The sequence below is a fragment of the Ictalurus furcatus genome, chromosome 19 (assembly GCF_023375685.1).
Source record: "Ictalurus furcatus strain D&B chromosome 19, Billie_1.0, whole genome shotgun sequence".
Taxonomy (NCBI): Eukaryota; Metazoa; Chordata; class Actinopteri; order Siluriformes; family Ictaluridae; genus Ictalurus; species Ictalurus furcatus.
In genome coordinates, this window is record NC_071273.1 from 3,261,044 (window position 1) to 3,333,132 (window position 72,089).

At 41.6% G+C, this 72,089-nt stretch overlaps 1 protein-coding gene across 5 annotated transcripts; it reads left to right on the top strand.

Annotated features, from left to right (window-relative positions):
* The first annotated feature begins 13,994 nt into the window (after positions 1–13,994).
* Positions 13,995–40,886, top strand: znf800b (zinc finger protein 800b). Of its 5 annotated transcripts, XM_053650553.1 has the most exons (6): positions 14,199–14,630; positions 25,602–25,735; positions 36,921–37,016; positions 37,145–37,288; positions 37,486–39,193; positions 39,974–40,886. In XM_053650553.1, coding segments are annotated over exons 2-6 (2,058 nt in total). In that variant the 5' UTR covers positions 14,199–14,630; positions 25,602–25,626; the 3' UTR covers positions 39,975–40,886. The 5 variants fall into 5 exon arrangements, with proteins under 5 accessions (XP_053506527.1, XP_053506528.1, XP_053506524.1 ...); XM_053650552.1 differs by lacking the exons at positions 14,199–14,630; positions 39,974–40,886 and adding an exon at positions 13,995–14,180 and having other exon boundaries at positions 37,486–39,595; XM_053650549.1 differs by lacking the exon at positions 39,974–40,886 and having other exon boundaries at positions 37,486–39,595.
* The last annotated feature ends 31,203 nt before the right edge of the window (positions 40,887–72,089 follow it).

The following is a 72,089-nucleotide window of genomic DNA, read 5'->3' on the forward strand; positions in this document are numbered from 1 at the left end:
GATCTCTGATAACTGTCCTTTTCAGTTGTGTGCTGTACTAGTTAGGGCTGTGTTGTCTCTTCTTTCCTTACTTTTTATACTAAACAAATATTTAGATTTAAGCACCAAAGGTGGAACCCTATTGTTTTTGTTAGGGTTTTATTTTTTCTTCTTCTTTTAATGATTCTCTGATGAGGAGAGGAAAGACTGCAAGTCATAGAAACACCACGTTCGCCTCACACCTCCAGGTTGGGGGTTCGATTCCCACCGTGGCCCTGTTCAATTCAGTTAAATTCAATTCAATTTTATTTGTATAGCGCTTTTTACAATAGACATTGTCTCAAAGCAGCTTTACAGAAATATATAAATATGTAACTCATGTGTGTGCGGAGTTTGCATGTTCTCCCCGTGCTGTGGGGGTTTCCTCCGGGTACTCTGGTTTCCTCCCCCATTCCAAAGACATGCATGGTAGGCTGATTGGCATGTCCAAAGTGTCCCTAGTGTATGAATGGGGTACACCCCATCCAACGTGTACCCCGCCGTGTGCCTGATGCTCCCTGGGATAGGCTCCAGGTTCCACACGAGCTTGTAGGATAAGCGGTACAGAAAATGGATGGATGGATGGATGGATGTGCAGTATGCCACCCAATACTCAGGCACATGAAAGGACTAACACAGTGGTGGCGCAGTAGCACAAGGTTTTACACTGTGGTCCATATCTCATGAAATAAGTCTTGCAAAAAAACAAGAAGAAGAAGAAGAACCATTTAGCTCTGCCCACTCTAATTTATTACAATTAGTGTAATATGCAAAACCTAGTAAATCGCAAACTAGGATTTTTGATTTATCTTCACAAATTTGGTGTCAAACTACTCAGCAGAGTGGGAAGCTCAATAATGACGAGAAAGATGTTGACATTTGTAAACAATATGGCCACCATACAGTCAGTTCTATTGAGGCAGAGCCTAATTTCCTCAAACGGCTGTAACTTATGATTGCTTGAATGGATTTGCACCAAACCTGAAAGGCTATAATACAATATTACAATATTCTGAGATCATAAGCAATGTTTGGGGCATAGTCATTCATAGGGGCTGAGCTATGGTGATATAACTGTTTCTCAGTAACTACAAGTTACATTGAGCTAAAATTTGTTATGCTGCATCTTTGTGCTAATCTGTACATGATAAACATAGCTGCCATCAGCCACTCAGAATGAAGCAGGCATTTGACAGGATTAACACTGAGCTATTATCACAAAATTTGAACGGTAGGTTCATGTAGGGACCCCCTACTGTCTGATACAATCTCATTCAGATTGGCCAGTGGGGGGCACTATTCATGGTTGTGTGCACAAAACAAGGTGTGCAGTTAAGTCTCTTTTTTAGCTGGATTGTTTTGCTCAGTCCAAACAAAAGTTGGAACATTTAGCTCCACCCACTCAAATTTGTGACAATTTGCATAATATGTGGGATCTACTAAAAATTGGAGGCAGAGTGTGAACCTCAATATTTATCAAAAACCATTTATAAACAATATGGATGCCACATGCCAAACAATTCTTATGAGGTGGAGCCTAAGTTATAATTATTTGCATGGATTTGCAAAAATTTGGGGCATGGCTGGGTTCAGTTCAAATAACTCATATCTGGGCTAATCTCTAGCTGCCTCCACAGTAGGCGAAAAGCAGTACGCCAAAGGAGTAGTATGTCCGAATTCTCAGTATTCATAAACGGTAGGCGAGAAATATCCGGATGACCTCCTGCTTCCGCCTCCATTCTGAACCACTGCACACTGTCCTATCCCATAACGCAATGGGACTGGCGTGGAACAGCTCTCAGAATTAACACTGCATGGTATGTCTGGATTGTATTCAAGCTTACCACTTATACTGATCAGCACACGCCAAGCAGAAAGTACTGAATCGAATGCAGTAGGTACTGTCACAGTATGCGATTTCAGATGCAGCCTCTTAGTTTTGATGATGACGTGATTACTTAAAAAACATGGCTGACAGATTTCAGCACGCATTTAACAGGGTTAATACTGACCTATTGTCATGAAACTTGAATGGTATGTTCAGGTAGAGAACCACTACTATCTGAAGCAGTCTTACTCAAACTGGCCACTGGGGATGCTATACATATTTGTGCACACAGAAACAAGCATATCTCTTGAAAAATACAGTGAACATTCTTTTTGAGATTGTGTCTTTAACTCAAACTCTTTTGAGTTAAAGTGCACCTATTAGAGTTTTTCAAATATTACCTTTCATGTAGTGTGTTATATACGTAGCTGTTTGTGAATGTAAAAAATCTGCAAAGTTTCAAAAATCAATGCGCACGACAAATGGAGTTATCGACTCCCAAAAAAAGGAAGCGATTCTGAACAGCTGAATCGAGTCGTTAGTGATTCCAGACTTTACTTCCTGTACTAACCTACGCAGGTTCGTAACAATAAGCCCCGCCTCTGGTCTTCATCGGCTGCTCGCTGACAGACGGAGCTGAAACACGTTAGGGTAGTGGGCGTTTCCATTTTGAAACACGCTGACAGCAGTAGACCAATCACAACATCTGATCAATCAGAGCAGAGTATGCTCTCTGAAAGGAGGAGTTTACAATGAGTCCTTTAGAACGGATCATTTTGCGATTCGTTTGTGATACTTGGGGGTAATGTAATGCTGCAATTTAAATTATGAGCACATTAAAGTGTTTTTTTGACCTCGGATGTGTGTAAATCTATTGTATGAGCTTGTATTGTATGACCTTTAACACTAAATTAGGCACGTTTCAAAACCATAATAGGTGCGCTTTAAAGGCACAGCTTTTTTTGACCATTTAGCTCCGCCTACAGACATTTTTGATAATTTGCATAATATGCTAAACATACTTTTGCAAATTGGTGCTAGAATTTTTGACCAATGTTCACAATCTTGATGTCAAAACACTCAGGTGAGTGTACATCTCAATAATCATCAAGAATATGTTGACATTTGTAAACAATATGGCTTCCATACATCAATAAGGAGATGGAGACTAATTTAGATCTCTATAATAACTCGTAATTGACTCTATAACTCATAATTTCTTGCATGGTTTCCCATAAATCTTGAAATGCGTAGTAAGCCATGCAGCTCAGTTGGACACTTGTTCATATTTTTTGCACAGAAAAAAACCCTCTAGTATATCTCTGGAAAAATAAGGTTAATAGTGAAATCTTTTTCCTCATATTCTTTTGGCTGAGCACATAAAAATTTGCCTTTTGGATCACACCAACTCAAGTTTATGAAATTTTGCAAAATATTCAAAGTTTTATTTTTCCAAACCAATGCTAGTATTTTGTTCCCAAGATTGGTGGCAAATTACTCAGCAGAGTCTAATATTACAAGGATGAAACAATTCAATTCAATTCAGCTTTATGTGTATAGTGCTTTTAACAGTGGACATTGTCCCAGAGCAGTGGTACAGAAATATATAAATTCAGGATATAGATTTTAAATGTAGGAATTTATCTCTAATGAGCAGCCAGAGGCGACGGTGGTGAGGAAGAAACCTTGAGAGGAACCCGTCTTCATCTGGGTGACACCGGAGAGTGCGATTATAAATAAATACACCCCTTCTATAAATGTGCTAATACTACATGATCAAATAGTGCAGTTGTGTAACCAGGAAAAGTAACCAGTTTTGTTGAACTTCTCCACGGTTCACTGATGGAGAGTTGATCGCAGAACTGTTTGTGGTAGTTGCAGTGCTAGCCATCACAGCATAACTGTTCATATGAACTGAGGTCCAAAGCATCTTTATGATATTTTAAATGGTACCATCCTCAGTAATCTCAATGATCTTTAGGCAGCACCATGTGAGGTCGTCAGCAGCAGCATGTGACTTCCAACTGATGAAGTAGGGCATCAGGATGGATCAGGCAGGTCTGGAGAGCAGAAGGGGTCAGGATCCCTGGAATCTCAGGAGTATCATGTGTAGCTCGACAGAAAGAGAGAGGGAGAGATTATTAGGTATGCTTATTACCCTGTAATGGTTAAGGACAATGTACTTTGCGTGAGTAAAAGCAGGGACTCGGGCAAGACTGGCTATGACAACATAACTGAAAGAGAGAGCCTCACACATGAGGGAGCCCTGGGACATAAGGCGGCCAGCCACTCCACCATCAACAAACCTGGGTGAACGCATGAAAGTGGAGGTTGCGACAACATCTAAACATCCCAGTTCACCACAACACTCTATACCTATGAGCCTCTAGATCTGCTCCTTTACCTAAGAAAAAAACTCTTCACAAAAATCTTGACTAAACAAATACGTTTTAAGCCTAGACTTAAACACTGAGACTGTGTCTGAGTCCCGAACACTAATTGAAAGACTGTTCCATGACTGTGGGGCTCTATAAGAGAAAGCTCTTCCCCCTGCTGTAGCCTTCACTATTCCAGGTACCAACAAATAGCCTGCATCTTTTTATCTAAGTAGGCGTGGCGGATCATAGAAGACCAAAAGTTCACTCAGGTACTGTGGTGCGAGACCGTTTAGTGCTTTATAAGTTAATAATAGTATTTTATAATCAATGTGAGATTTCACTGGGAGCCAGTGCAGTGTGGATAAGATTGGGGTGATGTGGTCGTATCTTCTGGTTCTAGTTAGGACTCTAGCAGCTGCATTCTGGACTAACTGGAGTTTGTTTATGCTCCTACTGGAACATCCAGACAGTAAGGCATTACAGTAATCTAGTCTAGAGGTGACGAAAGCATGAACTAATATTTCTGCATCATGTAGTGACATTATATTTCTTATCTTAGAAATATTTCTGAGATGAAAGAAGACTATCCTAGTAATATTATCTACATGAGCTGCAAATGATAGACTGGAGTCAATAATCACTCCAAGGTCTTTTACTGCTGTACATGATGAAACAGAAAGACCATCCAGAGTAACCATGTGATCAGAAAGATTACTTCTAGCTACACATGGTCCTAGTACAAGTTCTTCTGTTTTATCTGAATGAAGTAAAAGGAAGTTAATAATCATCCAACGTCTAATGTCCTTTACACAGTCCTCAACTTTACTAAGCTGCTGTCTGTCCTCTGGCTTCGCTGAAACATACAGCTGTGTATCATCAGCATAACAGTGGAAGATAATTCCATGTTTACGAATAATTTGACCTAGAGGTAACATATATTGGAACACCAAACTTTACTTCAGTATGCGTGGAGAAGACTCCATTTACAGCTACGAACTGATAACGATCAGTTAAATAAGACCTGAGCCAGGAGAGGACTGTTTAATGCCAACAACATTTTCTAATCTATCAAGGAGAATAGTGTGATCTATAGTATCAAAAGCTGCACTAAGGTAAAGTAACACAAGCAGCGAGACACAACCCTGATCAGAGGTCAGTAGTAGGTCATTTACTACTTTAACCAGTGCTGTCTCTGTGCTATGATGAGGTCTAAATCCTGACTGATCCATTTCATGAATGTTGTTCCTATGTAAGTACGAGCATAGCTGCTGTGTACAACCTTTTCTATTTATCTTGGAGATAAAGGGGAGATTTGATATTGGCCTATAGCTGGACAGTTGACAGGGGTCGAGGTCATGTCTACTAACTAAAAATGTTAAACATATGTCTATAATTACTGTAGAATAAAAAATACACTATATGGCCAAAAGTATGTGGACCCCTGACCATCACATCCATATGTGGTTCTTCCACAAACTGTTGTCACACAGTTGGAAGCACACAATTGTATAGAATGTGTTTGTATGCTGTAGCGTTATAATTTCCCTTCACTGGAACTAAGAGGCTCAAACCTGTTCCAGCATGACGAGCTCCATGAAGACATGGTTTGTTAAGTTTGGAGTGGAAGAACTCGAGTGTCCTGCACAGACCCTTGAGCTCAACCCCACTGAACACCTTTGGGATGAACGCAGACAGACACTGACTGCACCCCAGGCCTCCTGACCCAACATCAGTGCCTGACCTCACTAATGCTCTTATGGCTGAATGAACACAAATTCCCACTGCCAAGCCTTCACAGAAGAGTGGAGCTTATTATAACAGCAAGGAAGCGGGGGGGTTGGGTGGGGGGGGTCAAATGTGGAATGGGATGTTCAATACCCATATGAAAAACACATATGAGTGTTATGGTCAGGTGTCCACATACTTTTGGACCTATAGTGTATATCATGCCATCATATCCATCCATCCATCCATTCTACCGCTTGCTCCTTTTCAGGGTCACGGGGAACCTGGAGCCTATCCCAGGGAGCATCGGGCACAAAGCGGGGTACACCCTGGACAGGGTGCCAGTCCATCACGGGGCACACTCACATACACATACACTACGGACACTTTAGACACGCCAATCAGCCTACCATGCATGTCTTTGGACTGGGGGAGGAAACCAGAGTACCTGGAGGAAACCCCCGCACACACAGGGCCCCGGCGGGACTCGAACCCCCCGACCCTGGAGGTGTGAGGCGAACGTGCTAACCACTAAGCCACCGTGTGCCCATCATATCTGAAATCACAGTTCATGTCATACCTTTCAGATGTAAATGAAGAAGGTCTGCCTTGTAGTGTAGCTAAATTGTTGATTAGAAGGTGGTTAAATATAAGGAGGCAGAGGAGGTGGGATGGGCACACAGTCAGGACATGTTCACCGGCCAGTTCATATCCACTAATTCCACTAACTGATAGTCCTGACATCTCAGAGAAGAGAGATGGACTCCCAGGCAGAAAGCGTTTCCCTTCTTAGACACTGTGAAACTGTGCATTATAGCACTAGTTTGTTTTATCTTCTTTGAATAAATATGACAATGCATTTTGGACACATTTTTTAAATAACATGAGGGTCATTTAAAAAAAAACTTTACAATTTACTTTACTTATTAAACTTTACATTTAATAAGGAGCATTGTCCAGTTTTTAATAGATTGTATGAAGATGAATGAACAAAAGATAAAGCTTAATAAGAGCCTGTAATTTGTAAATTCCTAAAAGAGATTGATGGATGATGTAAAATTTCTGTGCAACTAATCATTGTCATCTCAGTCACCCTCCAACCCCCCCTCCCAGTTTGGGCTGCCATGTGTCTTGTCTTGAACGCACTTTCAGACTGTCCAGTGCACATGTTGTGAAGCGTATAAGCAGCCACAATGATCTACACAGTGATATACACATCATGCAGCCAGCAGTACCATCTTCTCCCTATTCATATCCATGCAGGGATTTCCGGTGTATATTCAAGTTTATTCAAGTTCAAGTTCAAGTGGTAATATGATGAGTGCCATGAGTTCCTGGTAAAAAGGAAAAAACCTAGAACTGTACTCTTGTTATTCTCAGAATGGAGTGAGGAGTCTGTGGCTATCCATATCAAAACCATGTTCCAGTTTTCAGAAAAAGAGGCTACACAAGGTTCTGGACATAGAGGAAGACCTTAGAGTACCTGAATGCAGATACTCTACTATTACTATTACTAGTGGTAGTAGCCGACCTTCCAAAATCTCTCCAAGAACACAGTTATGACTCATCCAGGAAGTCAAAAAAGAACCAAGGACAACATCAAAAGACCTACAGGTCTCTCTTACATCAATAAAGGTTCATGACTCCACTATCAGAAAGACACTGTGCAAAAATGGCTCCATGGAAGTGTGGAAAGGTGAAAATCACTGCTAACCCAGAAGAACATTAAGGCTCATCTGAAATTTGCCAAAACACACCTTGGTGATCCTCAAACCTTTTGGGAGAATGTTCTGTGGATTGATGAGTCGAAAGTGGAACTGTTTGGAAGACAGAGGTCCCGTTACATCTGGTGTAAACCAGACACTGAATTCCACTAAAAGATCATCATAGCTACGGTTGAGCATGGTGGAGGTAGTGTGATGGTGTGGGGATGCTTTGCTGCTTCAGGACCTGGGAAAATTGCAGTAATTGAGGGAAACATGAATTCTTCTCTCTTGTCCGGTCTTCAGTCTGTAAGTTGAAACTCAAGAGCAACTGGATTATGCAGCAAGACAATGATCCAAAGTGTAGGAGTACATCCTAGTCCTAGAACTAAGTGAAAGACTGTTCTCCAGTTATCGGAAGCATTCGGTTGCAGTTATTGCTGCTACAGACGGCACAAACACTTTTAAGTTTAAGGGGGAAATTAGTTTCTCACATTGGTGATAGGTGTTGGATAACTTTTTTACTTCAATAAAAAAATACAATAAGTAAAAACTGTACTGTTTACTCAGGTTGCCTTTGTTGTATTTCATATGAAGAAGATAAATGTCTATTTAGTATGAGATATACACAAAACCAGAAGAAATCAAATACTTTTTCACAGCACTGTATATGGCATAAAAAAACAGTCTGTTAGCACATTAGTACATTGAATTGCAAGCACAGACATTTTTAACTAGTGATTTGCTGTAAAACATTCATCAAAGGTCTTTGACTTGCATAATGCATTCCATTTACATTACTATTCTGCCACTATGCAATGTATAATTTGGCAGTAAATACCACAAAAATGTTCCAAAGTATAAAAATGCTAAAAGATTTTCCTGATATCTCTGATGTTTCTAAGCATAAAACATATAGGACAGTCAGATGAGCATGTGGAGTCAGCATACATTTTCTAGTGATTTAATAATACTAATTCTAAACACATACAAATACTAACCTGCTGAATCAAAAATAATAAGACAACAAAAAAGAAGCAGCAAAATTACTAGGTTGAAATGACAGATTTAAATGAACCAATAGACAAAGTGATAAAGACCATTATATGTTCAAATAAACACAAAACAATACATTTCAACAGCTTCAAACTAAAGGAAAGATTATAATAGATTTAAATACACTCAATATTGAGCAATATACACACCAAATACACACAATATTGTGTCACACTACTCCACTTCTCTCACATGCTCTGTACTGAACTATAATACTATACTATACTATATAATACTATACTATACTATATTATACTATACTATACTATACTTTACTATACTATACTATCTTATACTATACTATACTATACTATACTATACTGTACTATACTTTACTATACTATACTATACTGTATTATACTATACTATACTTTACTATACTATACTATACTATACTGTACTATACTTTACTATACTATACTATACTTTACTATACTATATTATACTATATTATACTATACTATACTATATTATACTATACTTTACTATTCTATACTATACTATACTATATTATACTGTACTATACTACACTTTACTATACTATACTATACTTTACTATACTATATTATACTATACTTTACTATACTATACTATACTATATTATACTATACTATACTATACTATACTATATTATACTGTACTATACTTTACTATACTATATTATACTATACTATACTATACTTTACTATACTACACTTTACTATATTATACTATACTTTACTATACTATGCTATATTATACTGTACTATACTTTACTATACTATATTATGCTATACTTTACTATACTACACTTTACTATATTATACTATACTTTACTATACTATACTATACTATATTATACTGTACTATACTTTACTATACTATATTATACTATACTATACTATACTATACTATATTATACTATACTATACTATACTCTATTATACTTTACTATACTATACTATACTATACTTTACTATACTATACTATATTATACTATACTATACTATACTCAAAGTGTTTTTTTGATTACTCACCTGAATTGAATGGTTTTAATCCACAATTCTATAACTCACATGACTATAGCCATAGCAGAGGTTCTTAGTGTGGGGTCTGTGAAGCATAGCCAGAGGAGCTATGACTGTGAGTGTGTGAGTGTGTGTGTGTGTGTGTGTGTGTGTGTGTGTGTGTGTGTGTGTGTTTTACAGGATTTCCCAATCCCAATAATTATCAATTATGGTCACTTGAATTGAATGGGTTTAAATCAAACATCAATAACTCAAAAACAAGTAGCCTATAAATAATGTCAACTCAGACCTAATGTCTACTGTCAGTGGAAATTTTGGGGATAATAATAATAAGAAAACCACTAACCGAGACAAAAAGGGAGACGAGAGAGAGATGGAGAAACTGGTGCAACGGTGATGACAACTCTGAAGGAACTGGAAGAAGGTAACAGCAAGCGTGAAATAAAGTCTCAAAGTGCTGTGGAAGGATATCAAGCAAAGGCTTGCCAGCCTGCAGACGGGTGAGCACATCCGAAAGCGCAGGAAGCTGTTGGAGGAATCAAAGAATGGGAAGCTAGATACGACCAGGGAGGAGCTGGTAGAATACATCAGAAGGTAGTACAGCGACCCAGAAAGGAATGAGCCATTAGCTTCACCAAGGTACATGGCTCATACAGCCCTACCCGTGTCCCAGTTTAACATCTTGCCTCCCAAGCTCAGCGAAGTCTGAGAGGTCACAAGAAAAGCCAGATCATCAGCAGCTCCACGCCCTACAAGCTCTATAAGAACTGCCCTGCAGTACTGAAGCTGCTGTGGACCCTCATATAAGCTGCCTGGAGAAAGCAATGCATCCCATTGCAGTGGCAAGGAGCAGTGGAGGTATTCATCCCTGAGGAAAAGGACTCGTAAGCTTCGCCTTACTCAACATTGTAGGAAAGATCTTCTTCTCTGTTTTGGCACAGAGAATAACCAACTATCTCCAGGAGAATGTGGACACCAGCTGCCAGAAGGAAGGGGTCCCAGGCTTCCCAGGGTGTGTGGAGCACTCATCTGTGATTTGGGAGCAGATCAAACTGGGCAAGTACAAAAGGAATTATCTGCGCATAGTTTGGCTTGACCTAGTGAATGCGTATGGATCAGTGCCACATTACTTCATCAACTACGCCACTGAATTCTTCCACATGCCTGACAACATCAGGAGCCTGGCCTCCTTTGAGGACCTACAGTTGAGGTTTGCCCTCCAGGACTTCACTACCAGATCACAGCAGTTGGAGGTAGGAATTGCCATGGGATGCTCAATCTTGTTTGTGGTCGCCTTTGAGGTAAAACTCATTGGAGCAAGACAGATGGTGGGAGGAGTCAGATTGCCATCTGGACAGAAACTGCCCCCGGAGAAGCTACATGGATGATGTTACTAGCCTCCTGCCAACAGTGCCATGTACAGCTACGTTGCTAAAAAGCATGAATTAACTAATGTCCTGGGCAAAGGTGAAGATCAAGCCTGCTAAGTATGGAAGTCTCTCGCTCAGGAAAGGGGTTAGGAACTGTGAGAAAAACCCACTGCTGGCTGAACAGTCCATCAAAAGCCTTGGGAAACAGTATACAGCTTAGCTCTCTGATAAGCACATGGGGAAGAGCATGCTGAAACAGCTTTCTGATGATCTGGCAAGGACTGACCAAAGCCAGCTTCCAGGAAAGTACAAGGTGTGGTGCTCCCACACCACACTGCATTAGAGAATAGTGTGCCTGTTGAAATTGTGTGAAATCCCCTTATCCATAGTAAGCAAGATGGATGGGAAAGCCAACTCATTCATCAGAAAGCTGGGCTTGCCACAATGCCCATATGAAACTCTCTTTTTAATGAACATATTACAGCTGCTGCTGCAATCCATCAGAATGGTCTACAAGCAGGAGAAGACCAGGCTAGTGCTGGAGCTGAGGGAGTACACTGACCAGGGAGTGTGACGTACAAATGTCCAGGTCCACACGGGCCACAAGTGGAAAACCCATGCTGAAGTCGATCTGTCAATTAGCAGGTTGCAGCACTAAAGAGAGGAAGGAACTGGTAGTGTCTGAGGTGACAAGAATGGAGGATGAGTGCTAGAAGATCAAGGCTGTAGCACAGGGTCAACAGGAGCCTGCCAATGTTGGAAGGCGCTATTGACAGAAGCATGGCGGACCTGTAGGAAATCCCACAGGCAAGGCTTAGTTTTCTTAGCAGGGCAACATACAACATGCTCCCCTTCCCACTGAACCTGCACCAGTGGTTTGGCCAGGAAGAATACTGCACCCTCTGTAGCAGTCCAAAGCAAGTCTCCTGCACATGTTGTCAGGCCTTAAGCTTGTGCTCTACCAAGGGCACTACAGGTGGCAACACAATGAGCAGATTGGCCGAGGTTCTGCAAGGGGTGTAGACAAGTCATAAACAGAGATCATACTCAACCAGTGTGTCAGCACATCCAATTTGTCAGAGAATGTGGGGGCAATACAAGTGCCACACCAAGAGTTCCATAAAGGTTAGCTCCTTTCACCAAGGACTGGAGAATGAGAGTTGATCTTGGCAGGAAGTTCCAGTTCCCTAGTGAGATCACCAACACAAGTCTCCGCCCTGATGTAGTGATGTGGACCAGTGGCGCCAAGACTAACCTAACTTTCCCATGGGAGGAAGGAATATAAGCTGTCTTTGAGAGGAAGATGCTGAAGTACTCAATCTTGTCGTTGAGTGTAATGAGGCTGGCTGGAGAACCATCATCTACCTGGTAGAAGTAGGATGCCATGGCCTTGTTGGACTATCAACTGTTCGCCACCTGAGGGTTATAGGAGTAACTGGAGCAAACCAGCGGAAGGCGCTAAAAGACCTGGCTGAAGAGGCAGTGAAATGCAACCAGGAGATTTAAAGCGGTTAAAGGAGCCAAACGTTGTTGAGCAGTGGTACCTGGCTGATGACCCTACAGCTGACCTATGCCATATAGAACTGAGGATACATTAACGATGTCAGTGTGGCTTGTTACTGGGAAGGTCTGTATGGGTTTGATTCCATCCATCCATCTTCTACCGCTTACTCCTTTTCAGGGTCACGGGGAACCTGGAGCCTATCCCAGGGAGCATCGGGCACAAGGCGGGGTACACCCTGGACAGGGTGCCAGTCATCGCAGGGCACAATCACATACACACTCACACACCCATTCATACACTACGGACACTTTGGACATGCCAATCAGCCTACCATGCATGTCTGGGGGAGGAAACCGGAGCACCCAGAGGAAACGGGGAGAACATGCACATTCCGCACACACAGGTGGGACTCGAACCCCGGACCCTGGGGGTGTGAGGTGAACGTGCTAACCGTGTGCTCATGGGTTTGATTGTGTTAGGCAAACATTCCTGAGTGGTATTAGGTGTAACAGGAGGAAACAATATGGAACCAGTGGCACTAATCATGTATTAAGAGTACCAGCATGGCTTGCTACAGCCTTAGTCACTGGGGAGGCCTATGTGGCTTTGCCTTTAGGCATGGTGGCAAGGCTGAAGGAAGAGTGGTAATCCTATGGGCAACAGAGGGGGTGTGATAAACAGTAATGCAATAGCAGGTCAACATCTACCTGTGTAATGTGTAATCAATAACAACAACAACAATAATAATAATAATAATAATAATAATAATAATAATAATAATAATAATAATCCAGGGCTCCAACAAATATCCAGAATATTATAGTACACATGAATACTGAGCCTACAATTTAAATCATTGGATTATATTCATAAAATAAATCTTTATTGAGGGGATCAGTTGAATTTAATTTACAGTTAAACCAAGCACTGAAATCTTCCTCAGTAAATCTTTCAACTGTAAAAAGTGAGGTTTTATTTATTTCTTCATAAATAACAAAATAAAAGCTTTCTTTAGCCCAGTTTCCTCAGGGACTGCTTGGATGAAACTGTGTGACAGTGACAGAGAGATGTCCTAAAACGCACCAGCACGATATCTGAGTAAACTTTACATGATAGAAGTTTCTGGAAACGTTGTTGGTTCTAGAGTCTGAGAGTTATACACAGCAGAGTGTGATGATGTTGAGATTGTTTTTCAGTGTTAGTTGTCTGTCGCGCGTGACAAAAGGGGGCTTAAACGTGCCACCATTTTAGCTGTTTAGACCGCAGGAAAGTAACTTCGCGTAAAACTCATCACGTGCGCAGCGGAAGGGTGGGTGCCGCGTGCGTGTGTAAAGCGCACTCGGTAGGGCGCGAGGACGTGCGCGTGTGTTCGCGCAGCTCTTACTTCTATAAAGCAAATTAGCTCGCGAACCTCCGCGACGTGATCCAGCAGCAGCAGCAGCAGCACCTGCAGAGAGGAACGAGGAAGAAACGCTTCTTCAAGACACTTGATTATAATCGATGTCCAAGCTCGCTTTCTGTGGTCTAATCAACTATCCTGAACACACGTGTGCGCGTGCAGATGAAGAAGGCGCTTCGTGTGGGTGACACGGTGCGTAAGGTCTGGAGGATAAGGTTAAATAAGGGACTGTAACTACAGACTGTCCGCGGAATGACCACACTCCCTTCTAGTGAATCGTGCGGAACAAGAGTCACGTGTGTGTGTGTGTCTCTGAAAGTGTGTTTATCTCTCAGTTGGGAAGTGTGTGCGCGCGCAACGTGACACGCTGTCTAAGGTTCGACTGGAGATTTCTGTTGTGTGTGGGAGGTTTATTGTTTGATCAGGAAAGTAAAAGGAACAGGCTTGGTGTGAGTGCAGACTGCTCTGTGCACAGGGAGGAGAGCGGAGTGTGTGTTTGGAGGCGCTAAACACAACCTCTCTCTCTCTCTCTCTCTCTCTCTCTGCGAGGAGGGACGCAAACTCGGAGTAGCTTCCCGGCTGAAACACGCGCTCTCTACTCAGCAGAACCGGACTGGACTTGTGTTTTGGAGATCAGCACCGGTAAGAACACGCATTCCCAGCTTTCTTTTCAGTTCCCTGCGTGTTGCTTGCGCCGTCATGGGCTTGGAAACGGTGTGAAAACGCGGCTTGAAGCTCGCAGAACGTGGTTGTTTTTGCAGAAAATGGCGTCACCGTTTCTCTTGTGTCTGCCTGAGCGTGGCAGCGGGAACGGGGTCCGTTTCGACGAACTAAACTAATCTTTTCTGTCGGTTTTTATCCGGCTGCGCATACCTAATTAGATTGGGCTAAATGCTGCTATCAGACCCGGGCTGCTTGTGAATGTCTTTACTGGACCGGGTAGTGGAGAGGAAGACGCGCAAAGCCGGAAGGGTCACCGGTCCTGTGCGCCAAGCTGCTGCTTGGAAAAGGCGAGCGCCGAGGTGCAAGGCGCAGCGGTGTTTCATGCCTCCGCGCGCGTTGTCGGCTCAGGTGCGATTAAACCGGAGATCTCCAGCCGCTCCGGTGTCGTCCCTCGGTGCTGTTTACTGGGTAACAGGATCTCTGTCTGCACCGCACAGCGCTCTTTTATCGCGGCTCAGCCCGCTTTTACGCCACACTCTCGGCCATGCTGTAGTGTGTAAACAGGCCCTGTGAAATGCAGTTTTTTGCACTTAGCTGTTGCTTTTCATCAACTGCATCTGGTCTTCTGTGATCCAAATCAGAGTGTGTGGGGGCGAGGATACCGCCGTGTAAGAGGTTTTTGGACAGAATAATGAGGAGGGGCTGATGCAAATCGTGCCACTCCATAAATGCTGTGCTGTTCTGTTCTGCAGTTTGGAGTGTGAGTGAAGTTAGCGCCCCAGCGAGCAGTGTGTGGAAGGGCTGAGGGTGAGAGGGGGGTCGGGCGGCTGCGCAACCACGGCGCCGCTGTGCGCGGAACCACAGCTCGGTACTTTTACCCTTCAGAGGAACTTCAGCAGAGGAACTGCAGCAGCGCTACATCGATTTAAAAATAAATCAACAAGTAATTCAGCCTTGTGGACGAGCTGTTGGTGTGTTTGGCCACTGGACCCGCCTCAACAAGTCAGCTAGTTGTGTGTGTGTGTGTGTGTGCGCGCGCATGTGTGCGTCCTCGGAGGACGTGACGAGGAAACGGGAGAAAGCAATGCGCACCGCGTCGCTGATGATTACACCCCGACCCCGTGCATTCACACACAGGACTGTCATCTCAGCAGGGAAGGAAAACACACGTGTAAGTTTTTGGTGTAAGTTGTGCGACTCGGATTGATGGAGTGTGGTGTTGACTAGATGAAGTCTGTCGCGCAGTTGAGTCACTGATACGCGGTTTATTAACGACCAACCCCCGGGGGAAACCGGGAAAGTGTAGTTGTTACACTGTTTCCTCTGTGTGTGTGTGTGTGTGTGTGTGTGTGTGTGTGTGTTGGGGGGGGGGGGGGCAAGTGTGTAACAAACTAGCTAATCAGATAATCAACCTACAGCGCGCGCTGTTGAAACTCACTATCACTTTCACAAAGTTAAAATCCTGCTACAGTGTGTGTGTGTGTGTGTGCGCGCGCCTTTTCTTTTCTAAATGAGTGAAAGCACCACTGTTACTCGGACTTGTTAAGCCCTGTGCTGCAGCTGTTTGATTGTTATTGCTGAAGTCTTCACGAACAGCTCCTCCAGAACTTTACAGGCTCCCTAACGCGCCTGCGCGTCCGGTGCGCGCCCACGTGACCGACCGATGACGTCACGGCTGCGAGGAAAGAGTGTTTATTAAATAGTTATGATGATGTACCTGTACACTGCGACCTGAGAACGTGTTTACTCGTGCTGACCTCTCTGCTTTCTGCTGTATTTCTGCGAAGCACAAGTGTGAGAACATACAATAACTTTTCAATAGCAGTTTATTTCTTTCTTTATGTATTTATTTGCTGAGGAGTGATTTGAAGGCCCAGTAAGAAGTGAGTTTTGGTTATAATGCAGATGTGTTTGTGCATGTAGCTCTTACAACAAACTCTTTTTAAAAATCTCGCATGTTTTGGTTACTTTTCTCCATTGCCACTACCAGAGTTTCCGCTAAGAAATTTTGGTGCAGTCCGCCGTGTCTGGCAATGATGAGGTTTACTGGACAAACTGGAAAAGAATCCAGTCATCTCATTTTGTTGTTGATTTTGCACTGTAATGTTTTGGACTATGGTAAATGGTCTGCACTTGTCTAGTGATTTTTTTTTAACCTTAGTGGTTCTACAAAGTGCTTTCACTGGGTCTCATTCACCCGTTCACACACACACCAATGGAAGCAGAGCTGCCATGCAAGGCGCTAACTTGCCATCGGGAGCAACTTGGGGTTCAGTGTCATGCCCAAGGACACTTTGGCATGTGGAGTCATGTGGGCCGGGAATCGAAACTCCGACCCTACAATTAGTGGACAACCTGCTCTACCACCTGAGTTACAGCCGCTCCACTATGCATAGTATATGCGGTTGTGGCTGCGGGGGTGTGGTCTAACATCAGAGTTTGTGTGTGCTTTCAGTGCCTCCCGTAATGAGAGAGCAAGAGCCGACCATCACAGGGACGCTGTGTGTGTTGTTGAATGGGTCTGCTGAAAAGTAGCAGTGGGAAAAAATCTATTCACTAAACTACCCTGATTTCCCCCCAGATTCAGTGTAATTCATAGGGGCACGGTGGCTTAGGGGTTGGTGTGTTTGCCTCACACCTCCAGGGTTGAGGGTTCGATTTCCGCTGCGGCCCTGTGTGTGTGAAGTTCGCATGTTCTCCCTGTGCTTCGGGGTTTCCTCTGGGTACTCTGGTTTCCTCCCCCAATCCAAACTGTAGTGTGTAATTGTGCCGTGTGATGGATTGGCACCCCGTCCAGGATGTCCCCTGCTCCCTGGGATAGGCTCCAGGTTCCCCACGACCCAGTAAGGATTAGGGATGTCATGAGAACAGATACTTCGGTATCAAGTCAGTACCAACATTCTTAAAACGTGATGGTACTTGTTTTTCTGCAGTAGCGTAGGTACCTTTTATTAATGAAGGTACCGTGTTGCAATTCTTCCGGAACTGAAGGGGGCAGCAAATACACGCAAGTGTTTTAATCGGTCCACAAGTGGTGAAGATGAAAAACGCCAACAAGCACACGGGAAACACTACAGAACTTTAGCTCCGCCCCGACTCGTTGAGAGGAAGAGAGAGGAAAGCTAGCGTTGCTTGCCGATTGTATCGTTCATTTCAAACAAAGCGAGGAAACTCCTGGAATTTGGTGAAGCACCTGAAAGACGGTCCTATATTATGTTTGTTTGAGGCAGCCGCATTGTAGCCGTGAAACCAGCTGACGTTACGCTCCATGTAATGTTTGCGATAGCCAGTTATTTGTTAACGACGCTAACGCATTGCAATGTTATAAACGACCTCCTAATGGTCCACCATGCATCGCCATTCAGCCCGTGTCCTGTCAGCCTAATGTCACTAATAATTATTCACATGTTCATGCTTTTAATAAATCTTTCTGTCCTGCCACCATATCAGTCAATTTAAACTAATGCTTGTATTCAGAGAATAAGGTGTGCGTGTGTGTGCGTGTGTACGTGCATGCCTGCGTTTAGGAGTGCACCTTAGCACTTGTTAGTAGCACATAGCACTGTTTTATTAGTCATTGTCAGACAGTGTTTGATAACTAAAATATCCCTCTCTCTCGCTCTCTCTCTCTCTCTCTCTCTCTCTCTCTCTCTCTCTCTCTCTCTCTCTCTCTCTCTGCCAGTATCAGCCAGAGGAGGATGTCCTCCAGGAGTTTTTAATTTAATTTTTAAATTTTTTTTAAGCACACCTTGGTATCGATTTTGGTATCGAGTATCGTGTACTTTTGGTGGTATCGGTACCGACTACTAGATTTTTTGGTATCGTGACATCCCGAGTAAGGATAAGTGGTACAGATAATGGATGGATATAATTCATATTCAGTTGCTTTATTTTAGTCTTTGTGTATAGATGAGGTGGATAGAAGTCACCGCGTTTATTCCAGAAGAGGGTGATTGTATTTGTTATCTATGAGTATTGCGTGATGTCATATCCCTTTCAAGTGGACTCAAGAGGTTCTGGGAGTCTCCTGCAGATCCATAATGGCTCCCTGATGCCCGCAGATTATATACAATATAGCGGAAATCTTTTTATTTCTTCTTATTTTTTTGAGCATGAGTGAGAGACTAGTAGTAGTAGACAGGCTCTGCAGACATAGAAAGAGCGAGTGACAGAGAGTGACTCCTGATGGGTCTCTTTCTGCTAACTAGACCTATCAATTTTTCTGTGGGTGAAAAATGGTTCATTGTGGGTGAAAAATGGTTCATCCATCAGTTCAGTGTACCTCTGTAGTTCAGCAACACTGTAGTGTCCAAAAAAAAGAAAATACAAAACGCATTACAATACAAACACATTGCTTTGGGAGATAAGAGTATGGTCCCAGCCCAACTGAAAAGCAAAGGTAAAAAAGGAGGGAAACGTGAAAAAACTCAATTGCGCAGACCGAGACCTTATTTAGGAGTGCAGTTGCGAACGTACTTTGTCTAATGTCTACTTTGTGTTTAATATTTTTTAGTTTTGTTTAATTAAATGTTTTATTTTATCTGACATTTTGCATTTTTAACAGTCAAAAATCTGTGTTTAGCAGCTAACGGAAACTCTGGCCACTACCATATTTGTAGCTTCCCTGCGGGTTCTGTGTAATCCTGCGCCGTCCTTTTATTGGTGGGATTTTGGTTTTTTAATCTGAGATTTTGATAAAAAAAAGTCACACTGCCAGAACTTTCTTGTCAGCTGTTTGCAGTTGCAATGGTCAATTGCAGTTGCAATGGTCAGTCTCTGGTGAATCATTATGCGTTCCAAGACCAGTGAAAAAATGTTGGTCATTGGGAACAGTGGTGGTCTGTGATTGGTCGTTGGAACAATGGTGGTCTGTGATTGGTCGTTGGAACAATGGTGGTCTGTGATTGGCCGTTGGGAACAATGGTGGTCTGTGATTGGCCGTTGGGAACAATGGTGGTCTGTGATTGGCCGTTGGGAACAGTGGTGGTCTGTGATTGGCCGTTGGGAACAGTGGTGGTCTGTGATTGGGCGTTGGGAACAATGGTGGTCTGTGATACTCGTGGTTGTGAACACAAAGAAACCCATTCAAAAACGGACTGTTTTTAACGTGCTGGGGGAAAAAACATCCCGGTTGAGAACTCTGACGGTGTCGTATAATGAAGCCTATACTGTATACTGATAAAGACCAGTTAACACTTATTACTGGCTGAGTGTGTAATCCAATCAGATCATAATCTAGACGAGTGTGGGTTTAACAGAGTTAATACACAACGCATAGGAAATGCTAGTATGACACATCGAGTGTGAATATGGTGTTTACATTAAAATCATTTTGCAGCTGTTATGTAGTTGCACATTTGTAGTGTTGGACAGAATGGAAATCTTCTTGCCTTGAAATGATATGAGAAATCTTCAGGGTTACTATAGAGTCACCTTTAAACTGTTATCACGTGTCAAACTCAAAGCCTGCAGAAATACTGAAAGTGGAAAAAAGATACTATTGAAACGGCTCGTAGTACTCAATATTTTCACAACCGACCTGCAGCGTACTGACCCTTCTGCAGCGTAGTACTGACCCTTCTGCAGCGTACTGACCCTTCTGCAGCATAGTACTGACCCTTGTGCAGCATAGTACTGACCCTCTGCAGCGTAGTACTGTCCTTCTGCAGCATACTGTCCTTTCTGCAGCGTACTGACTTTCTGCAGCGTACTGGTGCTTCTGCAGCATACTGACTTTCCTGCAGCGTAGTACTGTCCTTCTGCAGCGTAGTACTGACCCTTCTGCAGCGTACTGACCTTCCTGCAGCGTAGTACTGTCCTTCTGCAGCATAGTACTGACCCTTCTGCAGCATAGTACTGACCCTTCTGCAGCGTACTGACCCTTCTGCAGCGTACCGTCCTTCATGCAGCGTAGGACTGTCCTTCTGCAGCGTAGTACTGACCCTTCTGCAGCGTACTGACCCTTCTGCAGCGTACCGTCCTTCATGCAGCATAGTACTGTCCTTCTGCAGCGTAGTACTGACCCTTCTGCAGCGTACTGACCTTCCTGCAGCGTAGTACTGTCCTTCTGCAGCATAGTACTGGCCCTTCTGCAGCATAGTACTGACCCTTCTGCAGCGTACTGACCTTCCTGCAGCGTAGTACTGTCCTTCTGCAGCATAGTACTGGCCCTTCTGCATCATAGTACTGACCCTTCTGCAGCGTACTGACCCTTCTGCAGCGTACCGTCCTTCATGCAGCGTAGGACTGTCCTTCCTGCAGCGTACTGGCCCTTCTGCAGCATAGTACTGACCCTTCTGCAGCGTACTGACCCTTCTGCAGCATAGTACTGATCCTTCTGCAGCATACTGGCCCTTCTGCAGCGTAGTACTGACCCTTCTGCAGCATAGTACTGACCCTTCTGCAGCATAGTACTGACCCTTCTGCAGCGTACTGACCCTTCTGCAGCGTAGTACTGGCCCTTCTGCAGCGTAGTACTGGCCCTTCTGCAGCATAGTACTGACCCTCCTGCAGCGTACTGGCCCTTCTGCAGCATACTGACCCTTCTGCAGCGTAGTACTGGCCCTTCTGCAGCATAGTACTGACCCTCCTGCAGCGTACTGGCCCTTCTGCAGCGTACTGACCCTTCTGCAGCGTAGTACTGGCCCTTCTGCAGCGTAGTACTGGCCCTTCTGCAGCATAGTACTGACCCTTCTGCAGCGTACTGACCCTTCTGCAGCGTACTGACCCTTCTGCAGCGTACTGTCCTTCATGCAGCGTAGGACTGTCCTTCATGCAGCGTAGGACTGTCCTTCCTGCAGCGTACTGACCCTTCTGCAGCGTACTGTCCTTCCTGCAGCGTACTGACCCTTCTGCAGCGTACTGTCCTTCATGCAGCGTAGGACTGTCCTTCCTGCAGCGTACTGTCCTTCCTGCAGCGTACTGACCCTTCTGCAGCGTACTGTCCTTCCTGCAGCGTACTGACCCTTCTGCAGCGTACTGACCCTTCTGCAGCGTACTGACCCTTCTGCAGCGTACTGTCCTTCATGCAGCGTAGGACTGTCCTTCCTGCAGCGTACTGTCCTTCCTGCAGCGTACTGACCCTTCTGCAGCGTAGCACTGACCCTTCTGCAGCGTAGCACTGGCCCTCCTGCAGCGTAGCACTGGCCCTCCTGCAGCGTAGCACTGGCCCTCCTGCAGCGTAGTACTGACCCTCCTGCAGCGTAGCACTGACCCTCCTGCAGCGCAGTACTGGCCCTCCTGCAGCGTAGTACTGACCCTCCTGCAGCGTAGTACTGACCCTTCTGCAGCGTACTGACCCTTCTGCAGCGTACTGACCCTCCTGCAGCATAGTACTGACCCTCTGCAGCATGCTGAAAGCTTCTCCGTAGTGCACGCACCACTGTACGTCGGCTCACAGGGGCCCACAGTGCTGAAATGCTGTTTAAAATGAGAGATGGCATGATGCCACTTCTTTGATTCCGATACAGATACTGAAACCTTGAGTATCAGCTGATACCGATTCACGGCTGATCTTGCTTTCTTTAAAAACTACAGAGCTCTAAAAAGTTATTTATTTATTTATTTATTTATTTTTTAACTGAGGCACTTCATAGTTAAACTCTTCCACCCAAAAATCAATTACATTTGAAATATAAAGTATAAATATAAGAAAAATCAACCCTAATAGAAGGAAAAACTGTTTTGTGCTGGTATTGGTGCTCTCACTGCTGCATTTGATGCAAGTCAGACTGACATTTAAAAAGGATTCAGAATGTGGTGGTCTTTAGTGTGATTCAGTGACTTCCTCCAAATCCTCAGCTGTATCACTCAGTGTAGAGATCAACAAATATGCTGAAAAAGAAAATGATGGAGCGTGAACATGCGAGACATGGACATGTATGAACTTAACATGCAAGATACAACTATGTGGCACTTAAATCTCTTCCTTATAGTTCTATATTTCCGGCAGTTGGAAAACACATAAGGTGTATTCATTTTTGTTCATTTCATTATTCAGCGTGGTAAGGTAGGGCTGTAGGGCGGTGCTGTAGGGTAGGGCTGTAGGGTGGCACTGTAGGGCGGTAAGGTAGGGCGTGGCTTTAGGGTAGGGCTGTATGGTGCCGCTGTAGGGCAGGTCTGTAGGGCGGGGCTGTACGGCGCTGCTGTAGGGCGGGGCTGTACAGCGCCGCTGTAGGGCGGGGCTGTACGGCGCTGCTGTAGGGCGGGGCTGTACAGCGCCGCTGTAGGGCGGGGCTGCAGGGCGGCAATACAGTGGTGTTCCATTTAAAAACACGGTTTGAAGATCCATCCATACATTTTCTGTACCGTTCATCCTACACAGGGTCTCATGGAGCCTGGAGCTTATCCCGCGGGACCTGTTTGAAGGGACTGTATTTCATTTCTACACAAATACTTTTATGTATATTTATTTTTTATTAATAAAATATTAATATTAATAACAATGAAGGGAGGGGGGGGGGTTTATCCGCACCATTTTATTTACATTTTACAATTCTAAAGATGAAGTCCAAATTTTTTTTTTGATCATCGAATTTTTATTGGAAATTTGCATTTTACATCTTATAACACCCCACCCAACAGCCCCAACAAAACAATCACAGACAAAACCAAAAGAAAGGGGGAAACAAAAAAAATAACAAACAACCAGAGAAACAAACACCCCCCCCCAAAAAAAACCCCAAAAATAAATAAATGAATGAATGAAAGAATAAATAAATAAATAAATTTTAAAAAAGGGGGAAAGATGATTAGTATTTACCGTCTGCCTTTCCTCAATCCACCTCCAGGGTGTGTTCATCACTGAAGTAGGTAATAAATTGTTGCCATTTTCCCAAGAATGAGTCACCCCTGCCTCTGATGTTCTTTTTAAAAAGAAGATTAAGTCTTTAAGCCAGACTGATATAGAGGGGGGTTGTGGAGAGGTCCAAGACAGCAAGAAGTCCAAATTTTTACCACCACATCAGCTGCTTCCAGCCAAAAAAAGGAAACTGAATTGTGTTAAATGTTGGCGTGCAGTAGGGCTGGGTGATATTACAATACGACATTGGTATCGCAACAAATTGTGTTACAGTAAAGCACACTGATGTTATGGATATTGTGATATATATACACACTGTATATAATGTTTTTTTAACAGTAGGAGTCTGATAGGAAGCAGCTGATTTGATGCTAATGTTACTGTTTAATATTTTTTCGCATTTCCAACCTGTTAAATGTTAGTATCTTTTATTAAAATTAGGATTAAAAATGTTATTTATTTACCAATGTCTTGGTGTTAAAACATTTAACATTAAAGTAGTAAAATGTTAAAATGTCCCTCTTTTTTAGTATGATGTGATTTATTTTTGTAGATGTTAAGGGAGCAGCAGTAAGTTAATTTTTATTCGTTACTGGAAGATATGTAGAACATGATAAAAATAATAATAATAATAATAAAAAACAATGGATTAAGCCGTGGCCTTTAGCAGAAGTGTACAATGTCACTCAGAGAACTTGTTTGTAAAACTGACTTCTGGTCTGGAATGAATTTTAAATACACCCTAGAGGCCAGTATAGATCCTAGGGGGCGGTGCATTGTGAACCTGGGTGGATGACAAAGCGTTAAAAAGAAAATTCAAATGTTGAAACACCTGATCTTTGGTGGGGGGGAAGGACTACTCTTTTTTTCTCAATTTCTCAGTTTAAAACAATGCAATGAGTGTTTTTGCTGTTTAACAAACCTAAATAGTCATGTCATATGTATTGTAGAAACGTTTCCAAATATGGTGATATGAAACGTTTGTCTGATCAGCCAGCCCTAGTGAGCACTGGGTGCCATCTTATGTGAGATGTAGGCTATATAATTAGCTTCACATTATCAGCTAATCAGGTTTACTTGTTAAAATTCAGTATTGTCTGTGTAGTTTGTCATTATATTTAGTGAAGCTATAACTTTAAATGTAACGGTTCTGTAGACAAGGTGGTGTGGGTGCATTAGTATAGAATAATGCATTTGTGCTGAGAGAGAGAGAGAGAGAGAGAGATTAGTGCTGCCTCTGAAGCTTATTTTATGTTCAGTCTTGCTAGGAATTTGTTATTAGCATATGTATTATTACACTACTGTTATGTAGCAGGGCTAGATGATGTGTTTAGTAGTTTTTGATCTCTTGCCCAGCTAATCAAGTTAGAACTGGTGTTTGCCTCCATCTAGTGTTCATTTTTTGCCAGGAATCTTGTATTAAGTCTGAAGAATTCATTTATGTGGAGTACCCATGGTGTTCAGACCTGGCCCTTTATACACTCTTCTTCACGGGAAAAAAACCCCCTGAGGACCAGATTGTTTTTTTTTGTAGTCAGGTACTACATGTCCAGAATTTATCCACAAATACGGCTATTTAAAGCCCACATAAAACTCTATTTTCAGTATTCAGTCTGAGTGAGTGGTGTGAAGGAGGGTGTTCGTGAACAGGCACGCCTCCCAGCTGAGCTCATTACACTCAGACTGTGAATTGTTTGCTAATTTGAATAACACTGTCCCAGTCAGGGGTGTGAATGGTGTAGGGATCTGATGTGACGCTCTGTTTTTCTGTGCGTGTGTGTGTGTGTACATTTGCATTCACTACTGATACAGAAATTTACCCAGCTGATGATATTTTTCGCTTTCAAGGACAAAGGGGAGTTTCCTGTGCAGTGAATTAGACACAAGCAGCATAGAGAAAATGTCCGAGTTGAACTCAGTAATCATTACTTTGCTGTGAGTCACTTATCACTGACTGGCTTGTCCAGGTACGTTTCTAGTGTTGTGAACAGAAACAGTAATGTAGCCAACAAAGCCACACTTTAGCTGTTTAACCACCATAACCATCAGGAATGTTTTCATTGGCGTGTTCTAGTATCATTTTCCTCTCAGCGAAGTCGCGTTAGCATTTAGCCTTGCACTGTGTCAATTTTGTTTTCTGCTCTTTTCAGAGGTTCAGCTCAGCAAAGGAAGAACATGGAGGATCTCACAGCTGAGATCCCAAGCAACGAAAAGTCATGCCAGACAGATGATCTGGAGGAAAAATCCACAGTGCTCAGGCCAGAGCATCTCAACCTAATGCCAGGTAAGGAAGGCCTGTTTTTCTCCGCTCTTGGTCAGTAGATCTACAGTGCACTCGAGCAGTTACTGTAGAGCTGTGATTAATGTACTTGTAGAGAACTGAGAATTCAGTTTACAGTGTCAGTGTGCTCTCTTGGAGTACATCTTCACCAGTGACCAGTCTGAATGTGCAGCATGAATTCCAAACTACGTTAAATGCGTTTAATTTCCCAGCTATTCTGTTACCCCATTATCACTGACACAGAGGCAGGGACCCAAGAACTGAAGAACTGACTTGCTTTCTTTCCACCACTCAGCATAAAATAATCATACCAGAGACTGATTGATTAGCATTCTGTGAGGTTGATACCGTTGTCACTTGTCATTAAGCATGACTGGCTGATACTAATTCAGATCAGAGACAGGGCCAGGTACCACAGCCCTTATATACTCAAACAAATGCTATATTTATCTTAACTCAGAAGTGGGAAGTCGGAGCTCGGAGTGACATCATTTTTGACCTCCGTGCTGCAACGTGGGGGAAAAACGTGCACGGTCATCTTTTGTTAGCAACAAGCTAGCCTGCTAACTGTGATGAGTGATGTATATATTTTCCCTCAAAGTGGTGAACGGTATCATCAGTGTTATAGCGTTCACGGGTGAAAATGTGTGTCTGTAGATTGATCTAAAGCTAGTACTTTGTGTATACATTTAAAGGTAAGAAGTGCTGTTGTGTTTTACTGTTCATGTTTTAACGTGACTTGTTGAACTCTGAGGCACTGGGAGTAGAGATGATCACCCCGAGTTCCTCAGTAGGAGTTCCGAATTGAGATGTTTTATTTGTTTTTTTCTGGCAGGAGGTCAGAATTTATGAGTTATGAACATATGAGCGATTAACATTATTCTTCAGGAGGCATGAACTGTTTAGTAGAGCTCGGGAAGGACAACATCTGAAAAGTATTCCCAACTGGAATTCTCATGGAGCAGGTGATTAATAATCAGCAGAATCGCACATCGTCAAGCTCGGCTGGTTATGTAGCGTAATAAATGTTTTCACTTTGGTCAGGATTACTTTAGCTTTCAGACCGCTACTGTGAAATTGCGGTAGCTCATTGTTGGTGTTATGTTCTCCATCTACACTAGTTCTGCTAGCTTGTGATGCTTGCTGTAATTTCTTTTGCGTTGTTTCCCCACGAGGCTCTCTGGTTTTTATATCCTTCGAAAATGGCAGTGGCTTGGTTTGAGAGAGTGAAAAACTGCCAGCATGATGACACGGTTCACTTCAGCATGTTTTTTTTTGTTTTGTTCCATTTCCCCCTCAGTGCATATCATGAGATTAGACTCGCATGTTGTACATCATTGATTGACTCACCGTATTGGACAGATAAAAGACCAAAAATCAGCAGAATCCGATTTACCGCCAATTGATCCTCCCATCCTAAATCAAAACCGTAAATGGTCACTTTTTTCTGTTTTGTCTATTAACGGCAGCGAAGTAAAGAACTTTAGTTGATTAACTTGTAGTGGCAATGAAATGACTCCGCCCCCACAGGTGGTAGGGGTCAGTAACCCTGACCACATTGGTGGGGGTAACAGAGCATGATCTAATGAAATTCTCCTCACATTTGGACAGAAAAACTGAAGCTGTGCTACTCAGCATGATGGAGCAGGAAGATTTGCAGTTCATTACTGCCCCTAGATCCTTACATTTTACATTTATAGCATTTGGCTGATGCCCTTATCCGGAATGTCAGCCAAAAACATATCCTCATGCCAGGACAAGAATAACTACCACTACCCTCACTGCAAAAAATCATATCAAGTACCAAAAAACAGCTCTAATACTGGTAAATTCACCTCAGCTTTCCCTGTTAGATTGTTTTTAATTGTGATTATTTTTTTTTAGAAAGAAGCAAAATAATCTGTCAACAGAATAAGACAATGTAAAGCTTGCAGTGAGTAAATTTGTCTAGAAATAGGTTTAGTGGTCTTATAGTTGTTATATAAAGAGCCCTTTTAACCGTTGTACTGTGGCCATTTAACTGTAGAACGTATAATGCATGTAGGTCATTGCAATTTGGAGCGATCAGGTGATGGGAATCCTGCAGACGCTCCACAAAAGAACACGATCACATGACTAGCTTGCGCTCTCTATAAATTTTAACTCTATTACTCATATTGGGGCTTCTGCTTTTCAGACAGTGCAATTGGATTATATTCATAATTAAGAGTGCTGATATTGCGCATTTTTGCATCACAGTACATCATGTCACAGTGTGTTCTCACACCCTTACAACTTTTCCTTTATACAACATGTCTTCACTTGCTAAGCAAACGCACTGTTCGAGCGGAGTTAATGTGGGACTTGGCTCCAGCACTGTCACCGTGTCAGTGGAAAAACTCTACACAAGTTCACGTTGGCTCAAGTGGGTCAGAGGGGACTTCAGTACATTCCTTTATTGTCTGTGGCACAGAAGGAGACAGCAGAGTTCATGACCCTTACACACAAAAGGTCACACCCCTCCATCCTCCACACAAATACACATACACCTTTCGGCTGTGGAATGCCAAAATATACCAAAGTCAGGACCTGGTAAACTAAAGTTATACTTCAGATACATTACACTGACGTGTACACAAGAGGAGCAAGAATGTTTAATAAATGAAGGAGAATCAATAATCTGTTGTTTAAATGTAGTGATGAAATCTCTCTACTTCCAATCCATGCGGATCTCTCTCTTCTGTAGTCGCTTAAAGAAAGTGACACATGGACACATTTTTCAGCATGCTTTTTATTTTGGCTTTGGGCAGTATTAAAAAAAATGTAACTTCATGTTATAGCCTCTGTGGGTTAGGATTACCCATAAACCCATTCAGTTTTCACTCAGAAGTGTTTTCTTCTCATAATTATAAAGTAGCCTTCATGCAGTGAGTGTAGTTCTGTCTCTCAGGGTGTTGAGCAGGTGATGACCGTGAGAGCTATAAGGTGTGGATCAGTGGAAATTTAAATGTTGTAGATATTTGTTTTGTAGTCAGAAACAGTTTTTGTGTTTTTATGGAAAACACACCCTGGTGCACGATATTTATTTATTTATTTATTTATTTATTTATAAGTTGCCAGAAACACAAGGGAAGGGACATCGAAAGACCAAAATTTCTAAAATTCAGCATAAAACTCAACACGTGAAAACTTTCCAACCAAGTACAACAAACTCATAACTTGCACAAAATATACTTACACAATATATACAGTCTATTCCGAAAGTATTGGGACGGCAAGGCCAATTCTATTGTTTGTGTTATACACTGAAGACGTTTGGGTTTGAGATTAAAAGATGAATATGAGACGATAGATCAGAATTTCAGCTTTCACTTCCTGATATTTACATCTAGATGTGTTAAACAACTTAGAAACATGGCACCTTTGGTTGCAGACCAATTTTTAGGTAAGCAAAAGTATTGGAACAGAGTCTTAATATAAATAACACTTAATATCCCTTGCTTGCAAGAACTGCATCAAGCCTGCAACTTATTGACATCACCAAATTGATGAATTCTTCTTTTGTGATGCTTTCAGTTCAACAACTTGTTTAAACAAACCCGTTTGTTTTGGGGGGGTTTCTCCCTTCAGTCTCCTCTTCAGGAGGTGAAATACTGCTCAACTGGATAAAGGTCTGGTGATTGACTTGGCCAGTCTAAAACCTTCCACTTTCCCCCTGATAAAGTCCTTTGTTGAGTTGGCAGTGTGTTTTGCTGCATGATGAAGTTCCTCCTGGTTCATTTGTATGTGTTTCTCTGTAAATTGGCAGAAAAAAATGTTCCTGTAAACTTGTGAATTCTTGAGAAATGGGTGTGTTCAACCAAAAGGTTCCATGTTCCAAGTTGTTAAACAATTCTGATCTATTGTCTCATATTCATCATTTGATCTCATAACCCAAATGTCTCAAGTGTGTAGCAAAAACAAAAGAATTGGCCTTGCCGTTCCAATACTTTCCAATGGGACTGTACATGACATGTTTGCATTTAAATAAAGTTTGTACCTCATAAATTCTGACCTCAGACTAGGACAAACCAAAGAAAACTCAACGCAGAACATGGGACAGTCTCCTCTACCCCGAGTTCAGCAAGTAACATCAAATCTACTGCTGCTCAGCATGAACAGTAAACAAAGTAGCACCTCTTAGGTTTTGAATGGGTTATACTGTAAATACAAGTATTTACTTTGGATCAATCAACAGACTCTCTTATAAAGTCTATAAAGCTTACTATACAGTTTGTTGAAAGTGGCTAGCTTGTTGCTAACAAAAGACAAACATGAAGGCGTCCATAGTTTTACCCTCACTCTGTAGCTCGAACCCATAGAGGTAGAAAATGACACAGTTCTGAGCTCCGAGTTCCTACTTCTGACTTACCTTGTCAAATGCAGCATTACCGGTGTGGACCTTCCTTTGACATAATTATCGTTGCAGCTAATTAATCCCATGCCACACCTAAATCTAAAGGTGCATTCACACATACGGTAACTCGCAGCGTCAAAGTGACCGGAGACCATTCATTTTCAATGAGATCTGGTGAGTTCCGGCAGCAAGAGCGACAGCGACCATTGGCGACTAGATGTGGGCGTGTCCAGTGACGCATAGGGCTGAGACAGTGGCAGTTATTTACGACCGGAGCTGTGTCGTGGATGGAGGAAGTGAGATTAGTGGTTAGCACGTTCGCCTCACACCTCCAGAGTCCAGGGTTCGATTCCTGCCGGGGCCGTGTGTGTGCGGAGTTTGCATGTTCTCCCCGTGCTGTGGGGGTTTCCTCCAGGTACTCCGGTTTCCTCCCCCAGTCCAAAGACATGCATGGTAGGCTGATTGGCGTGTCTAAAGTGTCCGTAGTGTATGAATGTGTATGTGATTGTGCCCTGCGATGGATTGGCACCCCGTCCAGGGTGTACCCCGCCTTGTGCCCGATGCTCCCTGGGATAGACTCCAGGTTCCCCGTGACTCTGAAGAAGGAGTAAGCGGTAGAAGATGGATGGGTGGATGGATATTTTAGCACTTCCGTCATTGAAACAACTCAATACAGCCTTGTTGTGTCGTGTTGTTGCAATGAGAAACAGCCTGAGGGTGCTGTGGGATACGGTATTGTGATTGCAGAAGGAGAATTAGTGGATAATAAAGAGATGGAGTGAAACACAGTCGCACGAATACTTTTATTTCTTTTACAAGTATAGTATACCATAAGCCTATAAACTTTGAAAGAAATACCAGTAGGATGGTAACTTAAATAATATGTTAACAATCTAAATATTAAATAAAATAAAAAAACGCGGCGGCCTAATACCCCTTATTATTATTATTATTATTATTATTATTATTATTATTATTATTATTATTATACTTGTGTATAAAACTTTGTACTCTGTACTTGTCATAGTGCCCACTCAAGCAGAAACATTAACATGGTATGTGATATGACACCACAGCCCTAGTAACATGACAAAGTTCAGAAAAGTTTAACTTTATGCAAATTTGGAGCGACTCAGTGCAACGACTACCAATGGGAGTGAAGACATTAGAGCGCACGTGATCCGTAGCCACCCGTGCTCACTTGCAGAAGCAGCGCCATTGCAGCAATAGAAAATTAGCTTAGGATCTTAGTGAGTTTAAAGCAAAATAAATAATAAATAAATAATAAAAGAAGTAATAATGAAACATTCACTCTTTGTTACAATTGAGCAAAATCCCAGTGTAGCTCTTATCTTGGGTGAAGTGTCCGGCTTGTCGCTGCTTCGACGCCCGGGAACGAGCAGCACCAAACCAGGAAACATGGAGGCCACGGCCAAAGAGCTGCGGTCCGGCTCCCGGTCACCATCGAGCATATAGTGAATGACACCCTGATGGTGATACTCAGTTATAACAGCTACACTGGGATTTTGTTCGATTGCAACAAAAAGTGAGCTAAGCTAAGCTAATTGGCACTTGCGCAATAGCATCTCGTAGGATATGATGCATATATACACTGGTGAATTTTATATAAGATCGCTCTCTCTCCAGAATGTTTAATTTTACTGGCAAGAAAACTGTTTTGTTGTCAAAAGTGGAATGTTAGTTGCCCCACCCATGTCACTATGGCAACCAGTTGTAGGAACGCCTACTGGCGACTTGCAGCGAGAAAATCGCTTTGTGTGAATGGACCTTAACCCGAGTAACCAAAAATAAAACATTATGCTTCTTTTAATTTTTGAAAAATGAATACTGCAGTTTATGTTTAAAAAAAAAAAAAAAGTGTTCCTCATAAGGACCAGCCAAATGGCAGATATTTCTAAGTTTTTAACCCCCCCCCCCAACCCCACACACACACACACAAACACAGCCCTGTTTGTCTTCTCTCTGATTTTACGCCATCAGGATTGTGTCTGTTCTTCTTTCCACTATTATTAATCTGCTCTCTAATCTAAATTGGACCCTCACTGGGACACCTAACTGTGTTTGTTAATAACAATTCTTCTGCCTGATCCTGGGCACTGAGCTGAGCCAACACTGATCTTTTCTCATGGACATTCATGCATAATCCACATCCAGCTAAACCCATAGTGGAGCTTTATGTGGGCGAATAACAACATGCTGTGGCTGACATGGAGGATTTGCAAAACCTTATTCAGTATTCTGCTACATTTCTTTACAGGATGCCAATGACTTAGATGAGACTGTTTAAAAGATTGTTGCTTGAGTGTGTATAATGTAACTGGTTCCTTTGGATCAGGCCTGCTATTGGCTGCCCAGACTTGCATTATTGGTGCTTTTCTACCGAACATCATGGCAAGGAATTAAATCAGAATTCAGTACTATCAGTGTCCTGTATTGGTTTCCTCTTCAACACGAAGAAGAGTGACATTAGAAAAGCACTATAATAGACTGAACCATATGAAATGTGGAATTCAAATCCAGTTTTCTTTCATAGTGTGACCTATTTCTAAGTGAAGCAGCATATTTGGCCGACCGGCCCAAATGAAGTTTGATGAAGATTGCTGGTGAAAATTGGGCATTCCAGAAACAAACATGGCGTAGCTTCTTTCTGCATAACGAGATCACCTCTGTCATTAGAGCATCGCTGTATCTCTGTTCTTTGAGTGCGCAGGATGCATTTTTGTTCCCCTGAAACTTGACACCTCGGGATAATGCGTGAGCACACGTTTTATTTTTAAATAATGTCTGTCCTGCTGGCTGATGCATGTTTGCTCTGCTTGTTGTTATATAGGTCAGCTTTTGTAAACGGTCTCTGTTAGTGATGTACAAAATACTGATTTAGATCCGTTGTTGAGCTTTTTTTGAAGGCTGCTTCTTTCGGCTCTGGAATTTCACACTGCAGCTAATCGGAGAGTCTTGTTTAGAAGAGTGAAAACCACGGTTGTTTAATAATGCTGGTGACTTTAATGCCGAGACTAAAATTCACACTCTCCCACTGCAAGCATATTTGCCTTTTCACTCTGAAGGTTTTTCAGGGAGAAGGGGTTGTGACATGACCTGATCGGTTCTTATATTTGTATAATTGGTCTTTATAAGTGTACACTGTCAGTAAAAATCAAAAGCACCGCACTTTAGTGGAAGACTATTGACAGAATTATTTTTTTCTTTTGAAATGATTAGTATAAATCAATCAGGCACAGACTGATGAAGGACATGAGCTAACAAAGTTATTTTTAAAAACCTGCCCTGATCTGCCCTTATTTGAATGGTGGTCAGAGTAGTGAAGGGTTAAAGAGCAAATCTAGCAGCCGTTCTTCCTGTGGTGATGCCTCCATGTTTAAACACCGTGTGTGTCACTGACCACTGACTGACTGGCAACGTATTACTGGTGGTGGGTCACCCACAGAACAACACTGTTATTTATTTGTCAGGAGAAGTTATATAGAGGTGTGTGTTTTGGTCATTTACAAAGCCCAGATACATGACTCCATTAATACCGCGCCACTGATCACAACTTTATAAAGCCAGCTGTGTTTGTGTCTTCAGTAAAATTGAATCACAGAAGCCTCATCTGTTCTACAGCACGGGCTGAGTTGGCTCTCTCCTGTCTTTGTTTTCACCATGTATGCATTTACTTATGAGCTGATTCAGCACTGAAAAGAAGTTAAGTGTTAAAAACTCCGATAACCACCACCACTTGAACAAATGCTCATGTTAAACCAGAAATGTGGAAAGCATCCTCAGCTTGTTTTTGGCGTTTTTGTTTAATGCTGATTAAACAAAAAAAAAAATCAACAAATATAGCCATAATCTCTATTACTGAGCATCTCAAGCTGGATATCATTCATTCACTGGAGCCCAAAGCTTCATTTCTAAACATATCAAATGATAAATTATTCATTTTTTACTCAACACCAGGTTCTGCATGCCATGTTCACAAAAAGTAAATAAAGCAATAAACCTATGAAAGTGAAACAAACATGAGCAAAAACATCCTTAAGCAGTTCAGAAACCATGTTCAAATGAAGTTATGTATTAAAACATGTAGATGCCATTGTAGTTGATCCCTAGTACAGTAGAAACAGGATTTTAAAATCCCCCACTGTTTTCTCCAGTTTTTCATTTATAACCTACAGGTGAACCAGACCCCGCCCCCTGGTCTCCAAAACTATACAATTACGATCACTAGTGGCGGGTACAAGGGCGTGTACATGTCAGATAGCTGAGCACAAAGATGTGCAGTGAATAAATCCTGCTCCCTAGCTGAGCCGATATCATGGCGTGGCATTCATGTCTAAAGCCTACACCCAGCATTTTTGTAAATTCAGTGACCAATCAGGTGTGTGTCAGGCTGCAGTGTGCCATATACTCCCTAATTAGGCTCCAGACTCTGGCCATTTCAGGTGCTGATGAATAATATTTAACGCTTCTTGCATGTGAGGCTTTTTTTGTGCCATTTCCTCTTCATTTCAGCACCATGAGCTTTACCTTTTATGAGTTTTATGGGCGACACCAAATGCAAATTGGCGGTACGGTGTTTGTGCCTGGTAATTTATGCGTGACTGGTATTCATCAACATATACACACGAAGTAAGAATTTACACTCAACATTATTAAAGGATTGATAAATGAGCACCATTGGTATTAAATTAGCTGGAGTTGCTCTTTAAACTGGCTATAAGGTGCTTGTGGTAGTACAGTTGATTGATGTGTCCTCCCCATGGTGCAGGAGGTGGTCAGATGGGCTGCCAAGTCTGATTGCAGCTGGGCTATTGAAGAATTCTGACCTTTCTCTCGCTTGTTCTGATCATTTTATACTGTTTACCTGATAGAACAGCAAGACAAGCTTGTGAATTCCTTCTGGAGAATGGTAGCGTTTAGAAGTGGGCTCTAGTGCACTGGACCGACATGCATCAGTTGATAGGATGTGAGTTGTAACAAAAATGTCAGTGTTCCATCCAAGGCATTGTTGGCCCTCAAAAACCTTACAATTTCTTTACAAATAAGGCTTTTGTCTATATTTTGACCACCTCTTTTCAACCACCTAGCTGCTGGCAGCCTCCCAAGAATTACTCTCATACAGTCATAAAACACTTCTAGTGTAAAAAAAGCAAACAAACTCCTAGGTCATGCTGGCCTCAAGCAGGACTACCAGGTTGTAAATCCTACAGCTGCTCCTGCATCAATCTTTCTGCAGAATCTCCTGCTTTATCCTCCATCTGCTGTCTGTCCACCTTTGCTGCACTCGATCAAAATCACACAAAATCAAAAGCCTTATTGACTTTTAGGTGATTTCCAAATCATCAAGGAACATGTTAGAGTAGTTTAGAGAAATGACGGTTAATCGTATTCTCAGTATTGATATTTTTCTGATTATAACTCCTTACGGAAAATAAGGGACTCGACCCCTTCAGTCGTTGACGAGCAAGCTACTTGAGTAGTGTAGTAAATAACACCATGCTGTCTCTGACCATGAACTCCAATCTACAGCAGTGCACACATTCTTGATCATACTAAATCATATGTACATATAATTGTCTCAGACTTGGTGTGATTTTGATTAATATTACCCATGTGTGTGTTTGTGTGGGAAATGGATAGCTTCAGATTTGATAGGTAGATTATCAGGATGGCTGGTTAACACTGTGATGGTTTAAAGTGATTGAATGCTGTGTTCTCTGTGTACACACATCTATCCACAGCAGGAACAGTAGAGAGTAATAGTACACAGGTGCAAACATCTACTGGTTAGCCTTAGAATTTATTTATTTATTTATTTATTTTTGCCTCTTGCTGTGGCGATATGGGAGACACGAGCTTTTCTGATTTAAAAAAAAAAAAAAATTTCAGCTAAAGCAGCACTCAGACCAGACGTGAATAAAATTTTCCTGCTGGAAGAGTGGATTCACAAAAGGGGAAAGGACACGGCACATGAAAAATGCATTTGTTTCTGGTAACACTTACCTTTACTTTGAGTCAGTTTTACTTAGGTGAACTTTGACCTGTGAATTTTCTGACAATCCTCAAAGAGCCAATAGAAAACAAGACAGCAGGACGGTGGTCTGTTCGTTTAGCAAAATAAAAATGTGGGAGCCTTGGTCACACAGGATTTTTTACTTTCTACATTCTTACTGTTGCTTGGTCTGCAAAAAACTAATCGGCTAATGAGTGTGATAGGTGATGCATGTTTATCTAAAAACAGTGAACTGTTTAGTCAGTGGTATAGATTTAACAAGCGAATATGACTGTATGTTGATGGATTTGAACAAAAATACATACAAATATATATATATATATATATATATATATATATATATATATATATATATATATAGCATAACTCATTTAGAGGGAAAATCACCCTGAGTGGGAATTCCAAGTTGAATGGACTCTTTGGTTTTTCCGTTATGGAGTTACATCCTTTAGTCGAATGCAGCACTATTCTATAGCAGGGACAAAAAGGTTCCCAGAGCTATGGCTCATGAATTAATATCAGCCCTAATTTATACAGTGGAAATTTTCCTGAAGTTCTTGCAAAAAAGCCCTGCAGTGGAAATGTGCCTCACAGGATCACCACCTTGTCCAAGATTAATAGTAATGTGAAACTATTGTGTCTGATCATCAATATTAATGATCAGTGTAGCTAGTGCCACACATTTTGTATCAGGCTGCTCCTAGTTTATTTAACTTTCTTTATTGAAAGGTTTTTACTGTTTCTCTCTCTCTCTCTCTCTCTCTCTCTCTCTATTTCAGCATACTCTATAGAGCCAGGAGACCCTCCATTGTTGCAGAGACAGCTGCAGACATCCAGGTCTGGCATTCAGCAGATCATTGAATGTTTTCGCACAGGTACTGTACTTATTATTTCAAATGTGTTTACGTTCATGGCCTTCCAAGAGTTGTGGAAGAAGCAGGGGATAAAGCAAAGTGGATTATGGTTCCGCAGTATTGATCTGCCCATTTGTGCCCTTTTATAGGTACTACACAATTGAAACACATATTACTCAAAGAGGTGGACACAATATTTGAGTGCAAGCTCTGTCGGAGCCTTTTCCGTGGACTTCCTAACCTAATCACACACAAGAAGTTCTACTGCTTTCCGAGGAAGCCAGAATCAGAAGGTCTGTCCTAAAGTCCACACATTTGTATTATATTTTTTGACAGCTTTTTTTATTGAAAAGTAGGTAATTATTTCTGGATTCTGTCACCTGCAGCTCTGTTGAGGATTGTATGAATGGTTCAAATGATGTGATATAATTTATAGTGGAAAGCTATGATATAGAAAGAGTTATTAAGCTGTCTCCTCTCATTTTTGTAGCGCTCTCAGGAAACTGCAGGCAGAGTATAGGCATTAAAGAGCTCCTGGAGGTTACTTATCCCCGGCCCAAACAGGCGGAGCATGTGGTGCGACTGGAGCCCATACCAGGCAACCAGAACGCTGTGTTTCAACATCTGACTACACAGAGTAAAGCAGACATTCACTCTCTCTCCCAAAGCTCCAACCACAGTCTGGGAGACTGGAAACACAGCCAACCAGAGGGCGAAGGGGAAGACCTGGGGGAACATAATACAGGTGAAGAAAGCGAGAACGAGGAAGCGAATGAAGGAGATGGTGAAGCACACACAGACAAAGATGCTCAAGGAGATGAAGATGAGGAGGTACCAGAGGATGCAGGTGAGGAGGAGGAGGTGATTGATGGTGGCATGGATGATGTGAATATCACATGCTGCCTGTGCAGCAAAAACTTCAGTTCATGGCGCAGCGTACGCCGCCACTGCCGTGAAGTGCACAAGCAAAGACTAGAGGAGCTGCACAACTCTACGGAGACTCACACAGTGCCCACCAGCCTGCTGTCTGTGGTGAAGGAGCGCCAAGAACACTCACCAGGGCCCAGTGGAAAATGCTGCCCAGTCTGTTTCAAAACCTTTGCCACCAAAGCGAACGTCCGGCGCCACTTTGATGAGGTGCACCGTGGCCTCCGGCGTGACCTGATTACACTTGATATCTCCACGAAGTCAAGTGATCTGGAAGTCGTGCCTGCTGGGCCCTGTGGCCCTTGCTCTCCTAACCCTAAGATGGTTTCTCCCCTACCCCAGTACAACCTGGCCACCGGCAAGTGCCTCCTGTGCAAGAGGAGCTACAGCACACAGGCACGGCTCAAGAGGCACATGCGTTTTGTTCACAAGATCCTCGCTGGCAAAAGTGCTGTGTCCAGCTCTTCAACTGGCAAAAAAAATCAATCTGAGGAGGGCACTGACACCACGCACGCCCTCAAGAGGCCCCGGGAGGAGGACAAAGGTGAGAAATCTCCAGTGACACGTAAGCCCAAGCTCACTGTGGGCTTTGACTTTAAACAACTCTTCTGCAAGCTGTGTAAGCGGCAGTTCAGCTCACGCCAGAATCTTGCCAAACACATCGAGCTGCACACAGATAACGGCGGTGACATTTTTATTAAGTTCTACCGCTGCCCCCTGTGCCGCTATGAGTCCCGCCGCAAGCGTGATGTGCTGCGTCATGTTGCTGTCGTGCACAAGAAAAACTCTGCCTACCTGGCCAAGATCCTGCCGGGCCTGGAGAGTCGTGCTATAAGGAAGCCTGCTGAAACCGTGCTTGGCACTTCAGTAAAACGTGGCCATCCAAAAATCCCAGATGGCCATCACAAAGGAGACACCACATCATCACACAGCCTGCAGAAGGTCAGCCCTCCGTCTTCCGTGCCCCCTGTAATCCGAAAACAGGATGTTCCACCCCCATCACCACCAGTCACACGCAGGCAAAGTCTTTCTCTTCATACTTCGTCTGTCACGTGCAACCAGACCTCAAACGGAATGTCCAATGGTGAAGAGGCACAGGACAGCACAGAAGTGCGTGTCGCCAAAAACGTCTCGCTACACACATGCGACGTGTGTGGCCATGCCTTTAACAAGAAGGTCTACCTGGAGTCGCATAAGAGGAGCCACCACAACGCAGCCAAGACTGATGGCAGAACAGTGGGCATGAGCACACGCTCAAAGTCCCTTCTTTGGTGAGTGGCAAGGTTCTGCTGTACAGAGGGATGTTGTGATTATACTCTTAGCTGAGGCAGCCTCTCGCATGCTAATTGATCAAGGTATAAAGATCCAAATGGGAGTCTTGTTAAGCGTGGACCAAACTGAAGCTCTGACAGGAACCTAACAGGTGTGTAAATGTGTTCCCAGGGCCAGTCCATCTCTGCTATGCCTCTTGTAGTCAAACTTTAATAAGGGAACTGAGCCAGGCCTTCTACCCAGCAGAAAAAACGATTCTCTCTGTAAAGCCCCAGAAACGAGGGCGTGCCATTTTATATCCTAAAGCTTTAAATGTCTTGTGGTGTTTGACACTGTCGGACCAAGCAGGAGGCAATAGAGGGGTTTTCTTTCAAAAGCAATTAAGTTAGCTCATCCGTGTCCTTGCACACAGCACTTGGTCTAAGTCAGACGTATTCAAACCTTTTCCCCTTCACAGTTTTTTTTTAGCAAACCCCTAACACCCCCACCCCCCATCTAGTCAAGACCGATGTAATGTTTGTACACGTTACTAATGTGAAATGAGGGTAGGGGGTGGGGCTTCTAGGATGGTATAATATTGGAGAGTTCAAGTGTCAATCATTCCAGATTAACATGTCAACTGGCTCATCGGCCATTTTTTGGGGGGTAAAAAACACCACCACAGACATTTGATTATCCGTTGGGTGCTGCAGCTACGAAACAGATGGAGTCACTGTGTTTAACCAGACTTATTGACCATGCTCTGTTGTCCCACATCTGATTTATCTTTCTTTTTTCAGATCTCTTTTGGGGAAACACTGGATTTCTAGCAGCAAGGCAGTAATAAAGAGCTGCTAAATGTCAAACATGAGGAAGAATTGGACCATAGAATAATGCTGCAGTTGTAAATACCTGACTATACTGGTTCATAGCTTTGGTACTTTGATGGACTTATGTAGGTAATAAGTTTGTTTGTTCCCTTTGGCTATCCATCTGTCTAGCCTGCCTAGACTTCTCAGCGAATGTTGTAATTGAACTGTATTAGAGGTGTTAACCACTATTCCAGAGGGGGAAAAAACGTATCTATTCTCCTATTAGACCTGCCTGCAGATATTGATAACTGCAGTGTCTCAATCTCAGCCAAGAAGTGGACAAAAACTACTGTTCCAGGATCCAGTTGTGGTGGATCAGCCCCAGGCCACGTGGGGAAGCTCTGGAGTTAAATGCTGTAGCGGTGGTGCTAATGAGACGTGGACAGTACCTATAACTCATTGGTATTCAATGCAAATATATATTTCCTTTTTATTACTGGAGGGGGGAAAAGACCCACAACCACTGGAATGTTTCATATATTTGTTTGTTTTTGGCCCTTAGACAGCCGTTTTTTTTGTTTGTTTTTTTTTAAATCAAAGGTTCCGAAAGATAAGTCAACAGAAATTCTTTATTAAGACACAAGGATTATATGTGAAATGATTACAGTACATGTCCCACACATTCTTTAATGCTGAAAATTCTACAAGATGCCTGTTGTCCACAGCAACATTATTATTTCCTGCCGAATTGAAATGAGGGATTCGTGATGTTTCAACTGACCTCTTTTGGTTTAATATATTGTTAGTGATGACAATGTTATAGAGCTATACTTTTCTAACATGGGCTAAATGAATATCCAATTACAAACTATTTTTTTCCGTCAATAAAAAAAAATTGGGATATCTAGTCTCAGTGTCTTATTTGCAGCCATATGACAATAGTGTAAAAGGAAAATATAGTGCAACTGTCTTATTTTTGACTTTCAGTATAAAGTAAATTTAAAAGAAAGGCACTCCACGTGTTATGTAATAAATCTTTGTAAGTTGTGAATATTGAAGATTCTGTTTTATACAGAGTAGGGGAGAGAATAAATGCCATGTGGTAGTGTAGTCATTTGGTAGATGCCCTTATCCAGAGTGACTTACATTTATACAACTTTGGTGACTGGGAAGGTCTCTGAAGAACACTGAACTCATTGTCATGTTGATGAAACCAGCTTGAGACGACTTTTGCTTTGTGACATGGTGCATTATCACGCTGGAAGTAGCCATTAGAAGATGGTACATTGTGGCCATGAAGGGATGCACATGATCAGCAACAATGCTCAAATAGGCTGTGGCACTCAAGCCATGATTGATTGGTATTAACAAGCCCAAAGCATGCCAAGAAACATTCCCCACACCATTACACCACCTCCACCAGCCTGGACTGGTGACACAAGGCAGGTTGGGTCCATGGATTCATGCTGTTGGCGCCAAGTTCTCACTCCACCATCTGTGTGCCTCAGCAAAAATCCAGATTCAATAGACCAGGCTACGTTTCTCCAGTCTTCACCTGTCCAGGTTTGGTGAACCTGTGCTCACTGCAGCCTCAGCTTCCTGTTCCTGGCTGACAGAAGAGAAACCTGATGTGGTCTTCAGCTGTTGTAGCCCATCTGCCTCAAGGTTCGACGTGTATTCTGAGATGCTTTTCTGCTCACCATAGTTGTACAGAGTGGTTATCCGAGTTACTTTAGCCTTTCTGTCAGCTCCAACCAGTCTGGCCGTTCTCCGTTGACTTCTCTCACCCACCAGGCAGACCTGCCAGTCACTGGATGTTTTTTCTTTATTGCAGCATCCTGTGTCTAGCGATTGGTGGGTGTGTGTGTGTGTGTGTGTGTGTGTGTGTGTGTGTGTGTGTGTGTGTGTGTGTGTGAGAGAGAGAGAGAGAGAGAGAGAGAGAGAGAGAGAGAGAAAATCCCAGGAGATCAACAGTTCTAGAAATACTAAAACCAGCCTGTCTGGCCTCGACATCTATGCCAGAGTCGAAATCACTGAAATCACATTTTTCCCCATTCTGATGGTTGATGTGAAAATTGTCTGATTGGATAACTATGACTGTGCGGGTATACAGGTGTTTCTATTAAAGTGGACAGTGAGTTTATATTTACTAAAACACCAAATGTCATGCAGTGTGATAGGATAGTATGTGGGGATGGCAAGCGAGTGAGCATGGAATCATAACTGTAGTAAGGAAAGGAAAGATGGTTAGAACGCCATCCCACCCCTTACAGATCTGACCCCACGGGTTCTCCGATTGTTATTTTGGGTTTTAAATTTGAAATAAATAAAATAATATGCAAAATGAATTCGGCCCTGTTCACTCCTCTTATTAACACCGTCTTGAGTGATGATAAGTGTTATGTGGTCAAATGTGTCCCACCTCCGAAGGTGGTTTGAGTGATTGGATCATGTTGCGTCTGCGAGACACACTGGACCCTGTTCCCACTTTTCGTAGCGCTGTCCAGATAGGTGTAATAAATTAGAACAAAATATGTGCCTGAGACTGACTTTCTTTCATTGGGTAGGGCATATATTTTATTGTCCACACACACACACACACACACACACACACACACACACACGCAGAGAGCAACAAGTTCTTTCATTTTTTCAGTGTCTTCACTAGAGGGCACTAAACCCTCACTAAGAACATTCTCCTTCTCTGCACGTCGCCTGCGTTCAGAACGCAATACACACGGAGTAGTGTACACACTGCTTGTTTATGCACACACTTCTCATCTTCGTGCATCGCTTTTTTACTTTTTACTTTTTAGTCTATTAGGCAAGCTTAGTATTCCAAATGTTCCAAATAAAGCAACCTACCTGTACATCACACAGATAGATTAGATCCATGACGTGATCTACTGCGTCTTTGCAGAGACACATTTTCAGTTCTCAACACAAACTGAGTCACGCAAAACACCGCAACAAGCAACATGGCACGCGCGCGCGGTGCATTGCCTTCCACGCGGTTCAGTGGGAAAGTGTTATCATCACAGACATTCCTCAGTAATGTCTGAGTAGTTGGAGAAGACGCTGTCTGAGGTTCGAGAGAGAGGGAGAGAGAGAGAGAGAGAGGGAGGGAGGGAGGGGAAGACCAGTGACAGTCGTGGAGACTGGTTTTGTGATTGGATTGGCGGTCTCGCGCTCAATGCGCTGTTCTCTTCAGCACCAAAGCGCGAGCGCCTTAACGCACCATCAGCAGCATCCAGGAAACTAAACGAGGTAGGGCTGAAGATTTCCCTTACTTGCATTTTACTAACATTATACTTTTGTTAGAAAACACATTTCATAGGCGCGTGAGGTTGCCGTATTGTGTCACGCGCTCTGCGATTCCGAATCAGTGGGAGGGGGATCATTACCCCCCCCCACCCCCTTTTATTTTTTCTTTTCTTTTTCTTTTTCCCCTCCAAAGATATTATATAGAATATTAATATGCAGTGCTATAATAATGTTGCTTTCAGTAATGCCTAAACTGAAGAGCTGTATGTTTATTGATGAGGTGACTTGCTGAGGTCTGCAGTGAAGTTAGAGATGTATAGCAGCTCCCCTAATGATCTTTTTTTAAACTACAGTTTCTAATACCTTCAGTTACAATAGTACTTGCCTTAAATATCATTTAAAAACTATTTTTGCTGTAGCTAATTATTTACAAGGCGCATCCTTGTGAACCGAATGGTTCTTAAGCTGCTACAGCTGACTGTAGTGCCTAGTTGATTTGCTTTCAATCAGAAGAATTAATTAAGTACCAAATGTCCTGATGCTATTTTTTTTTTCTTTAATTGGGTTCTGGTTCTGAAAAAGGTAAGCTTTGGAAACCTAGTCTGGAAGAGCTGTGAGATTGCTGAGAGAGAGAGAGAGAATAATTCAGTGAAGCTATCACTTTCTGCACTTGGATCCCCCAGAGATCAGTCCTGCTGGAGAAAATATAATCAAGTCACCAGAAAAAGATGGCACAGCTTGACACATACCGATACTTGTAAATTAAAAAAAAAAAGAAAAAGAGATGGGACGGTGCCAGGGGAGCTTAATAACTCTTCCATCATTCTGTCACCTCTAACGATCTAAGAGCTTCAATTTTGTGGCCGCCCATCAATTCCGTCTCATTAGCACTAGTGGGTCTGTCTGATTTATTTTGCACTGATGAAGAACAAAACAAAGTCCTAAAAAGTCCTAAATTCCCAAGAGAATCCTTGTACATGTCATTGTGTTTATAATAATGTAAAGCCAGCTGACTGTCATGTATAATGTATGTGACGAATAAAAACATCTTCTTCTGATAATGTCTATTAATCAGTTGGATGTGGGCTACAGGTGAAATACAGATGAGAACATTCAACACGACACATCTTCAATCCAGTGCAGTGCTTTGGGATGTCCTGTCTGGCTGTAATGGGTCCAGAAGTGTTTCAGTCGAGCGACATCAAGGAAAAAGACAATGCAATGTCTGTGATGTCCAGGAGACTGCCTCTTTAGTCTCGACTTCAGAGGACGTCTGAATGCGCTGCAGTTTCAATCTGCAGCTGTGCACATTGATCTTGCATGCATAGTGGCAGGAGAAAAAGGTCAGAATAGTAGTCTTTGCTTCTGTGGTGACTGGGAAAACCCCCACAAAGCCCTCTTTATATGATTCCCAATGAAAAAGTCTCATTGATTTGTGTTGAGGCACCAACCTCAATTTTTATGACATGACTGCACCTATTAAAACTGTGTTGAGACAATCACGATTAAATTGATCTAGGCATCTGCTTCAAGCTCGACATCGAATGGTTGGTAATAAAGATGTCATCGTAAAAGGAAAGAATCACACTCCTAGTGTCTATAGTAGCCTATTCCTTATCATGATTCACCTGAACAGGCAAACAGAAACAGGCTTAAGATTGTGTGCTCTGTGTAACTGTTCAAAAGAGTCTTGAATTTGCATTTGAGCTAACTTAGCTGCTCAGTCAGTGTTTATCTCTTTTGCAGGTTCAGCTGGAGATAGAGCACGAAGCAGAGAAGAAACTGAGGTTTCACATTCCCCCCTAATTTCTTTCTCTTCCGGATTTGCACGTATCCCTCACTTTCTGTCACAACACACGTATTTCAGACATGTGTAGAGCACAAGAAATCCCTGTGGCGACATTCCCGTGACACAGGAGGTTTGGTCTCAGCTTTAAGTATATGGACATGGATCGTCCCACCCATCACCACTGCCATTTTGGTTGAATGATTGGGAATTCTCCTATTCCTCTGTAGTATCACTATGGCATTACAACCCACTAGCCTGAACTGGGCACAATACAAGCTCTTGCTTCTCCTAACGGTTGAGATTTGCTGTTGGTTGTCGTCATTCTCTCAACGCTTGGAGCCTCTACCAATGGAGTATGCCCACTCCATCCGAATAGATGGCGACATCATCCTGGGTGGCCTATTCCCGGTGCATGCCCGTGGTGAACGAGGAGTGCCCTGCGGAGAGCTGAAGAAGGAGAAGGGCATCCATCGACTGGAAGCCATGCTCTTTGCCATCGACCTCATCAACAAGGACCCAGAGCTGCTGCCCAATGTGACCCTTGGTGCTCGCATTCTGGACACCTGCTCCCGGGACACGTATGCCCTTGAGCAGTCACTCACTTTTGTCCAAGCACTCATCGAGCGTGATGGCTCGGATGTACGCTGTGCAAATGGTGACCCCCCTGTCTTTGCCAAGCCTGACAAGATAGTGGGAGTGATTGGAGCATCCGCCAGCTCCGTCTCCATCATGGTGGCCAATATCTTGCGGCTATTCAAGGTAAGTTGTCTGAGGCACTGATACAAAGTTCGATATTGCTGAGGCGTTTGACTGCTGTGATTGTATCTAAATTTTTGTATTTAAATTGTTGCTGGGAATGTATCTACATCTTGAGCATGAGTGCATTGAAGGTCTCACTGGATGTCTCATTATATGCATGGTTATATGGATAAAACCTTTCTGTGCTTCAAAGTAGTTTTTGTGCACTTGTTTGCTGTGTGTCATGAGGATAGGTGGGTGAGAGTTGTAAGGGACACTGCAGCTATTCCTCACAGGCCTTTCATGGGCCGCGTTGATGTGAGTGGCAGACTGCAATAATGCAGGTGGGAGTGTGACACTTCAAGACAGTTGTTGCAGGCTGTTTGTGCCTGAGTGTCTAGTAGGATAGCCATTATTCTTGGCCTTTTTGTTTTGAGATAAACCTGTGTGTTCTGTTCTGTGACACTGAATCTCCCTTTGTTGCTTTTGCATGTCACAATTAACATCATCAATTACAGCTAAAGTTTAATAACGACAGCCAATTTATAGGCATTTAATTATAGATAACAATTCTTCTATGAAAATAGCATACTGGTTGGTAGATACGTAACCCGTGATTAAATGTGTACACTGGGAAAGTCAGATATGTTTTTGACACCACTGAGCTTCAGATATGATGTAGCTTGAACAAAGACATACAGTGGATATAAAAAAAGGTCTACACAGCCCTATTAAAATGGCAGGTGTTTGTGAAGTAAATGAATGACATGACGATAAATCAGTTTTTTCCCACTCTTTCTTGCAAAACATTCTAGAGCCATCAAATTGTGAGGGCGTCTCCTGTGCACGGCCCGTTTCAGGTCACCCCACAGATTTTTAGTTGGATTCAGGTCTGGGCTATAGCTAGGTCATTCAAAAACATTCATCTTCTTTAGATGAAGCCGTTCCTTTGTTGATTTGGACGTATGCTGAAAGGTGAAATTCCTTTTCATCTTCTGATCTTCTGATTACTAGCAGACACCTGAAGGTTTTGCATTAAAATCGACTGCTATTTGTAGATACCCATGATTCCCTCCATCTTGATAAAAGCCCCAGTTCTAGAAGAAGAAAAGCAGCCCTAAAGCGTGATGCTGCCACCGCCACGCTTCACCGCCACGCTTCACCGCCATGCTTCACCGTGGGTATGGTGTTCATTTGGTGATGCTTTTTTCCCACCAAACTAACTTTTTGGATTTATGGAATTATTATACCTTTTGGAATTGGTCTCATTAGACCATAACACATTTTGCCACATGGTTTGGGGTGATTTAGTTGGGCTTATATGTTTTTTGTGAGAAATTGCTTTGGTCTAGCCACTCCACCCCATAGCCCAGACATGTGAAGAATAAGAGAGAATGTCGTCACATGCACAGAGTAATCAGTACTCGTCAGATGTTCTTGCAGCTCCTTTAATGTTGCTGTAGGTCTCTTGGCAGCCTCCCTGGTAAGTTTTTGTCTTGTCCTTTTATTAATTTTGGAGGGACGTCCTGTTCTTGGTGATGTCACTGTAGTGCTCCATTTTCTCCACTTGTTGATGATGGCCTTCACAGTGTTCCATAGTATATCTAATGTTTTGGAAATTCTTTTATACCCCTCTATTGATAACCCTGTACATGCTTTATAAGCTCTTTGAGGACCAGGGCTTCAGCAGTCAGATGAAACCAAGCAGATGTGAAGAAAATCCTACAGAAACAGCTGGTCTTTATTTGGGGTTAATCAGAATAATTTCATTGATGACAGCTGTATGATAATTACTTTTGAACATGAGATTGAATGTAATTGGATCATTCTGAACACAGCCACATCCCCAGTTATAAAAGGTTGTGCACACTTATGCAACCAGGTTATTGTAACTTTTTTATTTGAATCCTATTTGTACCTAAATGTTTATGAGTGCTGTTCACGTAATTTTTATACGTTGTAATTTCACATTGAGGCTGGAAAAAGTTCTGACATGATGCACCTTAGTGTCATTTTTGTACATCACAAAAACCTGGCATTTTAACAGGGGTGTGTAGACATCATTTGTACTCTATATAGTCAATGCATAATGCTGCACGCCCAATTAACAGTGAAACTTTAATGAACAAGGCTCCTCGGTGTTTGACTAAGGTTTATTAGCCGACCCAAATTTGACTGATTAATGTGGACACACTGTACAATATGCTTGCACAACGGTTAATGATGCATGTGACATACCAGCGCATATCTTTTCCCCTAGAAGAATGTCAGCTACCATGACTCACACTGCAGTACTGCAATAACACTACACATGATTTTCATTAGTGTGTGTGTGTGTGTGTGTGTGTGTGTGTGTGTGTGTGTGCGTGCTCACAAACCTATATGTGTTTGTGTATCTGTGTATGGGTATGTAAACGTAGTCTCATTACTCCCAGAAATGAAGTGTTAAAAACAGGATTTATCAGGTAGACAGAGTTACACTGTGATTCTTTATCTTGCACTTCATGTGTCATGATACATGACACACTATAGATGATCAGTCAGTTATCTCTCAAATTAGATGAAAATGTACTATCAATTTGCATGTTAAGTAGTTTTCATACTTGCAGTGTGAAGTGCTTAAGCAGTTGCTTATGTACATATATCACATTGTTTTGCTCTGTAATTGTGTTCTACTTTAATTAGACGTGATTGGCTACTAGCTGTGATGGTGAGATATGATTAAACCAATCAGAATCATGCATTTTCTTAGTTTTATAAGGTAAGATGTCATTTCTGCCATTGTTTAAATGCTAATTTGTTATTTTTAGTGGAAAAAGTATTTTATTTCCTATGCCTAGTAATGTTATTAATATGGCCAGATTAGATGGTCATAAATAATGTCAATCACCCCAAATGCATGAGTATGTCACACTTATAATTATATAGATTATACAGTGATATCATGTAGCATATTTCATCGCTCTCTGAAATTAATTCATGACTACACCACTGCTTGTTAGGCCTGTCCATTGACATAATTATTAATGCTATGCCTGCATTTAAACTTAATCTTAAAACCAATAACCAAAAGGAAACTTTTCAGCTGTCTTAGGTTTTTAATAAATGTTACAGTTAATAAAAAGGGAAAAAAAGAGCAGTTTTCTTTATAGGCACCAGCCAAAAGTCCCCCACGATGTCAAATCTGTCAGATATTCCTGTGCGCGCGCACACACACACACACACACACACACACACACACACACACACAGTGTCTGGTCTTGTTAATATTGTCTTTCTCTACAACATGATTCAGTTACAGTGGAGTACCTTTGTATATATCACCAACACTGTATGTTGTCTTGTGGACCAATGTACAGTACGTACAGTTGCACCAAGGCCTTAGAGAATGGTATTTTGTTCGATTGTGTACTTGTATATGGAATCATATTTATTACGTAACGTCATTAAGTTACGATCTACATAACGTGAACTCTCCTTTCTGACGTTTTTATACTTTACTTTACTTAACTCCCTGTTTCCCTGTCAATCAGTTTCTTCTTGACGTCTTTTTGTTTGCACCAATGGTACTAGTAGACCGGTATCGTCTCTGTTCTGCTGTTTAACTTTGGATTTAACTCAGAATTCAGCTTCCGTTTAAGTACCCTCAGTATGTTTACCACCAAGAATAACCAAAAGTCTCACAAATGTCTTTCTCTTAGCGTTTATCAGATTTCTGTGGTGTGTACTTTACTGAGTTTACATCACCCTTAACTCCATGTATCCCTGTTCCTCATCCTTGCCACTATCACCATTAGCAATATAGACCATCATTTTTTAAAACCTGTTATGACTAAACTAACCTCTCATTAATATACTGCCTTCAGCTTACATCTCTGAATGCAAATCCAACACCTTGGAAAGGTTCATCAGTATGCAGGTGGTATTAATAAAACCTGGGGTTTTGGGTGTCTAGTCAGCACTGTAACACAGTAGTTCTCTGCTTTTTTCCAGCTACACAATTGATCTGTATTCACAAACTAGATGAATTCTATTCTATACAGTAGTTATACATTTCCTCATAATAAAATTTCTTTATTTTCACAACTGACCCCTCCAGTTCCTCGGGATAAAATGTTGAACCACTGAATCCTTGACATCTCATTGTTCTTCTGCCTATTTCTTTGCACTTCACCAGAGGGCATCCTGGTGGAAAGTACTGGTGAGCCAGGGCTACAGGCCATGTCTCTACAAAGACCACGTCCATCCTGAAATATGCGCAGGTATAAGAACAAGCACAGGATCCTTACCTCACACTATGAGCCGACTTGCATGTGCAACTGTTTTTAAAGCATTGAAGGTTTATGTGAAAGCTATGTCTGCTGAGGGAGAATAGTGTGTAGACCCTTAAAAAAAAGCCTGGAATAGGTTGTGTGCTGTAGTGTAGGAATTTAAGCTTAAATGTAATAAGAGTTACTAATCAGTTCCTCACGGATTTCGTGATTTTGTGAGCTCATAAACGAACACAAAATGAAGCAGATTGCCACAATATTCGGAGGAGCTTGCATTTTTTCATAATTGCAGCAGATTTTCAAGGCCGTCTCGTGTGACGTCGTCACAGCGTGCATTCAGTCAAAGCCCATTCATGTGCGTTGAACATGAGTACAGCTGAAAGGTATCAGTTACCAACAAACATCACTCTGAAAGACGGCGATGATTGTGATTTCGCCAATTCAAGTAGTTTTCCGCAAAAAAGCCCAAAAACTCTGCAAGTTGCATCGCAAATTTTGAAATAAAGCATTTCTGGCTGCAACAATCACAACAAAACTCTGCAAAGTCCTGTACAGACTGATTAACATGGGTAGAATTAATAAGTTGAGAGGCTGGTCTCTCCATCCCTGACCACTCAAAGGTCCAAATGACTCCCTCTCATGATGTGCATACATCGTCTATCTAACTGCGAGTAATCATTTGAGACGAACACAGTGATGCTGTACTCGATACACAATGATGCTGTACTCGATAAATATGAAAAGGAGAAAACATACAGAAAGTCACCGGAATTTTATGTAAGATTCAAAGCTTCAACCAGCAATAGTTGCCACTTGGATCCATGTAATGCTACAGCATGTAGTTTTTCAAATAGCCGAGGCCTTTACAAATGGTTTTTATAGAACAGTTCATTAAAAATGAAGTTTCTAACAATGACATGACAGTAGCACTAAACAGATGACATCTGCTGATGGGTGGCAAATAGATTCCAGCCACGTTATTAGTGTTAGCATTTTCACCGAACTGAATATTATGCTTTCATTTTAATAACTCAGTAATAACATGAAAGTTTAAGGGATTATGTTTGTATCTTTTCATTAGGTGAACATATTTTCATCATAAGAGATCACAAAGGCAAAACGACTAAATACGGAAGAAAGAACAAATACAGTCACCTCTGAAAACATTGGAGCCAAAAGACAAATTCTTTTGTTTTTGTGATAGATAGATAGATAGATAGATAGATAGATAGATAGAGAGAGAGAGATAGATCGATAGATAGATAGAGAGAGAGAGAGAGAGAGAGAGAGAGAGAGAGAGAGAAAAATTGGAAATACAATAAAGTTTCAGATCAAAAGATGAATATCAAATGATAGATTAGAATGAGGACCACCTCATTTTTAGGTGAGCAAAAGTATAGGAACAGATAGTCTTAAAGTAAATGAAAGTAAATAACACTTAAAAACATCTGGCTTTTACAGTATGTTCATGTGCATGATGAGTAAACATTGATTCAGGGTTAAAACCTGGGTTGACTGGGAAAGTTGATAACCAGCGTCATGAAACCTATTGACTTCAATTAACCTGGTCATATTTGGTTTTTTTTGGTCAACTCAAAACTTACTCTGCAGCTCTGAGTTTGTTCAAGTCACTTCGTGCAACAGGCCTCTGGGCTCAAATCATGAGTAGACGTTCAGAGATATTAATCGTTTAAACAATCATTCTAACAGGGCACACTTGGGCAACAAGAACCACCTATCAGTCAGAGGTTCCAATATTTTTCATCACTTGAAAAATAGATGGGTTTAAAATGAAAGCTGCCTAAGTTAGCTGTTTCTAAATTGTTTAACAGGTCTAGATGTAAATATCAGGGAATGAAAGCTGGAATACTGATCTATCGTCTCATATTCATGTGCACACCAGTGACAAACCATCATGTGTGCAAGTGAGCATAAACAAAATAAAGCACATTTGAATGCTTTTGTATGACATTTAAAATCGTTTTAATTTAAATATCACCGGTCATTTGTGATGATCTGTTCTTGTGTTGGCATTTTAATGAGGTCCTAATGGATTCTTTTCCCACACAAGGTCAGTTAATTAATGTGTTCTTACATATTATACATTAAAGCAGTAGGCCTATGTTGTCGCAATAGCAGGTTTCCCTTTGCTCACATGATTTTCCTTTCATACACAAAATACATGTACATGCACAAATCTGCCCTGTTTGCACATGGACCTTACCCTCAGAATGATCCTGCTCTTATGCAGATTTGCTTCCGATGTGTATTGCGAGTGTGCACATATGCTCATTTTTATCTTGTTTGCTTGTAAATCTTTTCTGGCACTCAGATTTCCCATTCCTGCTCCAGTTTTTGAATGCAACAGCACTGCTAATGGATGTCAACCAGTCAGAATTGGTTTTTAAACAGGCCAGTATTTAAGCTTGTGTAGACATCTAGCATGCTGACAATAAAAGATTTAGTAACATGGAACAGTTCCCAGATAGATCACACATACATCAGCACAACATGAGTAATTTCTGTCTTTATAACGTTGCACTGACCTTGTTTGCTTCTTGGTAAGATGACAGCACAATGTTGTGTTATGTTTATTTGCTAGTCTCAGCCATAATGTGTGATTTAATCCCATCAGTAATGTAAGACAGCACCGCTTCCTGGGATGATTTATTTGATCTCCATGCTCTCGCCACGTGATAAGCAGATTCAGCTCAAGTGTCCTCCATGCAGCCCCCCGACCCCAAATATATCTCTCAAAGGTAGTTTTCTCTGACTCAATGTGTGTGTGTGTGTTTATATCTTTCTATCTATCTATCTATCTGTGTGTATATATATATATATATATATATATATATATATATATATATATATATATATATACATATAATGAATAAAAAACTGCACATTACTGGATTATTGCAGCCTGATAATGACACCTCATTCCACACCTCCTCATTACACTCCATCAGCTCATTCTGAACTAACACAGTGGACCGGTTTCAAAGCCAAAACTCCACTTGAAAAGAAATTCATGCATATTTACCCTTCTTCTTCTTCTTCTGAAGCTTAGTTGTAAATCCTGTGATACAGTTCAGTTAAAAAGTATAGAACTTGCATCCAATTTTATAACTTGACAAGTCACTTCACTCTGTAGAAGGATAATTAAGAGAGATCTGAAATGATGTCGGCACACTCTAGGGTGATACATCTGTTGGTTGTTCAGACAAGTTAATTTTGTTAACTCAGAGCTAGCTGCTGCTGGCCAAATTTCATTAAAATATTTACACAACTACAGTTAAAAATGAAAATGAAGTCAATAAGAAAACCCACACACAATATGTGAGCCACTCTGACAATCTTGTAGTAGTAGTTCACAATCCCACTGTACAAAATGACATCTTAGCAAGTGAAAATATCTTGAACTTGTTACAGCATTTCAATAAACCAAATATTCAGATTATTTCTAGCTTGAAATGGTCTTGTTCGGTTGGCAGGTAATTTTATGCATTTATTTCTGTGAAGAAGCAAAATGATCTGCCAATAGAATAAGAAACATTAAAGCTTGAAATTAGTAGAAAAATATAGAAATAGATTTAATAGTGTTATGTTTGGTTTATTACAACCTTATTATAGGAACTACTGGATAAAATTGCCTATGTTCAATAAATTTACATTTGCTAAGATGACATTTTTTGGCAGCGAGGAGTCAGGAGTGATGGAGATTTAGCCTTTTTGTCTTGCAGAGAAGAATTTATTTGTTCTCTAGTTTAGGCGCTAGCAAGGGAATGGTGCTCAGTCAAGTTTACTTTGTTGTGGCATTTGTGTGGTTGCCAATTTGTGAAGATGCTTTAGCTAAAGAGATAACAATAGCCAGCTAGTGGATAATTGGTTGTGTCTGTACAGTGGAGAACAGCACAACAAAGTCCTTACGAGTAGATCGCAATAGCATTTTTCGTGTGTGAGAGAAAGAAATGATCAAATTCTACTCCCCAGTACTTCTACCTAACAAATCAATATTTAATTCATTTGGGTTTTGGGCGCATCAGGCATGCCAGGTAATGGAGTCAAAACAACAGGTTATATTTACGCTAGATGTGTGTTTATTTATTATAATGGTAGTTATAAGGGAAGGGAAGGGAAGGGAAAGGAGAAACAACCTGTTCGGTGCTAATGAAACTGAATTATCAGATACAAATTGATTTAAAATAAATTGCTATCTAATACCTTAGAGCTCACGAGAGAGTATAACTCCTCATCCAGATTTATAGTGGTTTAGTCTTGAATGCAGCAGGATTTTGATTTGATTTTTGGTTGAACAGTTTTTTTCTTAGTTTTCTAAGAAAGCACAGAAAATCTGTGTGAGAGAAAAGGGGCATAATATGTATTAAAATAATTACATTTGGGTCTACCTCCATTGTTCCAGAGGTTTGTTTTAATGTATTTTTTATACGCATTGAGTTTCTGTGGTTGTGTGTGTAGGAGAAATGAGAGAGGAGGAAAAGCTTCCTAAAGCTCCCAGCCATCTGCCGATTATGGCTTGGAAAGATGGGTCACAGGTAGACATCCAGCGTAGCAGCTGCTGAGCTTGGTGTTGTGTAAACTGAGGAAAGATGAACGTGAGGAAGAGCGCAGATGGTGCACCTTTTTCCTGTAATCTGTCAGTGGAACTTCTGGTACTCCAACACATGGAATCTCATTAGGAAGACATACACAAACTGTTAAAAAATAAAAAATTCCGAAGTTCTTCACTTAGTGATCTATTACTGCATCCTTAGAGATTCCCAGTTACAGGCTGTGTTTGAAATGGCATGTTTGTACACCGAATACTGCACCTGCACATACTGATTATTGTAGTAGTATGCAGTGCTGTGTAGTATACACAAGCTATTAATATAGCTGTGTATACTGCTATGTTCCCACTGGTGATTTCCTGTCTCTCCTGTGGTGGTACTACACTGTCAATGTCTGTAAACTGTAACAAATAATCACTAAAAGGGAAATTACTCGTCAACTTTTAAGATTACAACTAAATAACATGCTGTTTAATCACTGTTTGTATGAGAAGATTTAAAAATGTGCATGTGAGAAAGCCACATTTTAGTAAATCACCATAAAATGCTGGCACTAAATCTAGTGCTGATATTCAAATCTATTTTTTTTTCCATTCCAAAATCATAGTGCAACTCAAACAGCAGTCCACTATCAACACTGAAAAACACAAACCTTTGCTAAACCTTCACTGCAAAAAATACGCTAGCAAGAGAAGTATATATCAAATGTATGTAGTATTTCCTGTTATAAGATTACAATGAACCAAACAGAAGATGATTAAAGCTGTTTCTACACATTAGAAATGCCTTACATTCTCTTATTCTACTGGCACAAAATATTGCTTCTTTCAAGAAATTATTTGCCAACAGAACAAGACTTGAAAAGCTTGAAATAGTCTTGTTCTGTTGGCCGATAATTTGGCTAATTGTAGTAAATGAGTAAAAATGTCTAGAAATAGGTTTAATATATTTCTATATAAAATACAATTTTATAGCAAACACTAGATAAATGTGACTATATTCAAGATATTTTCAATACGATGCCATTTTTTTTTTTAGCCAAAAAGACTTATTTTAATATAGTCAAAAGTTTCAGCCACACTGTTCATGTAAATAATCTGGATTTTAGCCAAGAATCTCACATATCTGGCTAACTGCTGCCTTTATTCAACCATTAGTCTACCAGCTCCTGCAGGAGTCATAGGAAAAAAAAGAAGAAAAAAAAACCCGATGACATTACACAAAGATGAAGTGTGGCAGCTCCCACAGTCAAGCGGTCAAAGATTTCTGCAAGCAATGGCAAGAGTTTGTCAGATTTTTTCTCTCCGGTCCTCATGCTGACTTATAGAGGCATCTATTTTTTTTTTTTTTATACCTTTGGCGTGAACTGTTCAAAATGCCCCTAAGCAATGGTCTGTGGGTGAGAAACTTTCACTTGCAAATTTCCATGGTGAGGATATCAACCAGTAGCTAACTTCCTGACAGCTTAGTTTCCACTGTAAATCCTTTAAAAATGACTGCTGTAGGAAACGGTCATTTTTTCAGGGCCAAAAAACTACAATACACTGACTTTACAGGTATTATTTATTTATTTATTACCACAAATGCCCAAATCGCTTATTACTTACGTGGTATTCAGAACTATCCACCTTTGACCTTTAAAACAACCAACATCTACATATCATGTACTGAGTCACACAGGCAGTGTTGGCCCAGATGAATAAATCTGGAGTAGGCTACTTGGAAACAATGTCTGCAAGGAGTCCTTTGTGTTTTCATATCATGCACTCATAGTCAAGATCACGTTATGAGCACTTTAACTGGGATTGGAAGAGGCTTGAAGTGTGGTTAGTGATGAGCATCTCATCCACTGCAACTGCAACACACATTTCTGGTGGCATGAGAATCAATTTCTGCTTCATGCAATTTAACTTCCTGTTGAACATTGCATGTATACTCACTCACCTTACACTTATTCAGAAAATCATACTAATACTGGGTAGGACACTTTTTACTCTCAGAACAACCTCAGATCTTCGTGATATGGATTCCACAAGATGCTGGAAACATTTCTTTTGAGATTCTGGTTCATGACAAGATGCAGATCAGCTGCACATTCATGCTCTGATTCATCTCCTGCACTACCACATCCCTCATGCTGGAAGTAGGCATTATAAGATGGGTAAATTGTGGCCATAAAGGAATGCACATGGTCAGCAACAGTACTCAGATACATTGCTGGATTGGTATTAAGAGGCCCAAAGTGTGCCAAGAAAACATTCCCCACACCATTACACCACTTCCACCAGCCTGAACTGTTGACACAAAGCAGGTTGGGTTTGTTGATTCATGCTGTTGACAAAAATTCTAACCCTACCATCTGTGTGTTGCAGCAGAAATCGAGATTCATCAGACCAAGTGACATTTGTCCAATCTTCAGCACACTCTAAAAAATAATACACTGGCTCAACTTTTTAAAAAATTACGGTAATGATTTGCATGCATCTTTGAAAGTAATTTCAACTCAGTCATTATTAAGTAAATGTTAAGAAACTTTTATAGTTCGACTAACCCAATTTGTTTAGTACAGTCAACATGATTTGATTTAACCTCTAAACGTTTAATTAAGTTGAACCAACTTAATATTAATTCCAATGTTTTGGTGATATTAAGTGGTCAAATTACCTAATTTATGCTCATTCTAAGTTCTTCATTTTGCTTCCATTCTACTCAGAAATGACCATGCAAATTGTTACCTTGATTTTTTTTAAGTATAAGTGACTTATTTCACTTTAGTCAGAACAAATAACACAGCAGTTCCAGTTTTATGATGAAACTGGTTTATTATGAAAATCAGCGTCAACTTATGTCCAAATGGTTTGTTAATTGTGAACAGTTTTTATACCATCATCTGTGCACAAAAATGAACATGGCTACTTTTAACAATACTTGGACAAAAAGATCAATAAATTATCCAGGATCCCCAAGAAAACAGAATAATTTTTTCTGTTACTTTTTAAGTACATATCTGGTTTTACTTCCAAACAAACAAATAAATAAATAAATCATGGGAAACGTGAGAAATGAATTTCAACAACTTGTCACGTAATCCACATAATGGAGGTTAGGACGGATTCAAGTGCAGATAAGAGCCTTTATTAAAGAGAGACAGTCAGACAAATCCAATTCATGAGACAAAAGCTTAGTCAAAAACAGTCAATCGGTTAGGCGATCTGCAAACTGGCATAAAACAGGCAAGGCAAAAGCATGTAAAGAGAGACAAGAAACAAGATCCAAGACTATGAAACAAACCGCAGAACAGGATACAAACGCTTGATATGGTGATAACACTCAATACTTCGCAAAGAGTGAATGCCTCGAAAGTCCTTTTAACCTGTGGTGTGATTGTGTGTGCGATTGGATACATGTGTGCATGATTACAATGAAAGTGAGTGTTCTGGGAATTGCAGTCCATGGTGGCCATGTTTGTAGGCTACAGTGCAGGATGGGAAATGTAGTCACTGGTTTGCTGTGATATGACAGAACACCCCCCAAGGGCTCTTTCGAAGCGCCAAAATACACTCCCTCCCCAGTGATCCTGGACCTCTGGGCAAAACGTCTTCACAGCCCCTCAGGTTCCAATGCAGGCATTATCCGACAAGTAGCAGGTTCCTCGAGGAGCCGAGGAGCAGACATGAGGCTGGGGCTGGTTCGGTGGGGTCATTAGGCAAGGCCCGGACTTGGGAAGTTGTGTTGTCAACTTTAGACAGGTGCTTGACTTGGTGGGCCGTCTCATCGGCCTTTCTTGAGTGTGGAGCGACATCCTCAGTGGAGCAGGAAGGTGGAGCGATGTCCATAGAGAAGCCTGGCGTAGTGACTTCTCAGGCAGAGTAGGGAAGCAAAATGGAGCTCTAAGCTTCAATGGCAGTTGGAGAAACTTCCTCAGCTGAAAAAGCAGGTTGAGTGGTGTCCTCAGCTATATAGGAATGCTGAGCAGCATCCTAAGTCCCGCAGAGAGGCTAAGCGTCATTCTCCATCGACTCTGCAGGCTGAACTTGTTAGGCCGTGACATCGGCTTCAGGCATGAGCAGAACTTGGTTGGCCGTGACGTCAGTCTCAAGCGTGAGCATAACTTGGTTTGCCATGTTGTCAGTCTCAAGTATGAGCATAACTCGTTTGGTCATGACGTCAGTCTCAAGCATGAGGAGAACTTGGTTGGCCATTTCACCAGACTCATGTGTATGCAGAGCTTGGTTGGCTGTGTTGTCAGTCTCAAGCATGAGCATAACTTGGTTGGCCATGTCAGCAGACTCGGTCATGGGCAGAACTTGGTTGGCCGTGTCAGCAGACTCGGCCGTGGGCAGAACTTGGTTGGCCGTGTCAGCAGCCTCGGGCATGAGCAGAAATTGGTTGTCCGTGTCAGTGACCTTGGACTGGAACTTGGTGTGGGAGGTTGCCTCGTCGATCTCAGAGTGGAACTAGGCATAGGAGGTCGCCTCATCGATCTCAGAGTGGAACTAGGCGTAGGAGGTCGCCTTGTCGAACTCAGAGTGGAACTTGGCTTGGGAGGTCGCTTCATCGATCTCAGACCGGAACTTGGCATGGAAGGTCACCTCGTCGACCTTTACCTGGAACTTGGTGAGGGAGGTTGCCTCGTCAACCTCAGACAGTAACGTGTCTTGGGAAGCTGTCTCTTCGACCTTGGACAGGAACGTGTCTTGGGAGACCGTCTCTTCGACCTCGGACAGAAACTTAGCTTGAGAGGTCGTCTCTTTGACCTCGAACAGGAACATGGCTTGAGAGGCCGTCTCTTCGACCCTGGACAGGAACTTTGCTTGAGAGGCCATCTCTTCAATCTTGGACAGGAAATTGACTTTATGCTGGAGATCTGGAGATGAGACAACCTCATGGGTCTCGTGCTAGGGTTCTGGGGAGAAGGTCACCATGTTGACCTCCAACTGAGGCTCTGGAGTTGAGATTACCTCATGGGTCTCAAGCTGGAGCTCTGCAGGTGAGACCACCTTGTGGCTCTCAGGTTGGAGCTCTGGAGATGAGGTTGCCATGTTGACCTCTGGCTGGAGCTCTGTAGATGAGACCACCTCTTGGATCTCATGCTGGAGCTTTGTGGAGGAGGTTGCCATGTAGACCTCTGGCTGGAGCTCAGCAGGTGAGACCACCGCATGGGTTGAGACTCACGGTTGGAGCTCTGGGGATGAGGTCACTGCGTTGACTTCTGGCTGGAGCTCTGCAGGTGAGACCACCTTGTAGGTTTCAGGTAGGAGCTCTGGAGATGAGACTGCCACGTTGACCTTTGGCTGGAGCTCTGCAGGTGAGCCCATCTTGTGGGTCTCGGGTTGGAGCTCTGGAGATGAGGTCGCCACATTGACCTCCAGCTGGACCATTGCAGGTAAGACCACCTTGTGGGTCTCAGGTTGCAGCTCTGGAGATGAGGTTGCCACGTTGACCTCTGGCTGGAGCTCTGTGGGTGAGACCACCTTGTGGGTCTCAGGTTGGAGCTCTGGAGATGAGGTCACCATACTGACCTCCGGCTGGAGCCCTGCCGCTGAGACCACCTCGTGGGTCTCAGGTTGGAGCTTTGGAGATGAGGTCACCACATTGACCATTGGCTGGAGCTCTGCAGGTGAGACCACCTCGTGGGTCTCAGGTTGGAGCTCGGGGGCAGAGGTCACCACGTTGACCTCTGGCTGGAGCTCTGCGGGTGAGACCACCTTTGGGTCTCAGGTTGGAGCTCTGGAGAGGAGGTTGCCATGTTGACCTCCAGCTGGAGCTCTGCGGGTGAGACCACCTTGTGGGTCTCAGGTTGGAGCTCTGGAGATGAGGTCGCCATGTTGACGTCCAGCTGGAGCTCTGCGGGTGAGACCACCTCGTGGGTCTCAGGCTGGAGCTTTGGAGATGAGGTCACCACATTGACTATCGGCTGGAGCTCTGCAGGTGAGACCACCTCGTGGGTCTCAGGTTGGAGCTCGGGGGCAGAGGTCACCACATTGACCTAGGTGGTGAATGGCAGGGCAGGATTATCTGCAGGGCTGACCCCCCCAAAAGATGTTTCAGTTCAGCCTTGGATTCTGGACTCTATCATGAATAGTCCCACAAACTGAGTTACATTTTCAAGTCCACTGGCTCCAGTGGTCACTAGAAGCTGCGCCCACTGGCAGGCTAGGCTGAAGAACCGGGACAACATGAACCTTATCCATTGATTCTCATCAGGCTTGGGGTCTGCTAGGCTCGCAAAATAGAACTGGCAGTCAACAAGAAAATATTCCAGATAGCCAAAAACCCCATCATACAGATCCAGGAGATCTATGCCAGTCCACTGGGGAAACTGGATCAAATCCAAAGCTGGGACGATTTGCTTGGTTTCCCTAGCGTGACGTCTCCTCCATCTTCTTTTTGCATCAATGGTGAGGTGAAGTATTCTGTCATGTAATCCAAGTAATGCAGGTTAGGACGGATGAAAGTGCAGATAAGAGCCTGTATTAAAGAGAGACAAGCAGACTAATCCAAATCATGAGACAAAAGCGTAATCAAAAAACAAGCAATGGGTCAGGCGATCTGCAAACGGGCATAAAACAGGCAAGGCAAAAGCATGTAATGAGAAACAAGATCAAAGACTATGAACCAAACTGCAGAACAGGGCACAAAAGCTTGGTATGGTGGTAACAATACTTCACAAAGAGGGAATGCCTAAAAAGTCCTTTTAAACTTTGATTGTGTGATTGTGTGTGAGATTGGATGTGTGTGCGTGATTAGAATGAAAGTGAATGTTCTGGGAATTGGGGTCCATGGCGGCCATGATTGTAGGCCGCAGTGCAGGATGGGAAATGTAGTCACTGGTTTGCTGTGATATGACACAACATACACACAATTGCCAGATTTTTGGGTCCACCTCGCTAAAACTACAAGTTTCTTTTTTTTTTTTTTAAATATTCTTGCAAATTCTAAAATTTAAAAGTGATCACATAATACTGACGCGCTTCTGTTTAATCCACCCTATTTATTTCAGTAAGGGAAAACTAAATATTAAAAACATCTTAGTACCACACAATACAGTTCAGTATCCTAAACTACAGCCTCCAAAAAGACCACAAAGTTGAACTAACAGCCCTGCAAAATTGTCTCAGAAAACAACATTGTAACATTCATGCAACTGTCAACAGTACAGCTGCTGTATGTGTATGCACAGCAAATATCTTTTGAAACACCTCAAAATTATTTTTCAGTTCTTTTGGGTAGCTGAGGTTGAGTGCATATATCAACCCCAATAGAAGGGCACATCCAGGTCTTGCAGGACCTCTGTTCCCTCAATAACAATCCTTGCGCTGGCTGGGTCAGAATTTGTGGCACCTCTAGTTATGATAATCTTCATTACTTCATTTGTAATATCCACATCGTCCTAAGTAGGTCAGAATCAATGTCAGTGTTTTAAGTCATATTTAAAATCTGAGTAATATAAAGTACAGTGTGTCTGAACGTAAGTGTCTGATTTACCTACCAAGTGCTCTTTAAAGCGATCTTCCTCCTTTTCTCTGAGATACAACAAATGTTATTCCTAAGTAGGTACGAGCATATCTGCTGTGCTACAACATTTTCTAAGATCTTGGAGATAAAGGGGAGATTTGATATAGGTCTATAGCTGGAAAATTAATCAGGGGTTTAATAACCACTAGTTTTAATCATTTAGATACATAGCCAGTGCTAAGGGAAGAATTTATTATTTTTTAGAAGGGGTTTGATTACTTCTGGAATAATCTGTTTAAAGAAACATGTAGGTATGGGATCTAGTATACACATTGATGATTTTGATGAGTTCAGTCTCTCGAAGGGAAGTAAAACATTCTAATCTTTGATGTGATATTATTATATATATATTATTATGTACAGGGTTAGTCATAAGACTGTCTGGTTTTAAATTAATAGTCTGAATTTTTATATTTTTTATATTTTAAATTTAATAATTTTGCCAGTGAAAAAAATAATGAAATCCTTGATGCTATATAGTGATAGTGTGCAAGTTTCTGTGGTGGTTTTATTCCTAGTTATTTTTGCTACAGTATTGAATAAGAATCCAGGATCATTTTTGTTATCTCCTATTAAGGTGGAGAGAGAGACTGATCTAGCATCACTAAGAGATTTTCTATAGTTCAGTAGGCTCTCCTTCCATGCTGTTTGAAATATTACCAATTTTGTTTGACCCCATTTATGTTTTAATTGTCGAGTGGTCTGTTTTAAGGTACGTGTTTGATCGTTATACCAGAGTGCTATGTTTTTCTCTCTAATTATTTTTCTTTTAAGTGGAGCTACCTTATCTAGTGTGTAACAGAACATTAACTCTAAGCATTCAATCACCTGATCAAGTTCTTTGGGATCAGACAGTGATCCAATCATAGCTGATATTGCTGGGAGGTTATGGATAAAACTCTGTGCAGTAGATGACGTGAATGTACGTTTGATGAGACAACATGGCAAGGTGCATATATTATGATCAATACGCAATTTAAAGGAGATGAGATAACGGTCTGAGACAACTTCAGACTGCGGAAATGTGATTATATTTTCTATATTTAATCCAAATGTTAAGGTGAGATTTATTTCCCTGTTTAATATTTTGTATAAGAGTTTTAAATGTTTATGTTAGATTAGGCTAATTGATGTCATGAGTCATTTATATTTCAATATAATTGTGTTGAGTATGAGAAGTAGTGCTGTGGCGCTAGTGCGAGTGACGCACTGAGTTCATGTTGGAGTCGGGGTACATGCCCAAGAGAGAGCACAAAAGTTAGTTAGTCAGTGACCCAGTGAGGGAATGAATCTCTGACAATAAAGTCAGTATAAGCTTTATTTCTAAGTGTGTATGCCTGCATTATTCGAACCCGTTTAGAGATTGGACCTTCACAAGTTCTCCTTAACCTCTCTTACATTAATATAAGGTCGAGAGTGTGACCACCACTATGAGTGGGTCCTATTACATTCTGATTGACCCCAACTGAATATAGAATGGACAGATCTGCTGTTCTCAGAGGGTCTTCTGGGTTATCAAAATGAATAATAAATTTGCCAACAATTAAAGCTTTGTCTAGAGAAACAACCAGGTTCGAGATAAAATCCGCAAATTCACCAAGGAATTCAGAATATGAATTAGGTTACTGAAAATTTCTAGATTTTTGTTTAGCTCTGGGAACAGACACAGTCTAGATGTTGTGGAACCTAGGTGACGACTCAGTGCAGTTAGCAGACGGTCGGTTTAGCCTGCTTTTCTGCTCCCTGGCCTCGGCTCCAGATTGTCACAGATTAACTAGGCCTGTTCTGAGACTATGTGCTATGCTGCAAGAAATTAGAGTAGCACCTTCCTGAGTGGGATGGATACTGTCCTGTCCTAACAGGCCAGCCTTGCCCTCAGAACCACTCCAATAATGTATAAAGCCCACATTGTTTTCGGAGGACCACCTGCTATCACATCCAGCAGACACTGAGCATGTTTGTATTCATTACAAATTGTGTTTCTGACCATCTGTCAAATTTATGTCTGATATTCACTCTCCGGAGGCACTGAACCAGCACAGCACCTCTCAACTAACTCAACATCACCTACTAGAAAAAAGTTAATTTTCTATTTATAATGTTACATTTACTCATACCTCTAGCAGCATGTTCTTTATACGCTGAATATTCATTTTTGCAGCCCCTCCTTTTGAGGACAGCAAGGACATTATTTCTGGGGAGTACTGGTCCAGTTTTGCCATGAACGTTGTCTCCAGGTTAACAGTGGTGATCTTTCTGAATTCTTTGTTTATCTGTTTTAAAATAAGGCACAAATAAAACAGGCACAATTTGTTAATGTAGAAAGTGTACTATTATAGCACATACTACAATCTATTTCATGAAAAAATATTTACTTGAGCATCAAAAAGAGCAGGCCATCTGTCTTTTAAGTCATTGACTGGTGGTGCTTGATTGACAACTTCCTGCCTGCGAATCAAGAATGTCTTTGCCATGTTTTCACTGATGATGACCCAATCAATGTTCCTCTTCTTTACTTCATTAAGCGGCTCCACTCTTTCATGTTCCAAACTTCCTTTGGTTTCTGCTTGTGGTTGAGGGAGTAAATAGTTCAACACTGCCTTTCTTGGATTTTTGATATTTTTTGCAGGTGCTTTTTCATGTGCTTACTTCTTTTTGAGAGATTGAAACTGAGAGGGCTTGGATGCCCTGAGCTTCATGTGAACTCTCACATGAAGCTCAGGGCATCCAAGCCCTCTCAGTTTCAATCTATAGTTGCCCATTTTATATTTAAGTCTTTGTTGCCATCTGTAGCATCCATTATACCAGGGCAGTGGTAGCTCAGTGCTTAAGATGTTGGACTACTGATCAGAAGGTCTTAAGTTCAAATCCCAGCACTGCCAAGCTTCCACTGCTGGGAAGGCCTTGAGCAAGGCCCTTAACCCTCAACTGCTCAGTTGTATAAATGAGATTAATGTAAGTTGCTCATGGCGTGTCTTCCAAATGCCATAAATGTAAATGTAAATATATGAACCTGGTTCTTTAAGGCAAGGATACTTCTGGAATCAGTGCCTCAGCAACATCAGACAACTGTGAACTTGTTGGGTAGGCAGCATACTGAAAGTTGCTTTCAGACAGTTTCTCAAAGATGTCTGGAAGGATTGTGGTAAAGTTGAGTTGAATTCCATCCTTCTTGAAAGCTTCATTTCCTGAGGCAAGCACAAGTTCTGTGTCATAAGCAAAGTGAGGTACTGGAAATTCAGTAGGCCACCGCTGCGAACGCTGAGTCTTTTATTCAGGTGATGAAAGAATCAGTGTATCCTGTGATCCAGAAGAGCAACTGCTAGAAGGATGGATGGAGGTCCCTGAAGTATGGACCGAGGGTGCTGAGGTATGGATGGAGGCGTCTGATGCACTTTCAATGGAACTGTCCACTTCGGTAAAGGTCAGAGTAAGTTCAACAATGTCACTTGTTGAGCTAAGAGAAAAATATTTCTCTCCAAATTCAAGTTGGGATGTCTCTCTCACTATAGACTCAAGTTCACCCACAATCCCAGGGATTCCATAAGGCAAGTCCAGTTTACCAATGTCATGGTCCTGAAGAATGATCCAAAGTTTTGCTGGATGAAACATTAGTCTGCAAGAAAAATCAGAATACACTGTCACATCACATTCAATATCTGAGGGGAATTATTAACACTGATAATTACTTAAATTATAAGCTTTGACTTTGCTCTATTAAGTAGCATGCAGAAAGAAATTATCTTTCATATTACAATGACATTTTTAATCAACAAACTCACACTAAGTCATAAGTTTGTGTCAACACATTTTTGTCCAAAAGTAGACTTCTACAGACCCCAGTCTCTTCTTGCAGTGATAATCAGCATGGTCTGGCTTCAAAAGCCATTCAAGAGTACTGGCAAGGCAAGACACTAATATTGCCTAAGTATAGAGTCAACATTCACATTTTGAACTGTAAAAATATTAAAGCAATAGAAGTTAGACATATTAGCAAGCAAAATAAAAGCTATAGCACATCAGAGGAGTTCTGACTGAAGCATCGAAGCAATTATCTCACTGTTTGAAGTAACAAGTGAAAATTATTATTTGTGCTCGGGTGTAGGGCGAGAACATTAATGTAGAAGCCTCATCATTTTCATTTCATATTTATGGAGAGGATGATGCCATTATTGATTATGCCTTTTATGAGGTCTTGTGGGTTAAGCCAAAAAATGACAAGGTGTAATGACTACTTTGTCCTCTATGGTAAATAAATGTAGGACTTCTGGGTCACCATACGCTTTCCTGCAACTGTGTATGCTACCATTGGGAAGATGTCGGACAGCTCAATAACTTTAACACTTTGTATATTTTCAAGCTCATAGCTTGAACATCTAAAATGTTCAATATACCGGGCATTTAAACATTTCACAATGAAGCCAACATTCCCATTAACAACAGCTATCTGAATCAACTCCACAAAATATGGCAGACCACCTGTTGAACCATGTGCCAAGATCATTCCAGTGGAGTAACTGGTGCCACTGTAACCTACTGTGTTTGCCATCTGGACAAACGACTCACCAGGGAATTTTGTTTCCAGTGCTTTCTTAATGTCTTCCCTCAGCACAGTCAAATCCACCATTGACAGTTGTGTAACCAAGATGGTTGGCCAATCTGACTGCCATGTAGATGGTATGAAAGCATTAAGTGATACTTCACAGCAAGAGACAACCGAATGTTTCGGAAGCTGCAGGTAGGCCTGACCACACGCATAAAAAAGCTTATATTCAGCTTCAAAGTACATAGTTCACAAAGACACAAGTGGACCAAAAGCTTTTATCAGCTGTGGGAAGTGCTCTAGAAAATGATGCTTCAGAATGAGTCTTTCCTGAGGGAAAGCCTCCAGGAATCTGTGCCGATGCTCAGAAAACTTGCTGTCAAGGAAACAGATAGTTGAGTCTGTATGAACAGAAGAAAGGACGAGTTCAACTATATCCTTAAGGTTCAGAAGGACTAGCCATGTTGGTTCACTCTGTGGTATTCTTTCTCCAGCTATCAAGGGAAAGAGGCGAAGCAAAGCCCAATTTTCATGGGCATTTCCACCAACAATTCTTCTTGCAGCAAAATTCAGTGGAACTGGTAGTGGTGCATCTGGATTATCTGACCATTTGTATGGGAACTCTTTAATTAATTAATTAATTTAGTTTATTGAGTGTGAAATATTTACCTTAAATTAAAGCATTTAGCCACAGTACTAACTCTAAAGGTACAATACCTTCAAAGAGATCATGTAGCAAATCAGGTGGGTTGCCAGATAGAACATGAAAATGTTTTAGTTTTTCAGTCAGTGGGAATTGTCTCTTTACTCCATAACAATGAGACTCACTTTCATCTCTCTGTGCTGCCGGAACATGCTGCCTCTTGTATTATCTTTGGACAAAATGCCCCTGTTCTACCTTCACTTACTTGAAACTGGGATCTTTCTCCAAGATAGAACCTGCAGACGTGTACTTGAGAAGCTCTCCACAAATCCTGTGGGCACCAAGGTTATCTGCAACAACACAATACACAGTACCTTGGACTTTGTTATGCCTAACAAAGGAATGTAACGTCCTTCCTCTTATATTTTGGCAAGAACTTTTAGCAGTGGTTCTAACACAACGCTATAGTCAAACTGTTTTATATCATCAGCCTCACAGAGAATGGCTAGGTAAATTGATGTCAGCGAGGATCTGAGCAAAGGTGGCACATTAGCTAAAAGCCAATACACGGCAGTAATTTTGTGTTTTTTTCTTGACGTGCCAAGTGGATTGCACTCTTCAAAATCATCCACATTCAGAATAAGAGAAATGGCTGGATTCTTTTCTGATAGCAATTTATTGTTTTTAAAATTTTTGCTACCATGAAATGACTTGTACTGTAAAACTCGAATTTCCGAACTCCTGTCTGCTTCACAAGCTGTGTGTGAGCAAATCCTGGATCTCTTTTTTCTTCAAAACCTCATGTAAGGACTTCAAAATAGGTACATATCGGAAACTTCTCTGCTCCCTGGCACTGAGCAAATACTATATGGGTTCCACCATGGAAAAATGCTCCTTGAAATATTCTCTTCTTTTGTAGGAGGTGGAAAGAGGGCCATTACTCCTTAGAGCTAATGTAATTGGGTTGCACTCACACAGGTTTGTCACCATCTCTGAGATGATTAAATCATCAACCTCACAATTACACTTCTGTACGCATGACTGTAAAATATCTTTTAAAATAGGTCTTCCACTAACTCATTCATACACATTTGTGGTTCATTAAATGTGCTTTGCAATTTCAGCAGCAGGTGGGATATATTTTTCTCAATTAAGATAGGCAATTCTCTAATTTCTTCATCTTCTGGATCTTCACTCGCTGCTCTCTGACGATCGCCCCCTGCCATTAAAGGATTGACATACCTCTGCAAAAGCTCAGGCTTGAAGTCATCTAGTGAGTGAGGAGTGTGTTTCTGGCTCCAATGAGAGGCAAATGTTCCATGAATGTTTGTTTTGAAAGAACAATTTTCAGAAACACAAGAAACAGTTGACATTTTTTAAATGATGACCAATGTGCTTAAAGTATTCTCTTTCTGTGGAGATAGTGTTTAAAGAGCAGCATGGACATTTAAAAGACAGGAGTTCTGTGTGTGTCACTGTTGCATGGGTCGAATAGCTTCTTGACAGATGGGTTCACAGGCTGTCCCATGTTTTAAATGAGCAACAACACTGCCAATAAAGACAAGGGAGATATTCTCCACCATGGCCATGTCTAAGTCTATAATGCTTTAAGAAATAATTTTTTCTTGCCATTTCAAATTTGCTAATTTTACAGATCCAATTAATTTTCAAAAACTAATCAAAGTTTTACAAGTATTACTTCAACTTAAATTTTAGGTGATTCAGAGCTGTAGTGTGTCACGATTTCCCCTCGCGCTACGCGCTGGAGCACACAGCGCTCTCCGAAGCTTGAAGCGTGAGCACGCGCTGCAGGTTCACATATGACACTGACTTTGTTATTTTTGACATGTGTGTTTTGTTATGGTTTATGTTCTGTCTCCGCCCATGTATTGTCATTGGTTGTTTCCCTTACGTGGCATCATTGTTCTCAGCTGTTTTGTGTTTCAACCCTGATTATGTTCGTTATTTAAACCCCGCGTGTGTCTATGTTCAGTGTGAAGTATTATGTGAGTGTTACCACTGTACCAAGCCTTTATATTTTGTTCCTTGTGTTTTGTTTCATGGTTTTTGATCTGGCTTCCAGTTTCTCATTTCATGCTTTGCCTTGCCAGTTTGATGCCTGTTTGCCGATCGCCTGACCCTTTGCCTGTTTTGACCACGCTTGTGTTAGACGATTTGGATTTGTCTTCCTATATCTCTCATAATAAAGCACTTTACTGCAATTGCATCCGTCTCAAGCCTCCATTACGTGACATTGTGCTTACAGCTAGTCCAGCATCAGTCTTACAGTAATCTATAACATACAATAATATAGAACTTATGTTGCCTATGATGCTGCATTTTTAATATCGAAGCTGAAAAACAAGAGAAAATCAGTTTGCAAAAAAGGCACAGAAATGGGCTTTTATCTTGTGCTTAAAAGGGCAAACTACGATGCAAGAAAAATTCAGACATTTTAAACATATGATCTGACAGTGAAACCTTGTGAAATAAAAGATTTTAAACAAATTTTACATTGTATTAATATTGTAGTCTTAAATGTTGCTGACTAATGAATCTTTCCAAACTGTGGACAAAAAAATGTAAAATTACGGAGAAAGAAAGCAATTATAGACCCATTTTAATGATTATAAATTAAAAGAAATGTGCAGCTGCCCAACTATCAAACATTATGCAGCAGACTGAAATATGAAAAATATGAAAAAAAAAAACCCCTCAAATGTTGTAAAGTCAAATAAAAAAAAAACACTCAAGGTTTACAAGATGGGTCAATTATACTAACTTAAGCATCAGCACAGCAGATAAAAATGGCGTGCACACACATTAGTATATTATCATGCGTTAAGTAATGTGATTAAATTAACTAGCTGGTGGCTTTTGTAGCCTGCGTTTACAGACTTGGACACAGAATGTTCTTTAGCTGTGGCACAATGAACTTTTAACCTCAAACAAAAACAACGTGCATCGATTTAAAAGGAAATATACACATGCAGTTGTTTGCCAAAGCAAGTCTTCATCAACCCAGTACAAACTTTAAATTCGCACGACGCTATACATGTTCAGTCAAGTAACGTCATTTAGCTACTGTAAAACAAAACATAAAAAAGTCTATTTTGAAGACACTAGCTAGCTAAAAGTCTTTAGAATTGCTGAATTAGCTTAGGGCAAGCTGTAATTTCAGTTTTGGTGTCATGTGACAACGATTTCGTGCACTGTAGCTGGTAGCTGCTGCAATTAAAACAAAGCAAAAATAGTTGATCACTAATAAGCCTTAAATGAAAATGCAAACAACATGTTTCTCCCGCTCCTAGTGGCAGTTCTGCTCTGGCAGCAAGACAAGTCCGATCAAATTCAGCCTTTACTCAGCTTTCACAGGATGCTCAGTAGATATACAGGTTTCACTAACTTAATACTTCTCTGTTGTTACGTGAAGGTAAAACTGTTTATTGAAAATCCATATATAATTAATTAAGACAGTATTCTTTATTTTCATTTTGACAGACTTCTAAAATGAGTTATCAACTCACTAATACAAGTACCTAACAAACTTCGTTTTATTCTGAAAATGTTCTTTAGTTTAAGCTTTAATCACTAACCCCATGAATCATTTCTTAGAGTGGAATAGTTTCTGTGAACCTGTGCCACCGTAGCCAAGGTGGTCTTCTGCAGTCAATCTGCCTCGAGGACCAATTTGTTGTGCATTCTGAGATGCTTTTCTGCATGTCATGGTTGTAAAGAATTTTTTTTTTTTTAGTTACAATAGCCTTCCTGTCAGGTTTCAGTCTGGCCAGTCTCCTCTACCCTTTCTTTGCTGCTAACTGAATGTTTTTTGTTTCACCATTCTGCACCATTTGCACCATTCTGTATAAACTCCAGAGAATGTTTTGCATGAAAATCTTTCAGCAGGAAATCAGCAGTTTCTGAAATACTCAAAAACCGTGAAATATGCCATGGTCAAAGTCAGTGAGATGACATTTTTTCCCCATTCTGCCGTTTGATGTGAAAATTAACTGATGTAACTGTATTTATGCCTTCCACTGCTGCCGCATGATTGACTGATTGGCTAGTTGCTTGAATGAGCAGGTGTACAGGTGTTCCTAATAAAGTGACTGGCAAGCATAGACATGTGTATGATTTAGCAGTACTAAATGCATGGATTTGGACACAGCCGCTTTGTTAAACCCACGGGCATCACCAATGGTCTACAGAAATCCCTAGTGGCAAGGAACTGGGCGGCTGTGAAGAAGTGCACAGTGGGACGGGCAGAGGATAAAATATTTGGAAATAATGAGAATAATGATTTCTCTTTGGATAACCTGTTTCTCTTTATTAACACACCATCACTGAGAGGGTATAAGGGCTTCATATTTAATTGTACATTATAGTGGCATTAACACAAATAGCTCAGTCATTTCTGATCCAAAACAGTGTACAATGAACAGTCTCCATCTCTTACAGTAGATGCAGCATTTATCATTCCTTCCTTCCATTCTTTTTTGCTGTTGTTACATAATAAGTTACTACCTGCTTACTGGAGATTTTGTTGGTGAGCGTTGCTTAACAATTATTATTAGGATCTGCTGCATCAAGTGTCATGTTATAGGACGGTGGCCAGAAAATCTGAGTGGAAGCCATACTGCTAAATTGAAACTGATTTCCAGAAATCACAATTACTACACTGATTTGTGACAAAAACCCTGAATGTATTCTCATTATATTAGGCTACATAGTTATTTGCATATTTGCCTTCTTCACATTTCCTTTGAA

What these genes read in the sequence shown, in the direction of transcription:
- znf800b (XM_053650552.1), top strand. Translation starts at nt 25,627, where the DNA reads ATGGAGGATCTCACAGCTGAGATCCCAAGCAACGAAAAGTCATGCCAG. An exon ending in GCATCTCAACCTAATGCCAG is followed by an intron (nt 25,736 to 36,920) that starts GTAAGGAAGGCC and finishes TCTCTATTTCAG; the next exon opens with CATACTCTATAGAGCCAGGA. An exon ending in CATTGAATGTTTTCGCACAG is followed by an intron (nt 37,017 to 37,144) that starts GTACTGTACTTA and finishes GCCCTTTTATAG; the next exon opens with GTACTACACAATTGAAACAC.